Source organism: Ipomoea nil, unplaced genomic scaffold, assembly GCF_001879475.1.
Source record: "Ipomoea nil cultivar Tokyo-kokei standard unplaced genomic scaffold, Asagao_1.1 scaffold0684, whole genome shotgun sequence".
Taxonomy (NCBI): Eukaryota; Viridiplantae; Streptophyta; class Magnoliopsida; order Solanales; family Convolvulaceae; genus Ipomoea; species Ipomoea nil.
Window position 1 is genome coordinate 1,015,127 of NW_017617112.1, and position 72,089 is coordinate 1,087,215.

At 38.8% G+C, this 72,089-nt stretch overlaps 2 protein-coding genes and 1 pseudogene across 2 annotated transcripts; all 3 read right to left on the bottom strand.

Annotated features, from left to right (window-relative positions):
- Positions 1–24,553: 24,553 nt before the first annotated feature.
- On the bottom strand, positions 24,554–25,027 carry LOC109175126 (crocetin glucosyltransferase, chloroplastic-like). The gene has a single exon (XM_019324378.1). The coding sequence runs from the start codon at positions 25,025–25,027 to the stop codon at positions 24,554–24,556; it is 474 nt and encodes a 157-aa protein (XP_019179923.1).
- A 2,386-nt stretch (positions 25,028–27,413) lies between these two features.
- LOC109175127 (crocetin glucosyltransferase, chloroplastic-like) lies at positions 27,414–28,975 on the bottom strand. Its single transcript, XM_019324379.1, has one exon. It carries the CDS (start codon positions 28,874–28,876, stop codon positions 27,488–27,490), a length of 1,389 nt encoding a protein of 462 aa, XP_019179924.1. The 5' UTR covers positions 28,877–28,975; the 3' UTR covers positions 27,414–27,487.
- Positions 28,976–45,147: 16,172 nt separating this feature from the next.
- LOC109175184 lies at positions 45,148–50,330 on the bottom strand (annotated as a pseudogene).
- Positions 50,331–72,089: the final 21,759 nt, after the last annotated feature.

Here is a 72,089-nt window from a genome sequence, read left to right on the forward strand (position 1 = left end):
GCTAAACTAGTCTTACTCGTGCTCTCTCTCTTACGAACTGGACCCACCTGAAAGGGGTTAACAAACAACAAGTGAACAAACCCGTTAGCACGAAGCTAACTATAACGCCACTCAACCCTGTAAAGTAATACATTATATACTTTTGGGAAAAACAGAGTTTCACATTCTTAGATCAAACAACTTAAACACTTAAACCATACTTTGGCATTAACTTCTAGATGCTTGCAACCTAATTAACGAATAGGCATGCTTATACAACCAACAACTCATCACAGTCTCAACACTTATAAACAAAATAAAGCTTTCTCAAGTACCTAACAATTTCATGCTTTCTCATATAACCAAATTAGCAATCTCATGCTATCAAATACTAGTAGGAAATCTCATCCTACTAATCATGCAATCTCGTGCAAGACATAGCTCATAAGCAAACTCATGCTACCAATCATGCAATCTCGTGCAAGGCATATAATCATAAGCAATATCATGCTACTAATCATGCAATCTCGTGCAAGGCATATAATCAATATGCAATCTCGTACAATCATATACTCAATGTGCAATATCGTGCAATCATATACTCAATATGCAATCTCGTGCAATCATATATTCAATATGCAATCTCGTGCAATCATATACTCAATATGCAATCTCGTGCAATCATATACTCAATATGCAATCTCGTGCAATCATATACTCAATATGCAATCTCGTGCAATCATATACTCAATATGCAATCTCGTGCAATCAACTTGATCATGCAATAAAATGAACATGATGCTTTAGTATAAGTATAGATAGATATACATATACACTCTTTTGTAAAAAGTATACTTTTTCTGTGGAGGTTTCTTAGAGCAAAAAATGACTCGCTTTGATCTTCTTTTCTTAGAGTATCAATGACTCGCTTTCTTAGAGTCGTGTTGACTCGCTTTCGTAGAGTCTCAATGACTCGCTTTCTTAGAGTTGTGCTGACTCGCTTTCTATACTCGTGGACGAGGCAGGGACTTCACCATATCGTGAATGAACCCATTGGACTCGGCGTCTAGCCGGCCAATCTCTCATCTTGTCCACAGAACCACTCTCTTGGTTCCAAATCTCAAACTCTGTAGAATCAGGTATCGAACTATTAGTGTACACACCCCCTGACCAGGATTCCATGCCTGGCGGGCAGTTTCCAACCTAGTAACTCGGGAATATCGACCTCATTACTTCATATCGGATCGCAATGTTCGTTTATTTCTCTTTTACTCTGAAATGACATAGTCCCAACAGGTCCTCCAAAAACTACGTTTTACTCACACTAGATACATATAGATATAGCTCATGCAATTCAAATCATGCGGTACTTAACTCATGCAACTTATGCACATAACTTCTCAACAGATTCTCAATACAACATGATAATGGCTCTCCATACTAATCATGAATTTTAGAAAATAATACTTAGGGTCCGTTTGGAAAGCAGGAAAATGACTTCTGGAAAATGTTTTCTGGAAAATGACTCATTTTCCGGAAAACATTTTCCTTTCTAGTGTTTGGCTGCACAACAGAAAATTGTCTTTGTGTGTTTGGTTCATTTTCCAGAAAATGTGTAGGAAAATGAACAAAATTGTATACTTGATCATTTTGATTGTTATAGAGAGATTTGGTTTGTCCTATAATCTTCAAATATTCAAATCTATTTTAAAAATCCCAAACAATAAATTTATTAAAAAAAAAATTGGAGCGGTTTGCCGGAAACCAAACCAGTACTCTGGTTTGGTTTCCAGCAAGGAAATCAACCGCCGGCACTGGTTTGGTTTCCGGCAAGGAAACTAGATTGGTTTCCAATCTGGTTTCTGGCTTGGAAAACCATAGATTCTGGTTTTCCAAGTCGGAAAACCAAACTGGTTTCCGACTTGGAAAACCAGATCTATGGGTTTCCAAGTTGGAAACCATTACGTTTCCGGCTGTGGGTTTTCGTACCCACAGCCGGAAATGGTTTCCGGTGATTGAGAAGATGATGAATGTCGCTTTGGTGGTCTCTGTAGTCTCTGTGCGAAGAAGGGGGCGTTCATGGTCTCACTGGTCTTGTGCGAAGGAGGAGTTCGTGGTCTCATGTGCGAAGAAGATGAAGCGGAAAATGACTTCCCCTCAAAAAAAGGGGAAGTCATTTTCCGTAAAAATGACTCAATTTTCCATTGACCAAGCTTCATTTTTCATTGACTTTAGTATTTTCCTCCTTCCCAAACACTAGAAACCCGAAAAATGATTTCTGGAAATCATTTTCCAAGTTTCCAAACACACCCTTAGGCTCACGTTGGCCACTTATGCACTTTTAAAACATGATATGCTCAAAATGCAATTTACAGTGAAACATGCTTCAATTTCTATTTACTGTAAATTCTCAATAATCCGATAAATCATGCTTGTAAATTATAACTTGACAAATCTTCTCAACAAACACTTAGCAAGTATTTAACATGCACTAGGAACTCAAAATACTCAATTTAAGCTCTATCACTGTAACTCAAAATTAAGATGTGCATGTTCTGTACATTTTCTTACTTAGAAACTTGGCAAAATCCTTAACAAGTCATAAAAGACACTTCAATCATGCTTCTCTAGCTAAACTCAACAAATAAGCTCATGCTTCTTTATTTAACAATCAAATAATAATATGCTCAACATATAGATGACCAAAGTCTAATACTTCTTATTTCTACTCACTGTAACAAGCTTCAAACAACCTCTGCAACAATTTCCTTTACAAAAACTAGCACAAGGAGCTCAAATATTAACCAAAATCAGCGAAATCAAAGTCTAAACGTGCGTCAAGACGACCCCAAGGTTCCGAGCCACAAGAGCCCGCGACTCCTGGTCCGAAATGACACGTAGCTGAGCCACAAGGGCCCGGCCACTGCACAGACATTAAGCAACGGAGGCCTCGGCGGGACTAGCAGAGCCCCGCCCCCTTGGCCCGGTAAACTCACGGCTCAGGGCAACGACCCTCTCCTAGGGTCGTTCCCTAGAGCCGGCCATTCACGGGGCTGGCCAACGGCCTCCTTCGAGGGCCGTTGGCTACACCCGTGAATCCTACTGGTGCACACTGTCTGGTGCACCAGATGGTTCCTTTCACCTGCAAGATTTATCTCAGACATTCTAACACTTCCAAAACATCAACAACACATCATAGATCAACAATAGATCACTTAATAGCTCAAACACTTCAATAAACTAGCATTTCTACTCATTTTTACACCAAAAATAGACTTCACATAGTCTAGAAAATAGCTTGGGAGTCCTTGGGGTTATACCTTTGTAGATTCTTCTTCTTGTGTAAATCCCCTCCTTTCCTTTCCCAGATGACACTTCCTAGAATCTCATACAACCATACAAACCAAGCCTAGAGATAGAACTTCAGAGATTTAAGCAAAGGAAGATGAAACCTTAAGGGAAAGATGAATGAAATGAATGCTTGAGGATGAAGATGAAATACGTACTGTGATTTCTCCCATCTTCCAATCTGGTCTCTAAAGCTTTAGAGTGAAGATGCACAATGGAGAGATCAACAGAAGAAGGCAATAGAATAGTATCTATTTATATAGGTTCAAAACCCTAGGTTGCAACCCAATGATTGGTCGAGGGCAAAAGGGTAAATTGTTGGCTCTTTAAAATGCATCAGAAAAAGGCAAAGGCTTGGGATCCACTAAGCATCATGGACCATGGTCTAAAATCATAGTTTAAAAATATCTTTAGGGTCAAAATGCATTTTCCCGAAAATACTTTCTAGACAACCACTTAGTTTAGGCTTCTCAGATTTCTCCCGGTTTCACTCGGATTGATTTTTCGATCAAAAACTAGGTACGCAATTTACCCGAAAATCTAGGATTTTAGATTTAAAATAAGTTCCGGTGTTGAATTTATTTAAAAGTGGTTCAAAATAATTTATTCAAACACCGATTTGATCGCAAAATTTTTTATAGAGTGAAAAATGGCTATTTTGGAATTTCGTAAAACCGAATTTATAAAATTAAATTTTAGGTTGTCACACAATGACACTTGGAGTGTGTCTATGCAGATTGCTTTAGAAGTTAAAAACAAATGGACTCTGGTTGATAGAAGTACTACACCGCCGAGCAGAGAACATCCACACTATGCGGCATGGAGGAGGTACAACTTGATGATCTGCTCTTGGATCTTCAAGTCGCTACATCCCTCCATAGTGCAGAGTGTGATGCATTTCTACAAACTGGGAGACATCTGGGAGGATCTGCGCAGACGCTTCTCACAGAGAGATGCACAGCTTATCTCTAGCTTATAGTGTAACACCCCGTGTTATGGCCTTCAATCCCGTATTAATTATTTAATTAATTTCGTTAATAATAATTAAAAAGGATTTAATTTGGTTAGGATTCCCTTTAATTAATTAATGTGGTCCACCATGGATTGTGGACCCTTGCCTAAACTAGAGTCTTAAGCCTATTAGGAATAAAGAGAGTAAACCTTTTACTACTCAGATTCTAATTAGGAATCATAGACCTATATATCTATTAGGAATAAAGAATGTAGGCCTTTATTATTCAGATTATGATTCTATAAATAAGGGATTAGAAAGAAATTAGAACCCTTACCACCCATAGTTATATTACACGAAAATATTCCCGGGAGATTTCCCACCACCAAGCCTAGGGAGATCAATCGGATGGAAATCTTAGAGAAGAACCTTAATAGCCAAGGGAGGATTAATTAAGGCTAAGAGGTAACACATGTCTCAACAAAACCTATTTTCCTTGCTATAATCTTCTTCTTTGGCTCCATTGATATGCAATTCTATGCTTGTGTCTTGATAAAGCTTTTATGATGATTATGATATAATCTTGACGTTTATGAGAAGATCTTATGTGTTGATCTTGATAATCTTGATGATTATGAGGGAATCTTGATAATTGTGTGTCGATCTTGATATTCTTGATGTTCTTGATTTTTAAAGATAAAGTTATGATCTTGCGATTTAAATGTTATTAAAGCCCTAGGTTAAATCATGGATTTCGTATTGTGATATTCCTGGTATATTTGGTTGGGATTTTGTATGTTTGGGTATTGACTCTTGTTTATGTCTAGAAGTCGTGTTAGGATGTATTTAACGTGATTCTTGGTTTTAATCCATAGCTTGATTATGTGGTGTTGTAGTTTGTGTTTAAATTTGTTTGGACATGGTTTCCGGTTCCACGAAAGATCCCAGGACTAAAATATTACAAAAGACTCAGTGGAGGGTAGGTGGGGGTAGGGGAACCCGCCACCTACCCGCTACCCCAAATAGGGCCGCCGGCAGCGTGGTCCTCCATCCGCCGGCCACCCGCTGGTTTTCCCAGTGTGGGTTGGTGGTTTTCCCCGTTTGATGTTTCCCCGTGCCCCGTGGTGTCCCATCAGACCCCGTTTGTCGTGCCTGAGTCTAGTTTGATGTTTCGGGTACCGTTCTTAGGATAACAGAGTCTTAGGTATTGCATGCTAGTCGAATTGGTAACCCGTTGGCCTAGGTAAAAGATGTATGAACCTCTTAGGCATATTCCTAGTATGTGGTTGACCACACATAAGTTTTATTTATACGTTTTCTCCCTTCCCAATGTCCTAATGTGGGTTGCATGTGCTTGCCATGTGTTATGTGTGCATGATACCCCAATTGGTTGCGATCAATTGGCTATACGGGCAGTTGGATGGGTTGAGAACCATCGGCTGTTAACCAGGTCGGTTGCGATCGGTCAGGTATATAAATATTATATAGGGTTGCGGTCCACCGTTTGGTTGCGATCAAACGTTATAAATGAGCTGTGGTTCATAATCTGGTTGCGATCAGAAATATACACTATTTGGGCTGCGGTCCACCGTTTGGTTGCGATCAAACGTTATGATGAGATGCGGTTCATCGGTTGGTTGCGATCAACCGCTTCGTGCTGCGGTACGAAGTAGGGTGCTTTGGGGCCGTGTTAGCGCTATATGCGCTGACCCTCATGTATGGGCATGCGATTGGTCCTGCGGCACCACCAAAGTGTGCTTATGTGTTGAGATAATGATTGAATACTGATATGTTAATGTGGAATAAACTCGTGACCTTAGGATGTATGCTAGTATCTTTATATGCATGATTATAACTGATGAATGTGCTTGTCTTTACTTATTGAGTCTATTCTCGATTTTAAAATTTGAGTATCCTAAGTGTATATATCTTCCGGCTTCAAAATGATTTTCATATATATATATATATATATATATATATATATATATATATATATATATATATATATATATATATCTACCTATATTGTATTTTAACGCGTTGGAGTGGGTTACCAGCATTATTCGCTAAACATATGTATTTGGCTTTCAGGCACAGATGAGTAGCTCCGGAGCGCGCTAGAGGACCGGGGCTTAGTTAGCTAGTTTCCCTTTCGGCCTGCGTGCCATGATGATATGTTGACATTGTTTTGAGGATGTTAGATAGTCTTGCCTGTGCATCTGAGTTCTCCACCTCAGATGTGGCATAGCACCCCAAACTCTTATGTTTAGTATGCTCAGTTTTGGGATTTAAATGATAGTATTACCTTTATTTCATAAGTATGCATGTTTTAAATTTTAGGGGTGTTACAGTTGGTATCAGAGTCTAAGTTTGACCCTAGGATAAGACTCTTAAGACAAGACTTTAGGACATTAATCTTGAACTCTAGGTATTTAGGTACATATGACTCAGGAAACTTAGGACGCGCGTGTGACTGTGAGTTTATCTATCATTATCCGCCTAAATCCCCTCCCCCCCACACTATTGTGTGCTTAGTTTAAAAATCACCTATACTTATAGCATCAAGGTAAGGATGCAGCCCACTAACTTACCATTACGATAAATATTGGCCCTGTAGACCATCAGTATGGCACTAACAAGAAGTCAGTCAAAGACCCTTGAACCCTCCGCTCACGAACCTCTAGCTCAGAATCTACAACAACTAAACTCAGGTTGCCCAAGCACTAAGCGACGCTGTCCTCCGTAACAACAATCGACCACCCTCAAACGGGAACTCAGACGTGGCTTTGGCAAGTCTCGAGCCATCGCCCACCTATCCTCACAGGGGAAGAAGATCCTACGACCCTCAAGGAATGAATCCAAACGTTCGACAAGATCTTTGAAGTAGTGGAATGCCCGGAAGAACGCCGTATGGAACTAGCCTCGTCCTACTTCGGACATAAGGCTGATCTTTGGTGGGTTCACGAGGGACCTACCTGTAGGCAAGAACCAGGATTCAACTGGGAAACCCTGAAGGCTCGGCTACGGGGACGTTTCCACTCCGCGCATGTCTCAACTTCGAAACTCGAAAGGCCTTAACCGTAAGTAAATCCAGGACCCTCAACGAGGCTTGCGCTGGCACCGCTGACCTTCACCAAATCCAACTTCTACAACGGAGAATTCAGGAACAGACCTGGAAAAAGAGTAACAGACCACCTGGAAAGAAAACTAGAACGCCAGTAGTGAAGTAGTACATGAACAACGTCTTTTCTTAATCTCTAGTGCGGGGTAAGTACATCATGTCGACATGTGAACCCTTTGCCCCAGCTTAAAGTATCATTCTCCCTTGAATCCCAGCCTCTCGATATTTCTATTATTGAAACCCTTGCCTCGAATCCTTGATTATCCTTGAAAGCAATTAAACACTCATTATGCCCTTACTCACTCTTGTACCTAATTTATCCTTGGAAACCTTAAATCGTTAAGAGCTTGGAATCATTGCCATTGCTCTAAACCTGTATCCCTCTCTTTCGAAAGCTTGCTAAAACCCTACCAGTGGTGTAAACCCCTTGCTTCATCTAAGTGGCATAAGAGTTGATGCTTATTAGGTTAGTGTTAGGATCGTTATTGAAAAAGGACTCGGCGTGTCAAGAAGAGGCGACGGACGCGCGGAAAGCGTCGTGCACTAAGCTTCCCTACAATAAAGGTCTTACTTTGGAATAAGGACCTTGATGGTTTTAAGGCACCGTAAGAAGTACATGTGACGCACAAAATTGCCAAACGCCACGAGACGTCGAGAGCAGTCAACCAAATGCATTCCAAGAAAGAGAAAGACATCACTAAGCATTTGGTCACTAAAGGATTAAACAGGGACCGGGTGACAAGTCGAACTTTAAGAAAAATCAAGAAGGCTTGCTATTAATTAAGGCAAGGAAAAGACAAAGTTGGTTTATAACCGACTACCCTATAAAGATTACGAGGTTGCCAATTAGAAACCAGACACGACCTACTAAGCAACAATGACGGACATGCGAGAATCTTGACTCATCCAGAACTCATGCTTAGGGTGCAACAATGTTGTTCGATGAGTCATTCTATGTATTCAAGCCCCTTTTGTTGTTCATAAGAGCGTGGAAGTGTTTGGACTTGAAGTTGTGCGTTTTCGGGACTTTTCCCCTAAGATATTCCCTCTTCACAATCGCGTTCCAGCGGGCCCCCAACGGGACCTTGACGGGATCCTGACAGGACCTTGGCAGGCGGTCGACCGCCCACCTCGTGCCCACTGGTACGATATGATGATTTCTTGACTTCTCGTTTTATTGATCCATTGCGCACTTGTGTGCCTCGATCGATGAACGCAAGTCTTGGGCAAGGAATCATGGGTTGCCTAAAAGTGGTGACCTTGGTAAAAGACCTTGACCCGCAAGACGCCTTCGAAAAGACACAACCAATTACATTACACATGGAAGTTGTAGTTGGACTCTGCGATGCAACCGACTAGGGATGGTTGACGAGATGAATTGTACAAACCAAGGAGTCGAGTTGGGAGCTCATGCCAAGGACTTACAAATGCCTTAAAGTCAAGCGCTAAGGATGGAACAGACTTCCTTCAACCATGGACATCGTTCGAGTAATCCGAGGGCTCCTTACAAGTTGTGAAAAATCAAGAGTGCCGTTGTTCGTGGTGCTAAGGAAAGAGTAAAGAGCACATTGGTGCCAAGGCCTCAAGGGTTTATAATGGACCAACAAGGAAATAAGATTGACTCGTAAAGTCACCGAGTAATTCCGCAAGAAGGTTAGGTAACCAACTGCACTTCAAGAAGAAGAGAAACATGCAAAGGCGCCTTCACTAATAAAGAGTAACACAAAGGTACAGCAAGCCGAACTCCAGAGAGGACATGAAGTCTTGCTCACCAAAGAAGAGATGAAATTCAATAAGGAGATAAAGTCAACCCGAAGTTTATTGACTCCCAATAGACTATGGGAAGAATTTGGAAGTGCGCCCTAGAAGAATTGGCTCAGCTAACCGACTAGGTCAAGACTTTTGGGCATTTTGGGAGAGTATGCACGTGATTCATCACGAGAATTCCATCAAAATCGGTAATGATAGATGAGACTTTAGCCTGAAAAGAAAAGATCAACGGAAATCGTAGAGTCAAGCAACGCCAACACTAAAGAAAAAGGATCGTCAGCTCGTCCTTATGTCATAATCAAGCCTCAAACAGGAATAATCGCTGGAAGTCGAGAATCCTTAACCCTATTCTAGCCAAACTCCTTTCCTTCCCTTGTCTATCGAATACCATTTCGTTGAAAAACCCGCTCTACCATTTCAAACCTCATTCTTGATTCCTTATTTCAAATGATGCCATACAAGGTGGCAACCTTATTTCCTAAATTGCAACTTTGAAAACCTCGATCCTATTTCCCAAATTAACCTTGTTTGCATATTTGAAACCCGAATCGTCCACTCTCTTTATCCTTTTAAACCAATCGTTCCCAAAAACTCAGTATACATAGATACATAATTATATATTTTCCAATAGAACACTTTCTCTATATGACCACCATACTAGTTTTGACGAGTTATCCCCATAATGATTTCTAAGCTTCGGGGACGAAGCTTCTTGTAAGGGGGGGAGGGTGTAACAACCCGTGTTACAGCCTTCAATCTCGGATTAATTATTTAATTAATTATGTTAATAATAATTAAAAAGGATTTAATTTGGTTAGGATTCCCTTTAATTAATTAATGTGGTCCACCATGGATTGTGAACCCTTGCCTAAACTAGAGTCTTAAGCCTATTAGGAATAAAGAGAGTAAACCTTTTACTAGTCAGATTCTAATTAGGAATCCTAGACCTATATATCTATTAAGAATAAAGAATGTATGCCTTTATTATTCAGATTATGATTAGGATTCCTGATTCTATAAATAATGGATACCACCCATAGCTATATTACAAGAAAATATTCCCGGGAGATTTCCCACCACCAAGCCTAGGGAGATCAATCGGATGGAAATCTTAGAGAAGAACCTTAATAGCCAAGGGAGGATTAATTAAGGCTAAGAGGTAACCCATGTCTCAACAAAACCTATTTTCCTATCTATAATCTTCTTCTTTGGCTCCATTGATATGAAATTCTATGCTTGTGTCTTGATAAAGCTTTTATGATGATTATGATATAATCTTGACGTTTATGAGATGATCTTATGTGTTGATCTTGATAATCTTGATGATTATGAGGGAATCTTGATAATTGTGTGTAGATCTTGATATTTTTGATGTTCTTGATCTTAAAAGATAAAGTTATGATCTTGTGATTTAAATTTGATAAGAGCCCTAGGTTAAATCATGGATTTCGTATTGAAATATTCCTGGTATATTTGGGTGGGATTTTGTATGTTCGGGTGTTAAGTCTTGTTTATGTCTAGAAGTCATGTTAGGATGTATTTAACGTGATTCTTGGTTTTAATCCATTGCTTGATTATGTGGTGTTTTCATTTGTGTTTAAATGTGTTTGGACATGGTTTCGGGTTCCACGAAAGATCCCGGCACTAAAATATTACAAAAGAGTCAATGGAGGGTAGGTGTGGGTAGGGGAACCCACCACCTACCCACTGCCCCAAATAGGGCCGCCGGCAGCGGGCAGGCGACTGGCCGTCGGGCACCCGCTGCCTTATGTGTGCCGCCGGCGGGCAGCCGGCGGGTGGTCCTCCACCCGCCGGCCACCCGCTGGTTTTCCCAGTGTGGGTTGGTGGTTTTCCCCGTTTGATGTTTCCCCGTGCCCCGTGGTGTCCCATCGCACCCCGTTTGTAGTGCCTGAGTCTAGTTTGATGTTTCGGGTACCGTTCGTAGGATAAAAGAGTCTTAGGTTGCATGCTAGTCGAATTGGTAACCCGTTGGCCTAGGTAAAAGATGTATAAACCCCTTAGGCATATTCCTAGTATGTGGTTAACCACGCATAAGTTTTATTTATACGTTTTTCCCCCTTCCGAATGTGCTAATGTGGGTTGCATGTGCTTGCTATGTGTTATGTTTGCATGATACCCCAATTGGTTGCGATTAATTGGCTATACGGGCAGTTGGATGGGTTGAGAACCATCGGCTGTTAACCAGGCCGGTTGCCATCGGTCAGGTATATAAATATTATATAGGGCTGCGGTCTATCGGTTGGTTGCGATCAAACGTTATAAATGAGCTGCGGTTCGTAATCTGGTTGCGATCAGAAATATACACTATTTGGACTGCGGTCCACCGTTTGGTTGCGATCAAACGTTATGATGAGCTGCGATTCATCGGTTGGTTGCGATCAACCCCTTCATGCTGCGGTACGAGGCAAGGTGCTTCGGGGCCGTGTTAGCACTATATGCACGGACCCTCATGTATGGGCATGTAATTGGTCCTGCGGCACCACCAAAGTGTGCTTATGTGTTGAGATAATGATTGAATACTGATATGTTAATGTGGAATAAACTTATGACCTTAGGATGTATGCAAGTATCTTTATATGCATGATTATAACTGATGAATGTGCTTGTCCTTACTTGTTGAGTCTATTCTCGATTTTAAAATTAGAGTCTCCTAAGTGTATATATCTTCCGGCTTCAAAATGATTTTTTATATATATATATATATATATATATATATATATATATATATATATATATATATATATATATATATATATATATATATATATATATTGTATTTTAACGCGTTGGAGTGGGTTACCAGCATTATTCGCTGAACAGATATATTTGGCTTTCAGGCACAGATGAGTAGCTCCGGAGCACGCTAGAGGACCGAGGCTTAGTTAGGTAGTTTCCCTTTCGGCATGCGTGCCATGATGATATGTTGACATTGTTTTGAGGATGTTAGATAGTCTAGCCTGTGCATCTGAGTTCTCCAGCTCAGATGTGGCATAGCACCCCAAACACTTATGTTTAGCATGCTCTGTTTTGGGATTTAAATGATAGTATTACCTTTATTTCATAAGTATGCAAGTTTTAAATTTTAGGGGTGTTACATACAGAGTGAGATCCATAGCTTTAAACAGGGAACTCTCTCCATCAACGAATACTATACTAAGAGTAGAACCTTATGGGAGCAGATGAATAATCTAAGGCCAATTCTTCTTTGCAAATGCACTCCGAAATGCTCATGTGATGTCATTGAAGTCATCAGAAGTGAGAGAGTAGTGGATCAGGTAATTCTCTTTTTGCAAAGTCTAAATGAGGATTATGATAGCTTGAAATCAAACATGCTTGTTTTAGATCCTTTGCTAGAGGTTTACAGAGTTTTTGTTATGGCTGAAAAATTAGAAAGACAAATTGCCTTGAGAAATTTGACTCTAGGAAACCTTGATCTCAATCAATCCAATGCGGTTCAAAGCAATGTGAGTGAGGAAACTGTTACCGCATCCTCATATAATGGTAGAAAGTTTAATGGTGGTGCAAAGGCAAAATGTACTCATTGTGGCATGACCGGACACATAGTGGATAGATGTTATAAGAAACACGGATTTCCTCCCAGTTGGATTCAAGGCTATAAATCCAAGAGTAAGCAGCCGGTCACAACTGCAGTCTTGAATAACTCAGACCTGGGAATAATGTAACACCCCACTTTTCTATCTCTTAATCACAACTCTAATCCAAACATTAACATAAACTAAGCAGCGGAAATAATAACTAAAAAGATAACTAGTGGGAATGTCACCGCCACAACCACCACTCTGTGGTGATTGCACAGGCAATGGGATAATACTAGAAATAAAATAAATATCTGGCATCCATATAAAATAATGAAAACATAAGGGAGAAAAACGTCACCCAAAAGTCTACATCCTCAAAATCCACAAATCAACATAAGTCAAGAATCCATAGCAAAGTCATAAACATAACTAGAGCTTAGACATCTCAAACTACGAGACTAATCTAACTCGATCTCTTCTCACTGCTGGGCCCACCTGAAAGGGGTTTTTGCAAGCAACACATAGACAAATAGGAAAACACCCGTTAGCACGAAGCTAAATATAACAACACTCAAACCTGTAAAGCATTTTAGCATATACTTTGAAAACATTTGATTTCTCTTGTAAACAACAAACTCATCTCAAATCATCTTTAGATCTATCACATACTTTCTAGATGCTTGCAACCTATAATATCAACTGGCATGCTTATATACATCTAAGGCTGAATACTTAGATACTTCAACATATAAACACTTCAATTACATTAACAAGCAACTCATGCTTACAGGTAGGATCATATTAATAAACCATATAACAGGTATTCTTATGCTCTTACATTCTCATCACATAAACTTGATATACAAGGCTCCAAATACAACAAAATAATCATGCTCGATGAACCATCTTAAATCAACATTCTCATTATGTAATCTCATGCGGTATTCTACTCAAATGCAATCTTGTGCAACACTATTCATCATACTCATATGCAATCTCGTGCAATACTCTTATCATACATATATGCAATCTCGTGCAATACTCTAATCATACTCATATGCAATCTCGTGCAATTCTATACATCATACTCATATGCAATGTTTCAAAATTTAGTAATAAAACATAAGGTTTTCATAGTTATTTCATAGAAACTATTTACGAAAGTGGTTGTAAAATTGTTCAAAACATTGTTTAAACCATCTAAATACATAAAAAAAAACTAAAATTAAGAGCTAAAGAAGCATTTTTTGAGAAATTAGTGGACCAAACCGCCTTCGGATCGGACAACCGGACAACCGAGTTAAAAGTTATGCCTTCCGGAACTTTTCCCACATTTTCAACAAAAAAAAAATTGTCCAAATCGGACAACTGAGTCAAAAGTTATGCCTTCCGAAACTCTTCCCACATTTTCAACAAAAAAAAAAAAAAAAAAAAAAAAAAAAAAAAAAAATTCCACGAACCGGCGGGTTAGGCGGTCTAGGCGGCCGACCGCGGAGGAGGCCGCGGAGGCCATTACTCGCGGCGGCCTCCCACCGCCTAGCGCCTAGGCGCGATTTTTGCAACACTGCTCATATGCAATCTCGTCCAATACTATAATCATACTCATATGCAATCTCGTGCAATGCTATACATCATACTCATATGCAATCTCGTGCAATGCTATACATCATACTCATATGCAATCTCGTGCAATACTATAAATATATACTCATGTACACTCGTTGTAAAAATAGAGTACTTTCTTCGGAGGTCTCTTTCTTTCTTACTTACTTTTGAGCCTCTCTTGACTCGCTTTCTTTCTCTTGAGTCTCTCTTGACTCACTTTCTTTCTCTTGAGTCTCTCTTGACTCGCTTTCTTTCTTTTGAGTCTCTATTAACTCGCTTTCTTTTCTTTTCGCTCGTAGACGGCTCAGGGTTTCACCGTAGTGTGAATTGCCCCATCGGGAACGGTGTAAGTCCGACCCAATATCTCCTACCGTCTACGGAACCAATCTCGTGGTTCTCGCACTGTGGAATCAGGTATCGAACTTTAAGTGTGCACACCCCCTAACCAGGATTCCAAGCCTGGCGGGCAGTTTCCAACCTCGTAACGTGGGAATACGCCGCGTTACATATACTGGGACCGCAATGTCCATAAAATCATCCGAGAGGACATAATCCAAACAGGATCCTCCAAAACCTCACCGATATAGATAATACATAGATATATCTCTCATGCATCGATCTCATGTATGCAACAACTCTACTACTTCTCAATGCATCAAAAAATGATATACCACATGCATATGGTTTTTGAAAGTATTACTTGGGCTCACGTTGACCCTTTATGCATTTTTGAAATATGACATATGTGAGATGCCAAAAAGCTCTATAACATGCTTCTAAGCCATGTATAAAATATCATAAAGTATTCAAGAATATATTGTCATGCTCGGTTTGCAACATAGCAAATTCTATACATTTCACTTCAACAATTATGCTTTTGTTCTCATTGATCAAATAACACAATTTAATCATGCATTCATAATAAATCATATTCTCAAATGATCGTGCATTTATACTCAATAAAAACATCATCAGATCACATAGTTAAATAATTCTTTATACACAGTAAACTAGCAAATATATACCCTGTGTAGCAATTCTTCAATAATTCCTTCATAACATACTCATTTTTTTTATCCAAATTCAACGAAATCAAAGCCAAAACGTGCGTCGAGCCACAAGGGCCGGTAACACTCAGCCCGAAATGACACGTAGCTGAGCCACAAGGGCCCGGCCACTCCACAAAACCTTCTCATCAGAACAAACTCAGGGACCTGTGGCGGGACTCCTCATGGTTCGCCCCATGAGCCCCGTTACTCCATCGGGACTAGGCGGCGGCCCTCCTCTAGGGCCGTGCCCTAGTCCCGTGTAATCACGGCTCTAGCCAGCGGCCCTCCTAATGGGCCCCGACTAGGGCCACTGGTCTGATCTGGTGCACTTTGTGTGTGCACCAGATGCCATTTTCACCTGCAATCTCAAAACAAACAAGTCCAAAACATTCTCAACAACTCACAAACAAATATTAAATCATTTCTAAGCATAAACACAACAAAATCTCATAGTTTCTACTCATTTCTACTCAATAGCAAGGCTTCACAAAGCCAAATTCAATAAGGAATCCATGGGGTTATACCTCTTGTAGTCTATTCTTCTAGCTTGGATCTCTTCTTCCTTTCAATCTAGCTAGTGCCTCCTTCACCACCTATACTTCCCAAACAAACCATACAATCTTAGCCTAAAATCTCAAAGAATGGATGAAACTAGAAGAGAAAAAGAAGCTAGGATTGAAAGAAGAAGATGATGAACTCACTGTGTTGTTTTCTCCCCTTTTTCTTGGCAGACAAAAGTTTGGAGAGGCAAAGAAAGATATCAGGAAATCAAAGTGGAATAGTGATGTTTATATAGGGTCCAAAACCCTAGGTAGAAGGCAAATGATTGGATGAGGGCAAAATGGTAAAAGCTTGGATATGAAGTGTTCTCAGTAAAGTTTTCTTGGAATGAAGTGGTTCACCTTGTATCATGGACCAAGGCTAGAAATGCTAACTTTAAATACTTTAGGGTTGAAAATGAATTTTCTCAAAAAGCTATTTAGATGAACACTTGTTTAAAATCTTTTTGAATTCTTCCGGTCTCACTCAGATAAATTTCTCGATTTAAATCTTGGTACGCTAAGTACCCGAAAACTTAGGAATGTTGAATAGAATCAATTTTTTGGTGTCGAATTAATTTAAAATGTGACAAAAATAATTTATTCAAACACCAATTGATCGCAAAAATTTTTAATGGAGTGAAAATGGCTATTTTGAAATTTCTTAATACCGGATTTATAAAATAAAATTTTGGGTTGTTACACTCTATCCCCCTTAAAAGAAGTTTCCTTACATTCTTCCACTTGCATCCTTGACTCGGGAGCCACAAATCACATAGTGTGCTTAAAGGAAGCACTGCATATTCGATCTTTCAAGTTTAATATTATTTCTGTGAGTAAGTTGATTGAAGATACTTCCCATAGACCGATTTTCATGTCCAAACAGTGCATAATCCAAGGGATTCATGGGCAGATAGCCGGTTTAGCTAGAGAAGGAAAAGGCCTATACATAATGGTGGAACCAAAGTCACAGAATAAGCACTATGTTATGCAGTATTAGCCCAAAGCTTTGGCAAAGGCTGGGGAATTTCCCAACCAACAAGCTCCATCTCCTTTGTGATATTGATACCTCAAAAATTAAGAATGTAGCATGTGATGTGTGTCATTTAGCTAAGCACAAACGATCCCTCTTTCCTTTAAGCACTACTAGTTCGAAAGCTTGTTTTGATTTGGTTCAATTCATGTTGATATATGGGGACCTTTCCCGTTTTGTTCAATGAAAGGCAATTATTTCTTTCTTACTATAGTTGATGATTACTCTCGGTTTACATGGGTGCATTTGATGAAAACTAAAGCTGAAACTATACAATTTGTGAAGAGGTTTCATGCATGTGTTTACTCAATTTGGTAAGATGATTAAAATCATTCGAAGTGACAACGGAGTTGAGTTTAGAATGGATGATTTTTTCTTAGAAAATGGTATTGTTCATCAACGTTCTTGTGTTAACACTCCTCAACAAAATGCAGTTGTTGAGCGTAAGCATCAACACATTCTTAATGTTGCTAGATCACTTTGTTTTCAAGCTCATCTTTCTTTGGATTTTTGGGGCCATTGCGTGATGCATGCAGTGTTTTTAATAAATAAGCTTCCTTCTCCAATGATCAATCTCTCTACTCCGTATAAGATATTATATAGAAGCATCCCGGACATAAGATCCCTTAGAGTTTTTGGTTGCTTGTGCTACGCTGCCACAAATTCTAAGGCAAGGCATAAAATGGCTCCCCGGGGAAAAGGTATATTTTTATTGCCATACCAGTTGGAATCAAAGGATATGTGTTATATGATATGGATGAAGGATCTACTATTGTCTCTAGGGATGTTATATTTTATGAGTCTCAATTTCCTATGGCAGAGAAGGGTATGCATAATTAGATTCAATCTCCACAACCATCTCTGCCCAATATTCCCACCTCCATAAACATAGAATTGCATGATCAGCATGTTGATGGTTTTAGACAGCCACAATTCAGCCATGAAATAGCTGATGTTAGTCACTTATAGTCTCTGGAAGTTGAGCAGATTCATTCTGGCAGTAACACTCAGCAGCTCTAAGAAAACTCCCCTACTATTGATACTCAGTCTCCTGAATCAGCCCAAGCTAGCAGAGATTCAGCTCCTGCTGACATGCAACCACGTCGTTCAGACAGAAACAGACATGTTCCAAGCAAGCTCCTAGACTATTACTCCGATGCAGCCACAGCCACGACACAAAGCACCTACACCCCACAGTCTATCAAGAGGTATATCCTACAAGCATCTCTCTTTGCCCCACATGAAATTCTCCACGCTGTAACATCCATCAAAGAGCCAAAGACCTATAATAAAGCCATACGTGATGATCATTGAAAAGAAGCTATGGCTGCTGAAATCAAGGCACTACAAGATAATCACACATGGACCTTGGTTGATTTGCCACCCGGGAAGACACCAAAAAGGTGTAAATGGGTACACAAGGTAAAGCTCAAGGCGGATGGGTCGGTGGAACGCTATAAGGCCAGATTAGTAACCAAGGGCTACACTCAACAGTTGGGAATTGACTATATAGAAACTTCTTCCCCATTTGCAAGAATGACCACCATCCCCACCTTCATAGATATGGCATCCTCTAGAGCATGACTTATTCATCAACGAGACATCAATAACACTTTCCTCCATGGTGACTTAGTTGCGAAGGTCTACATGGTGCTTCCACCTGGCTTTCGAGGGCAGAAACAAGGGCAGGTTTGCAAGCTACTAAGGTCACTGTATGGCCAAAAACAAGTCAGCCGACAATGGAATGCTAAGTTGAGTTCTGCGCTGATTAGAAATGGTTTCGAGCAGTCCAAGTTTGATCCTTCATTGTTCACTAGAGGACATGCTGCATCATTCATAGCCATCCTTGTCTATGTGGAAGACATCCTCGTAACAAGTCATAGCTCACATCTCATTCACGAACTTAAGACATTTCTTGACAATGCTCTTAAAATCAAGGACTTGGGAAGTTTGGGGTACTTTCAGGGTATTGAACCACATATGAAAGAATATAGTTTGAACCTCTGCCAAAGGAAATACGCTTTGGAAATCATTGAAGAGGCCGATTTTTTTCACAACAAACTGGTTGATACTCCCATGGTCCTTGGAACTCGCCTAACAAGAGAAGGAGGTTTTCCCCTCAATGATACTTCTAGTTATAGATGTCTGGTTGGCAGGTTGTTGTATCTAACAGCCACGAGGCCAGATATTGCGTACACAACTCAGCAGTTAAGCCAATATGTAGACTCCCCAACATTGGAACACTTGACTGCTGCTCACCAAGTCCTTCGTTACATCAAGAAAGCCCTAGCCAAGGCTTGCTATATCCAAGAAACAATAAAATGGAGCGGAATGTTTTTGCAGATTCTGATTGGGCCTCATGTCCAGAAACTCGCAAATCCATTACGGGTTTCTATATCTTCATAGGCTCTGCCTTTGTTTCGTGGAGATCAAAGAAACAAACATCTGTCTCCCGTTCATCATCAGAAGCGGAGTATCGTGCCTTGGCTGCCAATGTCAGCGAGGTGTAGTGGATCAACTCTTTACTCCATGATTTGAAGATCAAAGCAAACAAGCCTGCTACCATGTTCTGTGATAGCAAATCAGTCATTGCTATCGCCAAGAAGCACGTATTTCATGAACATACAAAACATATAGATATAGACCGTCACATTGTTCGTGAAAAACTCAGCCAAGGCCTCATCAAGTTATTGTCTATTTCATCCTCTACGCAGATTGTAGATGGTCTGACCAAGGCCTTACCCTCTCCGGCGTTTCATATATTCAAGTCTAAACTGGGCATTGAGGACCTCCATGCTCCAGTTTATGGGGGGGGGGGGGTATTAGATGATAGTTCATAAATTCATGCAGTGTAGAATAGGGACTTTTATGTCTTTTCCATATCCTGGGCAGTTATAACTACCTTCACTGTATATATGTTAATGCTGCTTGTAATCTCAGTGTAACAGAACAGAAAAACACACCATCCTTTCTTTCCTTTTCCCTCTCGATTTCTCATGTAAAGCCTCCGTCAATCATCATCGTACACATTAATGGCCTCGCCTATAACCTCACTCCGTCCCTTTCACATCCACCTCTTCATCATCATCGTATTCAAAAATAAAGTGAGCAATAATTAATGCCCGCAATGGTAGCTCAACAATTCAAAGAGGTAAATTTGTTATAAAAGATCAAGGATAGAGTTTCACCAGTAGCAGTGTGAAAATAATCTCTCAAAATGAGGAGGGCACCTTGTGCGCATTGGCAAAAGTCAAGACTCTGTTGGTCAATTGACTCACCATGATTTACCTCACAAAAAACTATTGGGCCAGGTGTAGAGGACCTTGTAGTGGGTGATTCTTCCTTTTCTCAAAAGAAAAGTGTGTAAACAACCAAGCATTTTGGCCATGGCCCTGCTATCTGCTGAGCCATTATTGGCGAAGAAATTCCAACAGTCCAACCTAAGTGCGACGACCCTTTTCTTATTGATATTCTGGTCCACTCTTTTCTTATTTAAAGATACTACTTGGACTCAGAAAAAAAACTCTCAACTTTTACCCCACTTATCAAATTCTATTTGAGGAAAAAAAATTGATAAAATTCATGACCCTTATTTTATTAAGCAATCAAAGCATGCATGCCATATCATATGGAGTATAAAAAAAATGGAGTATAAAAAGAAATTACATGTAAAATTACTCTGTTTTATATTACATTATTGGCAAAGAACTCCCACCTAAATGTGGACCATTTTCTTATTAATATCCAGGTGCATGTTTTTTCTTATTTTACATTATTGGTGAAGAATTGAACTCCGACCTATGTGCGGACCCTTTTCTTATTAATATTCTGGTCCACCCTTTTCTTATTCAAAAATACTATTTAGACTCCAAAAAAAAAAAAATAAAAAAAAAATAACTCCTAACTTTTACTCTCACTTATATTCAAATTCTATTGGAGGAAAAAAATGAATGGATAAAAAACATCACTCCAATTATATTAAGCAATCAATACATGCCACATCATGGGAAGTATAATATTGGAGTATAAAAAAAAAAAAATTACATGCATAATTACTCATTTTTATTTTACATTATTGGAAAAAAATTCCTACCTAAGTGTGGACCCTTTTCTATTAATTCAATAAAAAAAAATCTCTCTCTATGAGTGAAGACTCTCCCGTCGGCAGCTCTCCGAGCAATTCTCGCCCTTCCTCGGAGGACGAAGACCTTAAGGAGAGAAGTGTAAAAAAGTCCAAAAGAGACGACCATAACATGCCTCTAGACACGAACAACCCTCAACTACACTCTCCCTCTATGGTAGACAACCTCAGCTCCTAGTTGCAATCGAAAATGGCAGTCGACGACCTCATCCAACAACTGATTGGATTGTTGGTTTTCAGCGACTCGGCTAATGTGCTCAACTAGATTAACGATCCTCCTTTTTACTCTAAAGGTGGGGGAACCCTCAACAACATTATTTTTTAGTGCAAAGCTTGGATCAAGAAGGGTTGGAATGCCAAGTGCTGCCATATTTTGCGGGAACAAAATCAAGTGGTGGATTGACTGGCGAAGAATTATGGTCTTAACCCCGATTTAGCCCTGTTTTATTTTTTCCCGAATGCTGGCCTTGCGACATGCGTTGATAGGGATAGACGGCAATTTATATCCTACACCACGGTGCGCGTTGCACTATGCGCCCAGATGCAAATCGACGTCGTTTTAATTATTTTTTTTTTGAAATTTTCCGCCCCAGTGAATGGCAGTAGTTTTTTCTTTAAAAAAAAACTCGCTGTTCAAGAATGTACATAATGTTATACTAGAATACACATAATGTTATACATGAATGTACATAATTATATAACAAAATATACATACTCTTTTTAAAAGATAATACACATAATCTAACATAATACATAATAAACATAAACTTTTAACATAATACACATCAACTCTTAACATAATACACACAAATTTTCTGATTCGGATGTACATAATTGTATAAAAAGAATGTACATAATTGTATACAAAATACACATAACTGTATGAACCAATACACATAACGTTGTGAACAAATACACATAACGTTGTTAACAAATACACATAATCTCAGCAACTTCCTACCGCGCATCCCAACACTATCCCAAAACGACGTCGTTTTGGGAGGCGCGCGGCGCACAGTGCTATGTGCGCCGTGGTGTATGATATAACGATTGGGATAGACAAATAGGTAGTTGGGAGAAGACAAATAGGTAGTTTAATATTGGTCCACCCTTTTTCGTATTTGGTCCACCCTTTAAAAAAAAAAGTGTGGACCCTTTTCTTATTTATATTTTGGTCCACCCTTTTCGTATTTGTTGTTTACCACGTACGGTTGAAATAGACAAATAGGCAGTTTAATTAAAATTATTGTTGTTTACCACGGTTGAAACGGAAGGACTATTATATCTTTTACATTGTTGTTTTTCTCAATCCATGGATGAAAATGTTAGGCCTTGTGCAGTTGTTAATAAATCCTTTTTTTTTCGAATTAGCAGTAAATTATGTTAACTGCCAAATTAATTTTCAAAAAAAAAAAAATGTTAACTGCCAAATTAAACTATATCATGGACTAGAATCATAGGCGGACCCACCACTTTTCATAGCCTTAACTTCCTCAGATTGACTAGGTAACTTATCTGACAGCCTATGACCAAAGACTATTATACTACTAAGACTATTATTATTATTATTAAATTAGGACCAAAGAATTAATTATTAAACTGATAGAATTCAAATAATTAAACAAATTTAATAATTAAAATAACTTAAAGTTGAATAATATTAACAAAGCTACTAATAACAATAATAAATAAAAATAAATATAAAATTAATTAATTATTACAAATTAACTATAAAAGATTATCTAAAATAACAATAAAAATAATGTTATCAATTGTGAAACAGATATGGGAATGACTAGTGGTTTACAACGTCATACTAGCACGCTTTAGTATATCAATCATATAGCGACACTGGAAAAGCAACAACACATCAGACTCTCGTATACTTTTAATGCCAAGAAAAAACACAGGTGCTCCAAGGTATAGAATCTTATAAGCTACACACAACTTAGACAACAAGACATTCACCAAATTCTGGTCGAGTTAATACTCAAAATCGTCCTCGACTATAGTGGTTTTTCTCAATTTCGTCCTAAACGACTTTGGTGACCTAATATCGTCCCAGACTTTTGTGTTTCGCTCAATTTAGTCCCAGACTTGTGTGTTTTTGCTCAATTTAGTCCCTCATTTGTTATTCTGTCCATTTGGTGTTAAATAAATAGACAATTCAGTAATTTTAATATTGGCATCTCTTTACTCATAAACATGTGAACTGCGAAATCCTTTTTTTTTTAACGAATTACTCCCATAATTACTCCTAAAACTGCGAATATAAAATTTGATTTGCAGGTCCGGGAGTAATTCTGGGTGTAATTCGTACAAGAGAGAGGAATTTCGCACTTCACAAGTTGAAAGTAAAGAGAGATCAATATTGACATTACTGAATTGTCCCTTTATTTAACACCAATTTGACGGAATAACAAATGGAGGACTAAATTGAGCGAAACACAAAAGTCTGGGACGATATTAGGTCACCAAAGTCGTTTAGGACAAAATTGAGAAAAACCACTGTAGTCGAGGACGATTTTGGGTATTAACTCAATTCTGGTCACTATCCATAACAAAAAAAATTTATATATATATATATATACACCAACAAGTAAACAAAAGCATAATCCGGTGAGTAGTAAAACAAAGAAACATACATCTTTGAGGCTCGAAAACCAACCAACAATAGAAAAGTATGTAAACGATGAAACCAAGCTCAGCTCTGGGAGCCTGCTTAACGCTATATAAAGAACGCTTCAACAATCAAACATGATTTAGAAATTGCTTATCAGTATATCCTAGTGGTTGACGCAAATAAACAGTTTCAGCCAAGTTAGCATTTAAAAAACCATTATGGACATCCAGCTGATGAATAACCCAACTAGACGATAAAGCTAAGGAAAGGAGTAACTTGACAGTCGTGGGCATCACCATTCCGTTAAAAGCTAAGTATCGAAAAAATCTTGACCAGCAACTTGATTATTAAACCCCTTCGCTACTAATAAATGTGCCTTGTGACGCTCAATTGAACCATCAGCCTTTCTTTTTGTGCGAAAAATTCACTTGCAGTCAATGACATTCATGCCGGGTTGAAAAGGAACCAGACGCCATGTCTGATTCGGAATTGGCTAAAGATTGAGCAGCCATGGAAAAAATCTAGACAACTGATACCAGATGAGAACTGAATATTCTGAATTAATCAACAGAGTAGTCACATAATACAACAAATAAATACAATAGAAGAGTTACAATATGACAAGGACACATAGAGTCCTAATATCGATCACTAGTTACTGATCAAATGATTTGAATTTTTCATTTTGGGACAATAAATTTCATGATGGCTTGACAAATTTGTACCATTACAGAAATTTGCCTAGATGATGGATCATATCAAAGTTCAACAAAAAAAAAAAAAAAAAAAAGAAGCTATAAAATTTTGTTTTGAAACTAAGCTAGGAACTGGAATTAATTAAGAAGCACTTCATGCACATAAGTCTTGAGATTCAAATGGGAAGATCCACATTCTTTCATGCTACTTCTTGCTAAATCTCTCCATTTCTTATTCTTTCTCAGCTCAACTCCTCCCTCTCCCATTACACATTCTATGCATATCTTGAACTCATGAGCTTCAACAATGTCATCCTCATTTGCTTTCACTCTCGCCCCCGTTTTCCAAATATCTTGAACCAGCTTAGCGTTGCAACATTGGTCACTCCACAGCGGGCATGCCACAACAGGCATCCCAAACACCAAACTTTCTATCGTTGAGTTCCATCCGCAATGAATCAAGAAACACCCAATAGACGAGTGTTGCAGAACCTCAACTTGTGTACACCAACGCACAATCTTCCCTTGCTTCTCCAATTCCTCCTTGCGCCTCAACTTTCCTTCTGGCTTTTCGCCGTTGGCTGTCTCTCTAAGAACCCACAAAAATGGCATCCTACTTTCCACAAGTGCTCCGTTATGAACCGAATAATTATTTCTGTTGTACTCCCTTGCGTAAAGGTTACACATAAGCCGAGGCAGTGTGCTTCACTAGTGTTGTTTTGTATGATGCTACTGCCTTCCACTGCTAATCTCTGTTGTTGCTACTTGCTACACCATTATGTCGCCAAAAAATTATTATAATCTGCTCCATGATTCGAGTAGTTGACTGTTTAAAAGTGTCTGCTACAGTTAGGGTCTGCTCATGACACCTCGTGATTTGACAAAAAAATAAATAAATTATAGTGTGTACCAAGATGACTATTCTGATCTATTATGTCGTGATATTTATTAATGTTATTTTAAACTTTACATATGTTTTTAAATTTTATTACTGATGTAAAAAAAAAAAAAAAAAATATATATATATACCTAAAATCTTTCAAATACACATGTGAACTACTTTTAATGAAATTTATCAACAAAATTCACAAATCATCATGTTGGTGGACGCCAGTAAATTATAAAAGGGTCAAGTCAGCAGTTAGTGAATAGGAGATTGTTAGGAGAAAGGTCAAGTTTAACAACATGCTTCTTGAAAATATAGTGACCGTATATAAAGAAATAAAGTAGCGTATTCGTTGTAAATTATACATTTTGGTGTAGAGGTAAGTACAATTAAATTTTTAAAATAATTATGATACTGTGACGAAAAAAAAAAAAAAAGAACTGGAATTAATTAAAAATATGAACTGGAATTCTGAAACCGACATGTACATAGAACAAAAACAGTTCAAAAAATACTTGATGTTGGGACAGTTCAAAAAAATACCAGATCTGTAATAGATCAAAACCTGTTGATATATATATATATATATATATATATATATATATATATATATAGAACTTAGTGAAACAACTTATCTAGATCGAGCGATATCAATGCTTCCAAGTTATCTGTGTGAATCTTTCAAAGCTGTGGAATCGAGATATACATACACATATCCACATTAGCAGTTTTATTATTTATAGTAAACTTAAATTTTTTTTTTGAAATAAAAGAGCTTATTCATTAATCATACGATGAAAAGTTTACAAAAAGATTGATGGAATAATAAAACATTCTTACAATCAGACATTGAAACAAATTTTCAATGCTACACGAAACTTGAATCGCTGACTGTTTTTCAAGATTGAAGCTGAATTCATTTGGAGAACCTGAAGCTTCATTGATATTGTTAATGATCTTGCTACCCAAGTCTGACTCTATTGCGGCTCTTCTGTCCATTGTCCATAGACAATATCTCCATTAATCTGAATTGCATATCAAGGTTCAGATCTTCTTCGGTGCTCGGGATGAAGCAAACGTACTCCATTATCAGATAAATTGTTTCACCTTATGGAAAAAGAACTCGCCAAATAAACGAGCGGAAAACTCGCTAAAGAAACGAGAGGAAATAACTTTAACAAAACAACAGATGAAAATCAAATCTAAAACAACCAAAACAAATCCTAAACACCAAACCACTAACTAATATATATATATATATATATATATATATATATATATATATATATATATATATATATATATATATATATATATATATAGTGAAAGGTTCCCGTGCGGTGAATGCTTCCCGTGCGGATGTGCGGTAGATTAATATGCGTGAGATTTGTACTCAATGTGCGTGAGTGTAGTGCTTAATGTGCCTGAGATTTGTACTTAATGTGCGTGAATGTGTAAAATGCAGCAGAAAATATTGATGTCAGCTTCTTCCCCATCCCCAGTAGCCATTTGACCCTACCTGATGATGATGATACGGAGGCGAGCTATGGTGGTTAAAAATTATGGAAATAATACAACAGAAATCAACACTTAGCTGCTCTGCGAATTTTACTGTGCGTACGTCATTTATATAAACATTAAACTGCACTGAAGGTAGCTGATAATCCAGAATCCATGGCCAAATTGAAGGAAGAAGTAACAAGAAGCTTGGGCGTTAATGTGCGTGAGTTTCTGTTCTGCTTCCTTCTGAGCTCGTAATTCTGAAAACGCACGCACATTAAGCACAAATCTCACGCACATTAAACACAATACTCAGGCACATTAAGTACAAAACTCACGCTTATTAACATGACACACATTAAGTACAAATCTCAGGCACATTGAGTACAAATCTCACGCACATTAAGTATAAAGCTCACGCACGTTAATCCACCGCACATCCGCACGGGAAGCAACAAATGCACCTGATCCCTTCCCTATATATATATATATAGAAGCTTGGATTTGGAGTGGCGAGGGACGGTGGTGAAGGAGGAAGAAACGTTGGTGAAGGGCCGGAGGAGATGGTGCCGATGGAAGAGAGGCGGGAAGAGATGCGGGCATTGGAACAAAGGCCGAAAGAACAAAATGCACATAAATAATAATATTATCTCAAACTTAATAATATGCATCGGGTATCATACTAGTTAATTAAGAAGCACTTCATGCACATAAGCCTTGAGATTGAAATAGGAAGATCCACCTTCCTTCATGGTAGTTCTTGCTAAATCTCTCCATTTCTTAGCATTCTTTCTCAGCTCAACTCCTCCCTCTCCCATTACACATTCTAGGCATCTCTTGAGCTCACGAGATTCAACAATACCGTCCTCATTTGCTTTCACTCTCGCCCCCGTTTTCCAAACATCTTGAACCAGCTTAGCGTTGCAACTTTGGTCACCCCAAAGTGGGCATGCCACAACAGGCATCCCGAACACCAAACTTTCTATCGTCGAGTTCCATCCGCAATGAGTCAAGAAACACCCAATAGACGAGTGTTGCAGAACTTCGATTTGAGTACACCAACGCACTATCTTCCCTTGCTTCTCCAATTCCTCCTTGCACCTCAACTCTCCTTCTGGCTTTTCACCGTTGGATGTCTCTCTAAGAACCCACAAAAATGGCATCTTACTTTCCATAAGTGCTTGAGCAATCTGTTCCACCATTGTGGTTTTGAGATCAGCGTAGCTACCAAATGCTACGTAAATCACAGAACTCTTAGGCTGAGAGTCCAACCATTCAACATAGTCATCGGACTTTTCAAGCAAGTCACCTCCGAACGAGGTATCAGAAGGATCCTTCCCATCCAAATACGCAGATGGCACCAAAGGGCCAATCCCAATCAGTGTCATCTTCTTTATAGCCCTCAAAGCATCAACCTCCAAATCATCAAATGTGTTGACTAGAATTTTGGGGTTGTCTTCACTGTTAATCAGATCGATCTGATCTTTCATGGCCTGGATAGCCCAATCCCATAAAGTGTTATTTGTTGTTGCCTTGGAGAACATAAAAGAAGGGAAATCAGTGGTACCCAGTGCGGGCAACCCAGGAATCTGAACCACTCCATTCTCACCACAACTTTTGAACAAATCCTGGCAATCAGTGAAATAAGAGTAATAGACGTCTAAAACCGCGGCGGGTTGAATCCAAAGCAGCGTGGCCGGAACATGAAGACTCCGGGCAACTTCCCCAACCCATTGCATAAGTGTAGTGTAGATAATTCTGGTAAACGGAGCGCCGTCCGCCGCCTTGGCCTTGACAAGGGTAGCCACGTATTGGGACCCTCTGGTCTTGAAGGAATTATACTTGGCGCCGTAGCCATCTGGAGTGACTTTCTTGTCGCCGTCATCGTGACCATCGGAAATGGGGGCGAAATCTATGCCGGGTATCGCCGTGCAATTAGAGATAACGTGGAGACTGGTTGATAAGGTGACTTTCACTCCCAAGTTGACAAGGCGCTTAGCGAACTGTAAACTTGGATTGATTTGGCCTTGTGATCCCGGAAATAGCACCAGAAGAACATGACAGCGGTCTTCCATTTTGAATTGAATGAACCACAAATGGATAGTATATCTCTAATGTACGTTTGATAAAGATGAGTAATATAATGCAAGATTTTCATATCTTCAAATGCATGCAAATTGAATTTATATTTGACGCCACTCACATCCAACCAAGCAAATCAAAATTAAAGTGAAAAATAATTAATGCCGGCAATGGTAGCTCAACTGTCATAAATTCAAGGTTTGGAACAGTGCTTCTTCCTCAGTTTTGGCCTTTTTTGGAACAGTACTAAATTCAAGGTTTGGTTTTAGGAATTAGGATGATGTGGGGTGAGGTTTTTGTTCAATTTTAACTTCTGCAAATTACAAGATTATTGTGGAGTCCATATTTCGAGAAGAGAAACAAAGGAACGTGTCTGTCTCCGCCTGCTGGGAATGCTGTCGCCCAGCGTGGCGCGTGCTGTGCACACGCCCTATGGCGCGTTGATTCTTTCACTTTGTATTTTTATGTCTGCAAGCAAGTCAGGCTTTTTCTTTTTCTTTGTTTTTTTTATTTCCTTTTTTATACAATTCTTTTTTATAATTACACTTACAAAAACTTCTCAAAAACTAAAAAAAAAAATTAAAAAAAAAAAAAAAAAATATATATATATATATATATATATATATATATATATATATTTACTATTACGGATGCTCTAAAAAAACGAGTTAATTCCGGCAATAGTTCCCTGACTATTGTGAGTTTGTGACTTTCCAATTTTAGTCCTCGTCTTTTAATTTGGACGAAATAAACCATTAACTAACAAAATTGTTTTACCATTGGTCCTTCCGTTAACCAACAGTTAGATAGACGGTAAGTTATGGGGTAAAAGGATCATTTTATGTTGGTTTCTTCATAACTTAACTTTTTTGTTGATGAATCTGTCTGAATTTTTGCATTCAGTGCAAAGAGTTTGAAAAATTGTCTAATTATTGGCTCATAGGAGACTAGTAGTGTAGAGTGACTACACTGTTCCTTCAGTTATTTCAAATTGCTAATTGAATTAATAAATTCAATGCTTGAAGTTTTACAGGTTTGGTTTTTCTAATTCTGTATTATTTATTCATTTTTGTCTCATAAATAATCTCTAAATGCAATTCCCAGGTCTACCTTTGTTGTAGTCTGTTCTTCACTTGTTGAATCATTAGAAGCCTTATTAAATCTTTGTACATGGAACTGGTACTTGAGAAATACCACTGTTGTAAAAATCGGCCTAGGTGGCGCCCGCCTAGGCGCTAGGCGCCCCAAGGCTGTTCCAGCGAAATCGGTCAAAATTGGTTAAAATCGGCCTAGTTGGCCAACTCGGCCGAGTCGGTCGATTTTGTTCGATTTCGTCACCGATGTCGTCTGGTCCAGCTTTCCATAAACTAGTTTGATACTTTGAATTTTTGGATGATTGAAGTATTTGAGTATTTAATATTTGAGTATTTTTATTTTCTAATATTGTTTTGATGTTATGACTTATGAATTATCATTATTTCATTTATTTGGATGTTTTATTTGATTAAATGTTGAAAACAGCCTCATTAAAATTGTCAAACTGCAAGTATGCCACTATTTTTTTGGCGCTCGCCTAGCGCCGACTAGATTCCGCCTAGGCGCTAGGTGCTGCGCGGGCGCCCGACTAGCGCCTAGCGCCTACTGCAACCTTGGGAAATACTAATCTCCAAGTTTGGTTTTCTGAAAACTGAGGTTGGATTTTTCTTGCTCTCAACTACTAGTCAGCGCCATGGAAAGTACTCATTTACCCAGGTGGAACAATTCTGATAGTTATAGAGAAGAAGAGACCTAGCTATGGAAAGTACCATTTTACCCCTTAACTTAACGTCTGTCTAATTGTTGGTTAACGGAAGGACCAATGGTGGAACAATTCTGAAAGTCAAGGGTTTATTTCGTCCAAATTAAAAGACAACGACCAAATTTGAAAAATCACAATAGTCGGAGGACTATTGATGGAATTAACTCTCTAAAAAACAAGGATTGAGTTTCACCCGTTGCAATGTGGAAAAAATCTTTCAAAATGAATAGGCCAGGGCACCTTGTGCGCATTGGTAAAAGTGAAGATTCTGTTGGTCAGTTGAGTCACCATGATTTACCTCACAAATAACTATCAGGCTAGGTGTAGAGGAGCTTGTAGTGGGTGATTCCATCTTTTCTCAAAAGAAAAGTGTGCAAACAACCATGCATTTTGGCCCTGGCCCTATCTGCTAAACCATTATTAGCGAAGAAACTCCAACCTAAGTGCAGACCCTTTCTTATTAATATTGGTCCACTCTTTTCTTATTCAAAAATAATACTTAGACTCTAAAAAAAACTCTCAAACTTTTCATATTAGGAACCAGAACTGAACTGAAACTCAAGAGGTTCTGGTTTCGGTACCATAATATTAGGAACCAAAACGGACAAACTGTATAGAAAAAAAAAGGTTTAACTACTATTTGATTAAAGTTTAAATAACAATTATCTTATTAAAGGTTAAATAATAACAATTTAAAGTTTAGCTATAATATTTTTATTTTATTTTTTTAGTTTAACTTTAAATATTAAATATTTGATACAATCATTAAAAAAAATAGAATGAAAATTTTCAAAAAAAAAATAATTATTATTGAATTTGAAATATTTTTAAAATAGCAAAAAAAAAAAAAAAAATCTGTGGTTCGAATCGAAATTGACCATTCTAAAACTATCCTAAAAGGTTCTAATTCTCATTTGTCATTTTTCGAAATAAAAAATCACGGTTCAGAATCGGAATCTACCTATGGTCACCCCACTAAGGCTTGAATCCATGACTTCCATGGAAGGATCACTTGGTGCCACTAGACCACAAGTTCATTGGTAATACGGAGTAGTATTTTCCTTTATTTCTCACCAATCTCCTACAAATGGGATGCTGACATGCTGTTATAGTCGTCCAAACTCCACTGCACCCCCCTTACCACATGCACCTCATCCATCATCAATTCATCATCATTATTAGATGATAGTTCATAAATTTATGCAGTGTAGAATAGGGACTTTTATGTCCTTTCCTTATCTTTGGCAGTTATAACTACCTTGCTGTATATATGTTAATGCTGCTTGTAATCTCAGTTTAACATAATAGAATAACACACCATCCTTTCTTTCCTTTTCCCTCTCGATTTCTCATGTGAAGCCTTCGTCATGGTATCAGAGCGATGTCGCAATTACGCTACCGCTGTCTCCGGCGATTCCAGTCACGTTGCTACGCCGGTTAATCAGTCTCATGTCACAACTCCTGAGAACATTCTGCAGGGGAACACAACATCTCAGAATCAAAGGAACTTCAACACCGGGGATGAGGCAAGCGGAGAAGGGAATGCGATGGGAGCCAATCAAGGAGTTAGGCCTCAAGGACCCACTTACGAGGACTTATATGCCATGATCAACAACCGTTTTGACAATCTGAATGCCCAAGTGAACTATGGATTTGCCAACTTTGATCATAGGGCAGCTGTGATGGAACAAAGAATGGGAATTGAGAATGTGCAAAGATGGACTCCCTATGGATGGGATCGGAACTACATGCCGCCAGGTGGTTCATCGGGAGGCTTTGATCAAGGTAACTAGTTAAGCTTTTGAGTTCGGTTAATAGATTCGTTTTGTGTAGTTGTTTAGACTTTAGCTAAGTTAGACGAGAACTCAGAGATTCCTAAACCTTCCAAAGTATTCCAACAGAAAATTCTTGTCAACCTCTTGGTTATATCTTTCTTTAGTCTTTGAGAACTTGATCCACTCGTTTCTTCTAAGTTTCGGGACGAAACTTCTTTTAAGGGGGATAGAGTGTAACAACCCAAAATTTTATTTTATAAATCCAATTTTAAGAAATTCCAAAATAGCCATTTTCACTCCATTAAAATTTTTTGAATCAATTGGTGTTTGAATAAATTATTTTGGACTCATTTTAAATTAATACAACACTAAAACTTATTTTATTCCAAAATCCTAAATTTTCGGGTACTTCGCGTACCAAGTTTTAAATCGAGAAATCAATCTGAGTGAAATCGGGAGAATTCAAAGAAGCTTTAAACAAGTGTTCATCTAGAAAACTTTTTGAGAAAATTCATTTTCAAGTCCAAAGTATTGAAAATAGCATTTCTAGTCTATGGTCCATGTTGCAAGGTGGACCAAAAAGGCATTTCTCTTTGTCTGATCTTTGCTAGAACTACCACCAATTTACCACTTTGCCCTCCACCAATCATTGAGTATCCTTCCAGGGTTTTGAACCCATATAAAAACAATAGAAAGCCAACCTTAGCTTTCCTCATGATTCCATTCTTTGTCTTCCCACCCAAGAGCTCAGCAAGAAAGAAAGAAGAAACATAGTAAGTTCTTAGGTTCATTTCCATCCTTTGCTCATTTAGTTTCCCCTATTTAGCTTCAATATCTGAGGTTCTCCTCTTAAGTGTTGTTGTTTGGCTTGGTTGAGACTTTTAGGTGGTGAAGGGGGTAGTGGTTGAGTTGGGAAGAAGAAGGAATCCAAACAAGAAGAAGAGGCAACAAGAGGTATAACCCCATGGACTCCCTCTTTGATTTTGGCTCTGTGAAGCCTATTTTATTGAGTAGAAATGATGTGATTTTGTTGTGTTTAAGCTTGGAAGTGATCTAGTATTTGTCTTTAAGTGTTGAGAATGTTTTGGGTGTTTTGGACATGCTTGGAATAATTTTTGCAGGTGAAAATATCCATTTGGTACACAGTGTTCTGGTGCACACACAGTGTGCACCAGATCAAAGCAACTGCCCTAGCCGCGGCCCATCGGAGGGCCACCGGCTAGAGCCGGGGCCAACCGGGCCTAGGGCACGGCCCTAGGAGAGGGCCGTTGCCTAGGCCCGGCCTTGTAACGGTCTTCATGGGGCGGCTCTTGAGGAGTCCCGCCCCAGGTCCCTGAATTTCATTCTGAGAGCATTTTGTGCAGTGGCCGGGCCCTTATGGCTCAGCTACGTGTCGTTTTGGGCCAGGTGTCACGGGCCCTTGTGGCTCGGTACCTCGGGACCTTCTCGATGCACGTTTTTGTCTTTGATTTCGTTGAATTTGGATAAAAATTGAGCATGTTATGATGGAATTATTGAAGAATTTGCTACACAGTATAAATTGTGAAGTTCACTGTGTTTGAGAAATGTTTTGCTCTGTGATCTGATGTTATTTTTGGTATTAAGTATAGAAGCATGAGCACTTGAGAATATGATTTATTATGAAAGCATGACTAAATGTGATATTTGATCAATGAGATTTGAGACATGTTTTATTGATAGAAATATATAGAATTTGCTAAGTTGCAAAATGAGTATGATATTGTATCCTTGAGAGTTTTATGGATTTTATACATGGTCTTGGAGCATGTTGTAGAGTATTTTGCATCTCACATATATCATATTTCAAAAATGCATAAGGGGCCAACGTGAGCCCAAGTATTACTTTCAGAAATCTATAAGCATGTGGTATATCATTATTTGATGCATTGAGAAGTTGTAGAGTTGTTGCATGCATGAGAGATATATTTATGTATTATCTATATCGGTGAGGTTTTGGAGGACCCCGTTTGGACTATGTCCTCTCGGATGATTTTATGGACATTGCGGTCCCAGTATATGTAACGCGATGTATTCCCACGTTACGAGGTTGGAAATCGCCCGCCAAGCTTGGAATCCTGGTTAGGGGGTGCGCACGCAGTTCGATACCTGATTCCACAGAGTTTGAGCACAGAACCAAGAGAGTGGTTCGGTGGACAAGCAGAGTATTAATTCGGCTAGACGTCGTGCCCAGATAGGTTCATTCACACTAGGATGAAGTTCCTACCTCGTCCATTTAAAGAGAAAGTATGAGTCTTTGAGACTCTAAAAGAGAAAGAATGAGTCATTGTGACTCTAAGAAAGAAAGAAGTGAGTCATTGCGACTCTAAAGAAAGAGAAAGAAAGCAAGTCATTTATGACTCAATGAGACCTCCACAGAAAGTACTCTATTTTTACAACGAGTGTATGAGTATATTTATTGTATTGCACGAGATTGCATATGAGTATAGTATCGCACGAGATTGCATATGAGTATATTTATAGTATTGCACGAGATTGCATATGAGTATATTTATAGTATTGCACGAGATTGCATACGAGTATATTTATAGTACTGCACGAGATTGCATGCGAGTATATTTATAGTATTGCACGAGATTGCGTATGAGTATATTTATAGTATTGCACGAGATTGCATATGAGTATGTTTATGGTATTGCACGAGATTGCATATGAGTATGTTTATAGTATTGCACGAGATTGCATATGAGTATAGTATTGCACGAGATTGCATGTGAGTAGAGTATTGCCTGACATAATGAGAATCTTGATTTAAGATTGTATATCGAACATGATTGTTTAGTTACATTTGAAGCCTTGTATATCCAGTTTACGTGATGAGGACTTGAGAGCATGATAATACCTGTTGTATGGTTTATTAGCATGATACTATTTGTAAGCATGAGTTGCTTGTTAAGTTTGTTGTGACGTTTACATGTTGAAGTATCTAAGTTGTTAAGTCTTATGTATCGAAGCATGCCTGTTGATATTATAGGTTGCAAGCATATAGAAAGTATGTGATATGACTATAGTTGCCATGAGATGAGATTGTTGTATACGAATGTTATCAAATGTTTTCCAAAGTATATTTTATAGTACTTTACAGGGTTGAGTGTGGTTATACTTAACTTCGTGCTAATGGGTGTTTTCCTATTTGTCTATGTGTTGCTTGTAAAACCCCGTTCAGGTGGGCCCAGCAGTGAGAAGTGATCGAGTTACACTAGTCTTGTAGTTTGAGATGTCTAAACTCTTTATGTCTTGTTTATGACTTATTGTATCGGATGTTAGACTTATGATGTTTTGTGGTTTTTCGATGATATAGACTTTGGGGTGTGTTTATTCCCCCTTATGCTTTATTTAAGTTGATGGATGGTTAGTTATTTTATTGATTTTCTAGTTCTACCCCTAGCCTGTGCAATCACTATGGAGTGGTGGTTGTGGCGGTGACATACCCACTAGTTATCTTATTTAAGTTATTTATCCGCTGCTTAGTTGTGTTAATTATGGATTAGAATTGTAATTAAGTTTTAGAAAAAGTAGGGTGTTACAGAAGTACTACATCGCCGAGTAGAGAACATCCACATTTTGCGGCATGGAGGAGGTACAACTTGATGATCTGCTCTTGGATCTTCAAGTCGCTACATCCCTCCATAGTGCGGAGTGTGATGCACTTCGATAAACCGGGAGACATTTGGGAGGATCTGCGCATACACTTCTCACAGAGAGATGCACAGCGTATCTCTAGCTTACAGAGTGAGATCCATAGCCCTAAACAGGGAACTCTCTCCATCAACGAATACTATACTAAGAGTAGAAACTTATGGGAGCAGATGAATAATCTAAGGCCAATTCCTCTTTGTAAATGCACTCTGAAATGCTCATGTGATCTCGTTGAAGTCATCAGAAGTGAGAGAGAAGTGGATCAGGTAATCTTATTTTTGCAAGGTCTAAATGAAGATTATGATAGCTTGAAATCAAACGTGCTTGTTTTAGATCCTTTGCCAGAGGTTTACAGAGTTTTTGTTATGGCTGAAAAATTAGAAAGACAAATTGCCTTGAGAAATTTGACTCTAGGAAACCTTGATCTCAATCAATCCAATGCGGTTCAAAGCAATGTGAGTGAGGAAACTGTTGGTGCATCCTCATATAATGGTAGAAAGTTTAATGGTGGTGCAAAGGCAAAATGTACTCATTGTGGCATGACCGGACACACAATGGATTGATGCTATAAGAAACACGGATTTCCTCCCAGTTGGATTCAAGTCTATAAATCCAAGAGTAAGCAGTCGGTCACAGCAACAGTCTTGAATAACTCAGACCTGGGAATAACCTCTGAACAGTTACAAAAGCTCATCTCAGACCTGCATGCAGAATCAACCAGCCTAGCCATCCAGATCATCTAGCTAGAATTTGGCTGCTACAATTGCCTTAACTCCTAAATTTGATGAGCTGCACACAGATAATGAAGGCAAGTTTTCTGTTAACTCCCTTTCCTTAAGTTCTTCCAGTTGGATCCTTGACTCGGGAGCCACAAATCACATAGTGTGCTCCCTTGATTGTCTTACCAATTATCACATGGTGAATGGGGTTAAAGTGAACCTTCACACTGGCCAATGCATAACAATTGAGCATGTAAGGGATGTCAAGCTTAATAACAGTTTGTGCCTAAAGGAAGCACTGCATATTCCATCTTTCAAGTTTAATATTATTTCTGTGAGTAAGTTGATTGAAGATACTGCCCATACACTGATTTTCATGTCCAACAGTGCATAATCCAGGGGATTCATGGGCAGATAGTTGGTTTAGCTAGAGAAGAAAAAAAGGCCTATAATGGTGGAACGAAAGTCACAAAATAAGCACTATGTTATGCAGTGTATTAGCCCGAAGCTTTGGCAAAGACTGGGGAATTTCCCAACCAACAAGTTCCATCTCCTTTGTGATATTGATACCTCAAAAATTAAAAATGTAGCATGTGATGTGTGCCATTTAGCAAAGCACAAACGATCCCTCTTTCCATTGAGCACTACTAGTTCGAAAGCTTGTTTTGATTTGGTTCATGTTGATATATGAGGACCTTTCCCGTTTTGTTCAATGAAAGGTGAATATTTCTTTCTTACTGTAGTTGATGATTACTCTCAGTTTACATGGGTGCATTTGATGAAAACTAAAGCTGAAACTATACAATTTGTGAAGAGGTTTCATGCATGTGTTTACTCAATTTGGTAAGATGATTAAAATTATTCGAAGTGACAATGGAGTTGAGTTTATAATGGGTGATTTTTTCTTAGAAAATGGTATTGTTAATCAACGTTCTTGTGTCAACACTCCTCAACAAAATGCAGTTGTTGAGCGTAAGCATCAACACATTCTTAATGTTGCTAGATCACTTCGTTTTCAAGCTCATCTTCCTTTAGATTTTTGGGGCCATTGCGTGATGCATGCAGTGTTCTTAATAAATAGGCTTCCTTCTCCAATGATCAATCTCTCCACTCCGTATCAGATATCATATGGAAGCATCCCAGACATAAGATCCCTTAGAGTTTTTGGCTGCTTGCGCTACGCTGCCACAAATTCTAAGGCAAGGCATAAAATGGCTCCCCGGGAGAAAAAGTACATTTTTATTGGCATACCAGCTGGAATCAAAGGATATGTGTTATATGATATGGATGAAGGATCTACTATTGTCTCTAGGGATGTTATATTTTATGAGTCTCAATTCCCTATGGCAGAGAAGGGTATGCATAATCAGATTCAATCTCCACAACCATCTCTGCCCAATATTCCCACCTCCGTGGACATAGAATTGCATGATCAGCATGCTAATGTTAGTCACTTACAGTCTCTGGAAGTTGAGCAGATTCGTTCCGGTTAGGGATGGCAATTGAACCCGCCCCCGATGGAGAAAACCGATCCCCGCCCTGACGGGGACGGGTTCGGGGAATTTTTTCGGGGAACGGAGACGGGGATGGGGGAATTTCCCCATCCCTGCCGGGGACGGGGAAGGCATTCCCTGCCCCGACCCAGACCCCGATCCCCGTTCCCCGATCCCCGTCCCCGATTCCCCGTATAATATTTTATATATATATTACATACAGCTAGCAACCATGTATCTGACCAAGTTCAAAGATGAAATTAAATGAAAATACATTACATTGTATTTTGACAGTGGCAGACAGTGTTAAGTATTTTAGAGGATGAATAGATTTTAGATTTTGTTGTTATCATCTCCTTTAATCTCATATATATATATTATTAATCAAAAATAATAATAAAAAAAAAACCATTTCCGAAGACAAGAATCACGTACAGTATGGATTAGTTGTATTAGTTGTATTTAGTAATTAGTGAGTCTTTATACAACATATATATAGGCAACATACAGTAATCACAGTATTAGTATTTTGCATTTTATATATGCTGTGTTTATGTGTTTTGTTTAAAGATTGCATGCTTAAAAATTTAAATTTTTTATAATGTCATAATATTTTTTTTTCTTCTATTAGCATAATTTAAAAACGGGGCGGGGATTCCCCATCCCCGAAAAATCCCCGCGGGGATGGGGATGGGGAATAATTCCCTATCCCCGCTGGGGAACGGGGCGGGGACGGGGAATGGGGATTCATTTCGGGGTCGGGGACGGGACCCCATTACCCGCCCCCGCCCTGCCCCGTTATCATCCCTAATTCCGGTAGTAACATTCAGCAACTCCAAAAAAACTCCCCTACTATTGATACTTGTTAGTCTCCTGAATCTGCCCAAGCTAGCAGAGATTTAGCTCCTATTGACATACAACCACATCGTTCAGACAGAAACAGACGTGTTCCAAGCAAGCTCCTAGACTATTATTGCGATGCAACCACAGCCACGACACGGGGCACCCCACCCCACAGTCTATCAAGAGTTATATCCTACAAGCATATCTCTTTGCCCCACATGAAATTATCCACGGCTGTAACATCCATCAAAGAGCCAAAGACATATAATCAAGCCATACATGATGATCATTAGAAAGAAGCTATGGCTACTGAAATCAAGGCACTACAAGATAATCACACATGGACCTTGGTTGATTTGCCACCCAGGAAGACACCAATAAGGTGTAAATGGGTATACAAGGTAAAGCTCAAGGAAGATGGGTCGATGGAACGCTATAAGGCCAGATTAGTAGCCAATGGCTACACTCAACAGTTGGGAATTGACTATATAGAAATTTTTTCCCCGGTTGCAAGAATGACCACCATCCACACCTTCTTAGCTGTGGCATCCTCTCGAGCATGGCTTATTCATCAACTAGACATCAATAACGTTTTCCTCCATGGTGACTTAGTTGCGGAGGTTTACATGGTGCTTCCACATGGCGTTCAAGGGCAGAAACAATGGCAAGTTTGCAAGCTACTAAGGTCACTCTATGGCCTAAAACAAGCCAGCCGACGATGGAATGCTAAGTTGAATGCTGCGCTGATTAGCAATGGTTTCGAGCAGTCCAATTTTGATCCTTCCTTGTTCACTAGAGGACATGCCGCATCATTCATAGCCATCTTTGTCTATGTGGATGACATCCTCGTAACAAGTCCTTGCTCACATCTCATTCACGAATTTAAGACATTTCTTGACAATGCTTTTAAAATCAAGGACTTGGGAAGTTTGGGGTACTTTCAGGGTATTGAAGCACATATGAAAGAAGATAGTTTGAACCTCTGCCAAAGGAAATACGCTTTGGAAATCATTGAAGAGGCTGGTTTTCTTCACAACAAACCGGTTGATACTCCCATGGTCCCGGGAACTCGCCTAACCAGAGAAGGATGTTCTCCTCTCAATGATCCTTCTAGTTATAGACGTCTGGTTGGCAAGTTGTTGTATCTAACAGCCACGAGGCCAGGCATTGCATACACAACTCAGCAGTTAAGCCAATATGTAGACTCCCCAACATCGGAACACTTGACTGGCGCTCACCAAGTCCTTCGTTACATCAAGAAAGCCCCTGGCCAAGGCTTGCTATATCCAAGAAACAATAAAATGGAGCTGAATGTTTTTGCAGATTCTGATTGGGCCTCATGTCTAGAAACTCGCAAATCCATTACGGGTTTCTATATCTTCATAGGCTCTGCTTTGTTTGGTCGAGATCAAAGAAACAAGCAACTGTCTCCCGTTCGTCATCAGAATCGGAGTATCGTGCCTTGGCTGCCACTGTCTGCGAGGTGCAGTGGATCAACTCTTTACTCCATGATTTGAAGATCAAACCAAACAAGCATGCTACCATGTTCTGTGAAGCAAATCAGGTTCATTGCTATCGCCGAGAATCACGTATTTCATGAACGAACAAAACAATAGATATAGACTGTCACATTGTTCGTGAAAAACTCAGCCAAGGCCTTATCAAGTTATTGTCTGTTTCATCCTCTACGCAGATTGCAGATGGTCTGACCAAGGCCTTACCCTCTCTATCGTTTCATATATTCAAGTCTAAAATGGGCATTGAGGACCTCCATGCTCCAGTTTATGGGGGGGGGGGGGGGTATTAGATGATAGCTCATAAATTCATGCAGTGTAGAATAGGGACTTTTATGTCCTTTCCTTATCTTGGGCAGTTATAACAACCTTCACTGTATATATGTTAATGTTGCTTGTAATCTCAGTGTAACACAACAAAATAACACAAAATCCTTTCTTTCCTTTTCCCTCTTGATTTCTCATGTAAAGCCTCAGTCAATCATCATCGTACACATTAATGGCCTCGCCTATAACCTCACTCCATCCCTTTCACATCCACCTCTTCATCATCATTGTATTCAAAATTTAAGTGAGCAATAATTAATGCCCGCAATGGTAGTTCATCAATTCAAAGAGGTAAATTTGTTATAAAAGATCAAAGATCGAGTTTCACCAGCAGCAGTGTGAAAATAATCTCTCAAAATGAGGAGGGCACCTTGTGCGCATTGGCAAAAGTCAAGACTATGTTGGTCAATTGAGTCACCATGATTTACCTCACAAAAAACTATTGGGCCAGGTGTAGAGGACCTTGTAGTGGGTAATTCTACCTTTTCTCAAAAGAAAAGTGTGTAAACAACCAAGCATTTTGGCCCTGGCCCTATATGCTGAGCAATTGTTGGCGAAGAAACTCCAACTTAAGTGCAGACGACCCTTTTCTTATTGATATTCTGGTCCACTCTTTTCATATTTAAAAATACAACTTGGACTCAGAAAAAAAAAAACTCTGAACTTTTACCCCACTTATCAAATTCTATTGGAGGAAAAAAAAAAAAGAATTGATAAAAATCATGACCCCTATTATATTAAGCAATCAAAGCATGCATGCCATATCATAGGGAGTATAAAAAATGGAGTATAAAAAGAAATTACATGTAAAATTACTCTGTTTTATATTACATTATTGTCAAAGAACTCCCACCTAAATGTGGACCCTTTTCTTATTAATATTCAGGTGCACGTTTTTTTCTTATTTTACATTATTGGCAAAGAATTAAACTCCCACCTAAGTGCGGACCCTTTTCTTATTAATATTCTGGTCCACCCTTTTCTTATTCAAAAATACTATTTAGACTCCAAAAAAATACTCCCAACTATTACTCTCACTTATACTCAAATTCTATTGGAGGAAAAAAATGAATGGATAAAAATCATAACTCCTATTATATTAAGCAATCAAAACATGCCACATCATGGGAAGTATAAAATTGGAGAATAAAAAAAATTACATGTAGAATTTACCCGTTTTTATTTTACATTATTGGCGAAGAACTCCTACCTAAGTGTGGACCCTTTTCTATTAATTTAGTAAAAAAAAAAAAAATTCTCTCTCTGTGGGTGAAGACTCTCCCGTGGGGATCTCTCCGAGCAATCCTCGCCCTTCCTCGGAGGACGAAGACCTTAAGGAGAGAAGTGTAAAGAAGTCCAAAAGGGACGACCATAACATGCCTCTAGACACGAACAACTCTCAGCTCCTAGTTGCAATCGAAAATGGCGGTCGACGACCTCATCCAACAACTGATTGGATTGTTGGTTTTCAGTGCAACCTTGGCTACTGCTCCGTGGACATTGTTGAAGCCTGGACGGTTCCTTTAGGTCTTAAGGTGGCTTGGGATATGAATATTCGTAACGTTGTTATTCAGAGCGACTCGGCTAATGTGCTTAACTAGATTAACGATCCTCTTTTTTACTCTAAAGGTGGGGGAACCCTCAACAACATTATTTTTTAGTGCATAACTTGGATCAAGAAGGGTTGGAATGCCAAGTGCTGTCATATTTTGCGGGAACAAAATCAAGTGACGGATTGACTGGCGAAGAATTATGGTCTTAATCCCGATAGTTTTATTTTTTACCGAATGCCGACCTTGCGACATGAGTTTATAGGGATAGACAAATAGGTAGTTGGGAGAAGACGAATAGGTAGTTTAATATTGGTCCACCCTTTAAAAAAAAAAAAAAAAAAAAAAAAGTGTGGACCCTTTTCTTATAAATATTTTGGTCCACCCTTTTCGTATTTGTTGTTTACCACGTACGGTTGAAATAGACAAATAGGTAGTTTAATTAAAATTACTGTTGTTTACCACGGTTGAAACGGAAGGACTATTATATCTTTTACATTGTTGTTTTTCTCAATCCATGGATGAAAATGTTAGGCCTTATGCAGTTGTTAATAAATCCTTTTTTTTTTTTTCGAATTAGCAGTAAATTATGTTAACTGCCAAATTAAAGTATATCATGGACTAGAATTCACCTAGCTCAAATGGTTAAACCTGATCCAAAATGATGTTATTTAATTTTAGATTAAATGTCAACTTGTGAATCATATATTTGATAACATCATCATGTAATATTTTCATAATATTTGTTCTATATGTTCATAAACATAAAGATTAATATAGATAAACACTAAACTAATACACAAGGGCATACCCTGGTCCAACTATGCTTAGGGTACTATGTAGTTACGATGCTTTTCTCTAAAACTGTTATAACATTTCTACCACATGTCATAGTTATGCATTCTTGAAATATTTATTTTTATAAATAATTTGATAATCTTGCATTGATACACGCCAGGATATTGAATGATACTTTGATAAATTTTGAAACACTAATTTAAAGAGTTAATTCCACCAGAGTTAATTCCACCAGATGATTCTTCTTCAAAAAAAAACCTTCCATTTATACTGTTTCCTTAACTGAACTCCACCGTAATTTTTGTCGGAATCTCTGGCCATAGTCGATAAAGGACCTCTTATGATCTCTCGCATTGTTGTTGACGGCTTTGGTTGAATTCCCGCACAAAGAGCTTTGACCGAGACTAAAAAGTAATTATTCTTTAACTTAAATAAATTTGAAATCAATTATAATTAGTCTATGTTTATTAAAACTCCTATTATACTACTAAGACTATTATTATTATTATTAAATTAGGACCAATGAATTATTAGACTGACTGAAGTCAAATAATAAAATAAATTTAATAATTAAAACAACTTAAAATTGAATAATGTTAACAACGCTACTAACAACAATAATAAATAAATATAAATATAAAATTAATTAATTATTGCAAATTAACTATAAAAGATTATTTAAAATAACAATAAAAATAATGTTATCAATTGTGAAACATGTATGGGAATGGCCCGTGGCCCGTGGTTTACAATCTGCCATACCAGCACGCTTCAGTATATCAATCATATAGCGACACTGGAAAAACAACAACACTTCAGACTCTCGTATATTTTTAATGCCAAGAAAAAATCCAGGTGCTCCAAGGTATAGAATCTTATAAGTTGCACACAACTTAGACAACAATACATTCACCAAATTCTGGTCACTATCAATAACACAAATATATATATATATACACCAACAAGTAAACAAAAGCATAATCCTGTGAGTAGTAAAACAGAAAAAAGCATACATCTTCGAGGCTTGAAAACCAACCAACAATAGAAAAGTATGTAAACGATGAAACCAAGCTCTGGGAGCCTGCTTAACACCATATAAAGAACGCTTCAACATGCAAACATGATTTAGAAATTGCTTATCAGTATATCCTAGTGGTTGACGCATATAAACAGTTTCAACCAAGTTAGCATTTAAAAAGAGCTGGATGACCCAACTAGACGATAAAGCTAAGGAAAGAAGTAACTTGACAATCGTGGGCTTCACCATTGGGCTAAAAGCTAAGTATCGAAAAAATCTTAACCAGCAACTTGATTAAACCCATTCGCTACTAAATGAGCCTTGTGACGCTCAATTGAACCATCAGTCTTCTTTTTTGTGCGAAAAACTCACTTGCAGTCAATGACATTCATGCCGGGTTGAAAAGGAACCAGACGTCACGTCTGATTCGGAATTGGTTGAAGATTGAGCCGCCATGGAAGAAACCTAGACTCCCGATACCAGATGAGAACTGAATATTCTGAATTAATCAATAGAGTAGTCACATAATACAACAAATAAATACAATAGAAGAGTTACAATATGACAAGGACACATAGAGTCCTAATATCAACCACTAGTTATTGATCAAATGATTTGAATTTTTCATTTTGGGACAGTAAATTTAATGATGGCTTGACAAATTTGCACCATTACAGAAATTTGCCTAGATGATGGATCATATCAAAGTTCAACCAAAAAAAAAAAAAATAAAAAAAAATAAAAAAAGAAAAAACTAGAAATTGGTACTACCGAGTAATTTTGTTTTGAAACTAAGCTAGGAACTAGAATTAATTAAGAAGCACTTCATGCACATAAGTCTTGAGATTCAAATAGGAAGATCCACATTCTTTCATGCTACTTCTAGCTAAATCTCTCCATTTCTTAGCATTCTTTATCAGCTCAACTCCTCCCTCTCCCATTACACATATTCTATGCATCGCTTGAACTCACGAGCTTCAACAATGCCGTCCTCATTTGCTTTCACTCTTGTCCCCGTTTTCCAAACATCTTGAACCAGCTTAGCGTTGCAACATTGGTCACTCCACAACGGGCATGCCACAACAGGCATCCCGAACACCAAACTTTCTATCGTCGAGTTCCATCCGCAATGAGTCAAGAAACACCCAATAGACGGGTGTTGCAGAACTTCGACTTGAGTACACCAACGCACTATCTTCCCTTGCTTCTCCAATTCCTCCTTGCACCTCAACTTTCCTTCTGGCTTTTCGCAGTTGGCTGTCTCTCTAAGCACCCACAAAAATGGCATCTTACTTTCCACAAGTGCTTGAGCAATCTGTTCCACCATTGTGGTTTTGAGATCAGCGTAGCTACCAAATGCTACGTAAATCACAGAACCCTTAGGCTGAGAATCCAACCATTGAATATAGTCATCGGACTTTTCACGCAAGTCACCTCCGAACGAGGTATCAGAATGATCTTTCCCATCCAAATACGCAGAAGGAACCAAAGGGCCAATCCCAATCATTGTCATCTTCTTTATAGCCCTCAAAGCATCAACCTCCAAGTCATCAAATGTGTTGACTAGAATTTTGGGGTTCTCTTTGTTGGAAAATTTCAAAGGGAAATGAAGGGGTGGATAGCGCATCATGCGCTATTAATGTGAAACAGCGCATATTGCGCTTATTTGTGGATGATATGCGTCCTTCCTTTTGTGGAAGGGATGGGGGGGCTGCTTACTATAAATAGCAGCTCCCAACATCGTTTCAAAACACACCTTGAATTCGAGTCCTTTATTCGATTCTCCTTCTCCCTCCCGTCGTCTGAGCAATAGTGAGGTTCGCCTATGTGATTGCTAGTGCAAGCTATCCGTAGTAGGTCTGTGTAGCCGGTCGAAAGCGTGCCAGGGTTCTAACTGCACCGTTACCCGGCAAATAACGCTTTTAAGGTAGTGTTATTATAACACGGCACAGATTTTCTTTCTACCATACATCCGTAGTGTCCGTGCGTCTTAAAAGGCTTCCAGATTGCGCGTTGGCGTTGCAAGTTTCCCCAACAGTTAAAAGCGTTATTGTGCAACAGTCAACGAAAATCAAAGTGTCAGAACCGTCTACAACGAAAGGAGTAGAAAAATCAAGAAGTTTAAAGGGAGGTGTTTTGCGTGCAGAAAGCAAGGACACCGAGCACACCAGTGCTACCATCACAAGGGCAAAACTAGCAAAAGTCAATCTGACAGAGCAAGATGAGTATTGAGTCTCTTTAAATAAATAGTTATTTTGAGTAACTATATTTGCTCTAGTTCTAAAGGGTTCGCATGAAGTATGGTTATCTTAGTACTGAATTCTAGTTGAGCTGTCTAGATTTTGATTACGTAGTAGTACTTATTTCTTTAGTATTTTGAATACTAATGACATTAACTGAAATAATTCGTGCATAGATATATGCTCTTAATTTTATATCATAGGCTTCAATTGTAATTTAGTGAGAACATGGAAAAGTCATCATTCTTGAACACTCTGTCTAGGAAGATGGTTTTTAAGTAAACTTCGGTTTCACCACTCGACCTGGGAGTTTTTAAGAAGTAGGGTGTTGATCATGCAGGCTAGTTAGAGCGCCACTTGATCTTTACCTGAAATGAGGATGACTTTCATATGTTGCTAATACAATCAAAGCCTTGCAATAAAAGTTGTTGAAGTACTGCAATAGTAATATTGATCTGCATCCTATGAATGCTTTATATGAGTTTTAAAATTCCTTAAGGGAAGGAAAAATTGTGCTAGTGGCAACTCTGAAGTCTCATTGTTGAGAGATATTCCGAATAAATATGAACTTAAACATATTCTTTTTGTATGAGATTAATTTCTTATAAGAATATGATGTGAATTTTGTGATTATGTTGTTCAACTTGATGTAGCATGTGGACAACATTATTTCTATAGCTTACTAACAATGAGCACTTGTATATATATTATTTAAACTCTTGGTTGAGTCATATTGAAATACCTATAATTCCTAGTTAAAGGGTAATTGTGATCAATTGAGATAACCAAGTTTGTTGAAATATATTCAACTGTTGAGCATGTATCAGGCAGAGTGCAAAACTGCTATAATGGTTCACAAAGTAAGTCGGCAAAACTCAGTCTACAAAGGAGCTAAAGTTGGGCACCAAATATCAGTCTGGGTAAGAGATCAAATACGTTTGACAAAATTATTTGTAAGTGTTGCTTGTGGGGGTAATAAACTCCTTATATTTTCATCAAAAGTTTCTCTGTGGTATTGAGAATAATGATGAAAGAGAATGTTTCATGTTAAACATGAAAATCTCAAGGGATTATTTACGAGTAAACGAAGTACTCGTCAAAATGCATGTAAGTTTGGTCAAAAGAATCAACTTACTTGAGGGCTAATTATGAGGATTAGTCGTTGACTCATTGGAAGGACTTGAAGTCCAAGTGGTAATGAATTCGTGGTGAATCCCACTTCTGTGGTCAAACGAAGCCATGAAAAGAGTTACAAAATAGTACACTAGTTGGTCATTCCGACAACGTGTGTACTTGTGAGGTTGAGCTACAACTCTTAATGAATTCATAACTCTTTGAGAAAGGGTGGTTTTATTGAGACAAACCTAATGAATTCACCGCATGTGAGGTTGAGCTACAACTCTTAATGAATTCATAACTCTTTGAGAAAGGGTGGTTTTATTGAGACAAACCTAATGAATTCACCGCATAATGACATGAGTACAAAGTGCTCTTGGTGCCTTATACTCAATTGGGATGGTCTATGTTGAGATAGACCTAAAGAGATCCCTAACTTGAGTGGAAAAGGGCTACCATGGTCCATGTTGAGATAGACCTAAAGAGATCCCTAACTTGTGTAGAAAATGGCTAACCGCCTCTTATGAAAGATAATAGGGGTTATCCCAAGAAGCTGAGTGGCTAAGAAACATGGTGATAACCGTGTAATTGTGGGGTGTCCAACACCTTCACCACATTGTGATTCACGAACTGTCATTTGTGTTGCGCAAAACAGTGTCTACAATGGGAAACGTAGACACATAAGAGTCAGACATGAGTCTGTACGGCAGTTAACAATAAATGGGGTAATCACAATGGTTTTTGTGAGATCTGAAAGGAATATTGCAGATCCTTTCACAAAGGGCCTAAACAGGAAGGCCGTCCTTGATACATCAAGGGAAATGGGTTTGGGACCCATAGATACTCTGTAGCCGGTCATGGTGGTCTGCGATGAGGTAGACTTGACAGAGTTGAAGGTCTATCCTAGAATAGACCTAACAGGGGATATCTCAGGGTCGTGAGTATGACCTCATGAGATTCAAGGCGACCAAAGCAAATTAAGTGCGTTGAGTTCAAACTTTGTCTATTCGATGAGTTCAAGATCAAATTCACTCCCGTCTAGAGAAGTACTTAATGTCACTATATGACAGTTCAAGTTTTATACACTGGCATTAAAATTTGTTTTGATCGTTATCAGGCAATGACAGCGTCAGCCTAAATCCCTTTAATGGTGGGGGGATTGTTGGGAGCATTTAAAAGTCCTATTCTGTGATAGACTTTGACAGGGTAGAAGTCCATATTTGAGACAGACGTAACATTCTTTAATACTAAGGGTGTTCATAAGAAGTCAAAGAGTTTGACTTTTGTAGAACCTGCCTTTTGAGTTGGTGTGTGCATTCGAGTTCAAAATTTATCTACCCGGTGAGCTCAAGATTAACATCACTCCCGGGAAGAAGATTACTCAGTGTCACTAGGATCAACTCATTTGTATTGCTCAGATCTTACTCTTTTTTTCCCCTTTAAATTTGTGGGGGATTGTTGGAAAATTTCAAAGGGAAATGAAGGGGTGGATAGCGCATCATGCGCTATTAATGTGAAACAGCGCATATTGCGCTTATTTGTGGATGATATGCGTCCTTCCTTTTGTGGAAGGGATGGGGGCTGCTTACTATAAATAGCAGCTTCCAACATCGTTTCAAAACACACCTTGAATTCGAGTCCTTTATTCGATTCTCCTTCTCCCTCCCGTCGTTTGAGCAATAGTGAGGTTCGCCTACGCGATTGCTAGTGCTAGCTATCCGTAGTAGGTCTGTGTAGCCGGTCGAAAGCGTGCCAGGGTTCTAACTGCACCGTTACCCGGCAAATAACGCTTTTAAGGTAGTGTTATTATAACACGGCATAGATTTTCTTTCTACCATACATCCGTAGTGTCCGTGCGTTTTAAAAGGCTTCCAGATCGCGCGTTGGCGTTGCAAGTTTCCCCAACACTCTTCACTGTTAATCAGATCGATCTGATCTTTCATGGCCTGAATAGCCCAATCCAAAACATTATTTGTTGTTGTAGTCTTGGAGAACATATAAGAAGGGAAATCACTGGTACCCAGGAATCTGAACCACTCCATTCTCACCACAACTTTTGAACAAATCCTGGAAATCAGTGAAATAAGAGTAATAGATGTCTAAAACCGCGGCGGGTTGAATCCAAAGCAGCGTGGCCGGAACTTGAAGACTCCGGGCAACTTCCCCAACCCATTGCATAAGTGTAGTGTAGAAAATTCTGGTAAACGGAGCGCCATCCGCCGCCTTGGCCTTGACAAGGGTCGCCACGTATTGGGACCCTCTGGTCTTGATAGAATTATATATGGCGCCGTAGCCATCTGGAGTGACTTTGTTGTAGCCGTCGTCGTAACCATCGGAAAAGGCGGCGAAATCTATGCCGCCGGGCATCGGGTGATTAGAGATGCGATTGATAACGTAGAGACTGGTTGATAAGGTGACTTTCACTCCCAAGTTGACAAGGCGCTTAGCAAACTGTAAACTTGGATTGATTTGGCCTTGCCCCGGTAATATCACCAGAAGAACATGGCAGCGGTCTCTCATTTTGGCTCGATCAGCTCGCTCTCTAAATTGAATGGGCAAGAATGAACCACATATGTATAGTATAATATATTTCTAGTGTAGATTTGGATAAAGATGAGTAATATCTAATATAAATATACAATGCATGATTTTCTTGATATCTTGAAATGCGTGCAAATAGAATTAATATTAGGTGTCCCCACCTGATGCAACTTATTACATCCAACCAATCTCTTAAAATGGAATGGAAAAGTTTACCCTTTGTTAATCAATTGAATCACCGTATCATTATTTATCCCACCAAAAACTGTCGCACCGAGTGTAAAATGTTTGGGATCCGTGCAAATTGAATTGATGATATGTGTATGTCGTCAACACCGGACACGGCTCACATCCATCATATGAACTGAGCAATTATGGCGCTCGATCAAGATTAAGGGGGTAAACAAATCAAATACTAAAATTATATTCGTGATTCAAATTCAAATAATTCAAATACGAATCCAAATTTAAATTCGTATACGTATTTCAATTCGAATTATTTTTGAATCTGAATACGAATAAAAGTGTATTCTATTCAAATATATATATATATATATATATATATATATATATATATATATATCAATCCCTATGGATCCTTCCCTCACTCTCTTTTCCCGAGTTTCAATCCCTTCTCCAGCAGCAACATCAGCTTGAGCAGTGGAGCTGCGGCAGTGGGACGGACTGGACTGATGACTGTAATTGTAATTTTGTATAAATATTGTAATTTATTTTTGCCCATGTACTATTGTCAAGTGCTCAATTTCCACCATGAATTAAATTAAAGGTTAATTAACCACACTTACCTACTAAATTTGTTCAATTAGCTTTTTTTGCAGGTAATTGACTTTTTTTGCAGGTTACCAATTCAATTATTAAAAAAATAATTTTAAAATAATTTAAAAATTATTGTTAAAAAAAAAAAAAGAATACAGCCGGTGGCTGTATTCTTTTTTATTTTATTTTATTTTATTTTATTTATTTATTTATTTATTTTAATAATTAAATAGGTAACCTGTTATTAACCTGTAAAAAAAGCTAATTGAACAAATTTAACTCGTAGATGGACCTATTTGACACTTAATTTAGTTCGTGGTGAAAATTGAGCACTTCGCAGTAATTGATGGGCCTATTTGACACTTGTGCCTTTATTTATTTATTTGTTAAGATTTTTTTTTTTTTTTATATCTACTGGAAGGGTGATACCCAGGGAAAACAGACTAACATATATACAATTGATGTTTTACTAGACTGAACGCCACAGAGGGAGCTCGGAAGAATCGTCTTCCAGTAGGCCTCCGAGTGTCGCCGGTGGATCCATAAGCACATGTAGACCGGCCGACTGATGACTGGCGAGGCGGGCGATGTGGTCTGCTACTCGGTTCTGCTCACGAAGGATGCTGTTGATCTGCCACACTTGTAGTCTACGGAGCTCTTTCTTGCATGCCTCAAGAATATTATGTGCCGTGATGCATGGGGTTTTTGATGTGGTTAAGTAAGCTACAATCTCTTCAGAGTCAGATTCAAAGATTACCTTGTTGTAGCCCATTGCTATTGTGAGCTGGATGCCTTTCAATAGGGCCCAGGATTCGGCTTCTAGAGGTGAGCAGCTTCCGATGGTATAGGTAAAACCATGCTGCCATGAACCTGACTGATCCCTTATTACACCCCCACAAGATGCTTTGTTGCTTGTAGTCACTGAGCCATCAATATTCACCTTCACAAATCCTTCTGGTGGCTTAGCCCAACAGAGCTGTTTCCATGTCGCATCTCTATTAGAGCATACAGACCCTATTGATCTTCCGAAAGCCTTATTGGTCTGTTCAGATTGCATACGAATCCAATCTAATTTTAAGGGAAGCGATTTCGAAGAGCCATTGAACACCCATTCATTTCTCCATTTCCATACCCACCATAAGGTTGTAGCAAAGAGGGTAGAAGGCAATTCGGGGGAATGGCCCTTGCCACTGTTCGATATACCATTCTGGAACCAGATTTTGAAAGGAAGATTTTTTAGTTTCCCATAAGAATCTGCCAGTATAGCTTTCCAAATGTCATCCGCTGCCGGGCATAGACGCAAAACGTGTTCTGTATCTTCGACCTTATCTGCGCATAGTGGACATTTATCATCTGAAGAAATTCCACGACTGCATCTCTGTTTATTCGTCATGATCCTGTCATGGCTAACAATCCATAGGAAGGTGCAGATCCGATTTGGTATTTTGAGCTTCCATATACTATTCCATTTGGCAGCTTCCAAAGACTCCGACATGCCGCTGGCTAGGTTGTAGGCCGATGCTACTGTGAATTTCCCAGAATTTTCACTTTTCCATCCAGTGATGTCCGCCATTTCAGGTTCATCGTTTAGAATGACTGATGCTAGTCGATTCAAGGATTCAGGAGGAAGTTTCAAACTGAGTTGACTCCATTTCCAGCCTGAGTTCCTATCCCAATAGCTTTCAACAGATCTGTTTTGGTCAGCTTGCGAGACCTCATCAGTTATCATCTCGATGAGAGGCCTATCTTCCAGCCAATTTTCAAGCCAAAATAGTGTGTCAGCCCCATTCCTTACTTGCTTCTTAATGCCTTTGCGAAGGATCGGGACCGATTTTAATACACCTTTCCATGCGTTAGACATATTTGCCTTGGCCTTCCAGTTAGAACAATCTGCGATAGTGATTCCATATTTTGCTATGAATATTTGGGACCACAGGCTCTTTTCTCCTTGTAGTAATCTCCAGCCTAATTTGGCTAGAAATGCTTGATTCATCGGCTCTAGCCTTTTGATACCTAGGCCGCCTTGGGCTTTGTCACTGGTGACTGTTTCCCATTTCACGAGGTGGCATTTTCTTTCCCCTTCTTTGCTGCCCCATAGGAAGTCTCGGATGAGTCTCTCGATCTTGTCTAACACTCCCGCTGGAATCAAAGTTGTTTGCATCGTGTAGTAGGGGATGGAGGCCAGCACGGACTGGGCTAACGTATATCTACCAGCAAATGAAAGGGTATGTGATTTCCAGCCTGATAACCGGGCTTGGATTTTTTCAATGATACCCGCGAACGAGTCAGCTTTCACTCTTCCATGGATTGATGGGATGCCCAGGTACACACCAAGATCGGGAACACAAGGTATACCAGTAACTTCTATTATCTCCTGCTGTAATTCCATACCCGTATTCTTGGAGAAAAACAATGAGGATTTATTGGGACTAATCTTCTGGCCAGAACTGGTGCAAAAATGATCCAGACAGCGTCTCATCTCCCTAGCTTGCTCCACAGTCGCCTCGCCAAAAAGGACCAAATCATCTGCGAAAAAAAGATGTGAAATGTAAGGAGCATGTCTAGAGATTTTGATACCCTTCCAAAGCCCATTCGTTACCGATTCCTGTATGATGTGGCTAAGTCTCTCTATACAAAGGACAAAGAGAAGAGGAGAGATAGAATCCCCTTGTCGAATTCCTCTTCCGGGTCTAAACCAGTCCGTCCTCTGGCCATTCCAAAGTATCGCCAGCCGCGAAGTAGAGACACAACTCATGATGTTTCTAATCCATACTTGATTCAATCCTATTGCATGAAGTGTGTCTTCGATGAAATCCCATGAGAGCCTGTCATAAGCCTTTTCTAAGTCTATTTTCATCACCATCCACCCCGACATACCCTGCTTATGTCTCATAGAATTGAGGACTTCTTGATACGTAAGTATGTTGTCCGTTATCTGTCTGCCTGGGACAAAGCTTGTCTGGTGCATACCAATAAGTTCCTTGGAAATGTTCTTAAGTCTTGAAGACATAACCTTTGTAATTAATTTGTAAGAAACGTTGCATAATCCTATGGGCCTTAACTGTTTCACACTTTCGGGGCAAGGGACTTTTGGTATAAGGGATAAGAGTGTGTCATTACACCCTGGAGGCAGAGTGCCAGTATCCATAAATGCCGCAACGAATTTTGTTAAGGAGTCACCCACAACATCCCAGGTTTTATGAAAAAATCCTGCTGTGTATCCGTCAGGCCCGGGGGCTTTGCTTGGTGCCATCTTGAATAGAACATTTTTGATTTCTTCAGAGCTAACCGGCTGATTCACCTGCAACCAATCAACATTACTAAGACGAGGAAATTTATTGAGTAGAAGTGGTGCGGATACCGCAGATAGGTCGGCCGAGAATAATTCTGTAAAGTATCTTCGGACGTGGTCTTTTGCTTGATCATCATTCGCGAAGGGCTGCCCCTGTTCATCTTTGAGGGAATTGATTTTGGAGCGCCTTCCTTTGACTGACGTTGCAGTGTGATAAAAGCGGGTATTGAGGTCGCCGGAAGTGATCCAATCTTCTCTCGATCGTTGGAACCATATCAGTTCTTCTTGATGCAATGTTTCTTCTAGCTCCAGTTTTAGTTTTCTGTTCAGTCTTATCAAATCAGATCTGCATTTTAGCGCTAGACTTCTTTGGACACCCTCAATTCTTGCTAGGAAACGCTTCTTCCTATGAAATATGTTGCCAAATGTGGTTGAATTCCAGTCTGTAAGAACCTTAGATAAAGCAGATTTGTTAGTTTCTAAGTCCCTATCTTTGTTCCATACCGAGTCCACCAGAGGTTTGAAACTGGCATGGGTGGCCCATGCCAGGTTAAATCTGAAACCATGTGGGTTTGCTTGAGTATTGCACTGGTGTATATTTATGAGAAGGGGGGAGTGGTCCGACCCAAAGATTGGGAGATGTTTAATCATTGTGGAAGGGAAATGGATTGACCATGGTATGTTTCCTAACGCACGGTCAAGCCTTGCTCCCCGAAAAGACTCTTCATTATTACCTCTTACCCAAGTATATGTGGTGCCTTCAAATCCAAGGTCAATGAGACCTTCTTTGAATATCCAGTGATTGAAAGCAGTACATCTAGCCGACACAAAGTTTTCCTTGTTGCTAACTTCGTCCTGGCTTGTTACAGAGTTGAAGTCCCCGGCTATTAACCAAGGTCGATGGTGTTCGAGGTCGGTTCCAGACAACTCAGAGAACAGTTGATGACGTAACTGCTGGTTAGGGCTTCCATAGACTACAGACAGGGTCCATGGAACAGTTGTCCTATCATCAATCTGCAAGGATATAAGCTGGGGGTGAGTGCGAGTAATATCGACTTTAAGATTTTTCTTCCACATTATCCAAATGCCTCCGGAGAAGCCAACGGCTTCAACTCTAACCCATTCGTCAAAGCCGAAATTCGAACAAATCCTGTTAGCATGGCTACCCGATACTTTGGGCTCCAATAAGCAAACAATTACAGGTTTATGTAAACGCAAATATTGATTCAGGATGCGCCTAAAGGAGTTAGAGGCCGCACCCTGACAATTCCATACTAAAATAAACATAAAATATGGGGAGAAAACGCTCAAAGGCGTGGCTGACTAGCAACCTCAGGACCAATATGGTCAACAACAGTTTCGCTAACAGACATTAAAGCATCAAAGGATTCTGTTTGGTTGGCGGGTTGTCGAAAATCGTCGGGGGGATTCTCTTTAAAAGTATTTTCAAAGTCTGCCAACATCGGGGACACTGGTTGCACATCTTTATGGTAGACCACCGTTGTTGTGATGTTCCTTCCTCTATTCGAGCCCCGAACCACCGTGTGGCCGGCCTCGGCTGCTGCTTGATTAGGGGCCCCTCTTCCTCTAGAGCTGCGGTCTCTTGAACTACCTCGGCCATTGCGATTGGACTGCCATGAGGTGTCTGTTTGGCCTCTAGGCTGTAGAGAACCAAACGATTGTCTCTGCAGATTCTGTGGTTGGGTATTCTGGATATTAATCCTAATTCTGGGAAGTATTGTATGGTTCTGATGGTCATCTGTGTCCACAGGTCTTGATGTTTCCACCTGAGGTCTAGTTTTCTGTGTTGCAGACGTCCTATTTTGTTCAGAGGGAATCTCGTGATGTATGGGTGTACCCCTGGGCACCGTGTTATTCAGCTGATGAGAATCTGAGGGTGGTATTTGGGCTTCCAGATTATGAGTCACATCCTCTCCTTCTAAACCGTCCAGAGATGCAAATCTTGAGCCAGAACCCAGCTCCTCAATAACTTGGCTGGTAGGTTGTGGGCCTTGTTGCCTCTCCCTTGGGTGGTTGGCTAGAGTTCGATTTGCGAACCTGCCGTTGTTACGTCTTGTCCTGCGAGTTACTAGCATCCAAGCTCCGTATTTCTCAACCGGTTTCGGGATAGGAGCTGGAATTTCTGTGGCGGAAGAGGATTCTGCAATAACACCCAAAGGATCTTTCTCCTTTGTATCCTTACCACAAGAATCCTGACGGTGGCCGTATAACCCACATTTGAAGCAAACAAGATGGAATCCCTCATACTCAATGGGCCAGTCTATATCGTGTATAACGAATCTTGACACCAGAGGTTTTGAAGTATCCACCTCAATGCAAATTCTGGCAAATTTTCCTTTTGAAGCAAGACTTGTTGTAACGTCAATTTTCACCGGGCGACCTATGATCTTACCTATCTTCTTGAGGAAATCATCGTCGAAATATTCGATAGGAATATCGGGAAATCTTACCCACACAAGAACTTTTCCGGTCTTCTGATTTCTTGTGTCGAAATTGGGTTCCCACTCTTGGACAGTTACATAGTGTTCAAGAATCATCCATGGACCTTCATACTTCGCATACTCATAGTCTCTAAGGGATTCGAACTTAGCAATGTAGAAATCATTATTCAGAGCAATTAGGTCGAAAACCGATTCCGGCTTCCACATTTTGATCAATCTCTGCTGAAGATAAGTGTAGCTTACTGACCTTCCAAGAACATGGAGAATTAATGATCGGCGCCACGGCCGGCGTAATCTTTCTTTTTCCTCCCGCGTAACTCTTATTACTGGAAAAATACTAGAGGACCCATCTTCCTCCATACCTTCATCATCAGACACTTCCTCCGGTTGATTCGCCGGCCCCCTCGAACTACTCTGCCCTTTCCGGTTCCATGCATGACTAGGAGTTGCATCTGGTGTCTTCCACTGTGCCGAATCCGGAGTGCCAGCCCTTTCCCTCATCGGGGATGTTTGTGCTTCATAGTCCATCGATGGTGGTGTCCCTTCCGCGATCTCTACCCGCCCTCTCTTGGCCTTTCTAGTGCTTCTTTCCAGCAAGTCCTGATCCTCCGGCGAGCGATGGGTCGCCATAGTAGGAGTTTCCTCGGAGATGCTACCGGTCATCGTATCCATTTCACGTTTCTTGACTTTCTTGGAGAACCCATCTCTTAACTCATGTTTCTTTTTTGTTATTTAGTTAACTTATTTGTTAAGATTTATTTGTGAAGTTTTCATATGGAGACATAAGAATGAGGAATCACTTGTGTATGTTTCTTATTCATAATATTGATTCAAACAAAAAGGCTGAGATTCTCTGCAAGTGAATGTGACTAACTTACTGCACTATGTCTTCATCTCTCATTTGGAAGGTTAGTTAAGCCATCTTATCTATTCAAATATCACTGTAGCTTGTGGGGTCGGGACTGTGTTATTAGAAAAACCTTTATCTACAAACTTATGTTTAGAAATGAGTTAATGTTATTTCGGGTCTTTCGAATATGGTGATTTTGTTATGTTTAGTCCTAAATTTTTAAATTGATTTTTTGTGATCTTTTGACTTTCAAATTGTTATCATCCTTAGATCAAGTTAACCTGGTCTTTTAATTTTCAAAATTTAATCAACCATGGTCCTCTTGAAAAGACCATGGATGGTTAAAATTTAATAGTTAAAGAACCGTGGTTAACTTGGACCACGAATAGTAACAATTTGAAAGTTGAAGAGTTACTAACTAGTAATTAATTTAAAATTTTAGGATTAAATGTGACAAAACTATTTTACTGAGAAGACTCAAAAGGGTATTAATATAATTCTTTAGAAATTCTTGATGATTTCTTGTAAGACAATACCATGTCAAAAATTTCCAAAAAAAAAAAACAAAACAAAACCATGTCATAATGTTGTCTTATCATGCTAGCTGGCTACCATCCCTTTTTTTATCAAACTGCTATATAGTGTGTATCTACGTCTGGGGGACGATCACTGATGCGTCCAATCCACTATCTTCGAATTCCAATTGTACAAAGGTAGAGAAAAATGATCTCACCCAAACTGCCCCACACTCGGTCAGTACTCAGTCTACAATGGAATAGAGGATTGTTGAAGTCGGAGAGCCATGCAACCAGGTGTCCAAGGAATCCCTTCAATGGAGAGCTAATCTGTTGCAGTCCGCTTCAATGACGCCTCCCACACTGTTCCCACAGCTGAGTGATCTTCATGTCCACTGTTTAAGCACAGGAGTTTCTTCTCAAGTTCATCTTCACAAATCACCAGAACTTTTGTCTTGAGAAGAGATACAATCAGAGATGAAACTTAGTGATATGGGAGAGCTTGTTAGTGATTCAAGATATGGTGTATTAACTTGTGTATCTTTTCTTGAATCATTTCCCGTAATATATATCTCTAATTCAGATTGGGAAGACACGTAATCATCAATTTGAATTGCACATCACCAAGATTACAGTCATACCCTTGAGGTGTTTGACTGATTGAGGGGCTTTCTTGTAAACACACCTCTTGAAGTAACTGCCTCTGCCAGCTCGATCATAGGCGGTCTCATGAAATGATCTCCAATGGATATAATTCTGAGACGCTCTGTCACAGTACCTGATCAATCAGGCCTTCAATCTTCAAACGCTGACAGACTCTAAACTACAACATATCTAATTTGTCATAATAATATTGTCAATTACATGTTGGGGTTTAAGACTCAAAACACTAACAATGGTCTAACAGTTTATATATAAATGAAGCTTCTCCCAAGTGAAAAATGGGGTGAGATCTGAGCCGTTGATCTAATCTAGATCAACGGCACAAACTGAAGGAATTTTTTTTTTCTTAAAAAAACGCGCTTCTTGACAACATGGATGCACAGGTAAGTTGTTTCTCTATTTTATATGTTTAAATAAATAAGCAATATGCTTCATATTGATTAACTAATTTAGCAATTAATTATAGGATGTCATCTCTTAGTTATGGTACATATTTCATCTTTATTCCAATTTGGGGATAATTTTCGATGTAAATGTGGTGATTTATTACCCATCAAATTGTCATGGAGTTATGCTAATCCGGTGAAAAGCTTAAGGTGCATAAGTTTGAAGTTTAAAGTGCATAAGTTCGAAACTTAAGGTGCGTCAGTTCGAGATACTTGATCGTGGAAGAATTTGAGATTTCAGAGCTTGGAAAAGAAGACTTTTGATTGTAGGTATAAGAAGTAAAGAATGACTGCTGCGCAAGTGGTTTCAACATAAGAATGTGATTATAATTTGAAATTCCTGTTTTACTCCTCTATTATTAAATTATTTTTATGTTTTCCGTTAATTAGCTGCAAACAGAATATTAATGTCGGGGACTAAACTCGCCACTTCGCTCATAACCGAGGGACTAAACTCAGAGAGTCAAAACTTGGTTATAACTTAGGGACTAAAGATGCAATTTTACCAAAAATAAATGATAGTTTGTTTCTTCTTCTCCCAAATATTACCTATTGAATCATTGAGCTAAGCTCGTACGAACAATGATAGTTTGTCTTTTAAGATAATAAGTCATCGGTAACTGAAAACTAAGTTGAAAAAATAAAACAAATGTACAAAAATTAAAAAATCGTGAGACTAAATGTTAAAAATTTATAGTTGAGAACAAAATATGAAAATTGTCTCATAATCCTAAAAACAGAAAAATGAAAAGAAAAAAGAAATTCCAATGCAGACGCCTACTACTACTAAAAAAAAAAAAAAAAAAAAAAAAAAAAAAAATTCTTCATTTCTAAGTTCTATTACATGGATTTCCTTTTTTGAGAAGATTACATGGATTATATTTCTAATATCTACTTCATCACTTTTATTTTTTGATGTGACAAAATATGATAAGTTATTTTCATCTCATAGGTCCAAAATAAAATGTCAACATCAAAATTTTGAATGAAAAAGTAAAAATAAGAAGTATAACTTAAGGCTTGAGTCCTATGATCACGGTTCGATTCAAATTGAACAGTGTATCGTAGAAACCAAACCAAAACCTAAAAGTTCCCGGTTCCAAATCCATAATATTAAGAATCGAAACCGGGGTTCCGACTCCCAACGGTAATGGTAATGATAATGATAATGAATGACCAGGGATCGAGTCTCACCAGCGGCAGTGTGGGAGCAACCTCTCAAAGTGAGGGGGGTTCCTTGTGCGCAGTGAGCACGGTCTAGCCTCTGTGGTTCATGTTCAGTTGAGTTACCATGATTTACATCCTTCCAAATGCTCTGTCGGGTCGGGGTGTGGGGGGCCCTTAGGGTTGGAAGAAGAATGATAATGATAATAAATAAAGTTTAACTATTATTTTTTGAAAAATATATCTGCGATATAATATTAAATGAACTGAATGATAGTGTCAGGAGGGATAGAATCCCAGTACATGGGTTTTTCCTGATCAAAAGCTAGTGATGCTAAAGTATGAGCATGTAAATTTAAAGTTCGAGAAACATAACTTAACGAACAATAATTAAATAAAGATATAGCTGTCCTACACTAATCCACAACTATCCCAACATAGGATAGCATGGGCGTAAATCTTGAGTATATAGCACTCCGCAACTCTGAACAATCCGTGAGCAGGTCTACTGTGTGAACGTCCCGCTCCTTTAGCCATGATAGGGCTTCCTTGCATGCCAATGCCTCCGCCATCATAGGTGAAAAGGCTCCGGGTAACCTTCCACTTGTCGCGGCCGTAAATGTACCGTGTTGAGAGAATAATACCGCCGCATACGTAGCCTCTCCGGTACCGTGTCTGTATCCCGCATCTATGTAACACTTCGGCTGTCCATCTCCGTTCGCCGCAGGTGGTGAGGCAGACTCCAGCGTTCCAGCCCGATGATGAGCCTGGCGGTATTGTCGGTCGGCAGCAACCGCACGCCGGGCAACCTGCGCAGGCTGTGGCAGAGAATGATCCCATACAGCAGTATTCCGAGCATTCCATATGTTGTAGAGAATGGAAATTGCTAGACCACACTATTCGTCTGTTAAAGCATCAAAAATTCCCATAAGCCGGACCACCAAAGAATCTGTCACAATATTAATCACAGGCAATCCCGACATACCCCACACCATTCTCGAAAAATCACACATAAACAAGGCATGCATAGCATTTTCATCATATAATCCACACATTGGACACGTAGGCTCCACTTCAACTCTTTTCATAATTAAATTATTCGTGGTGGGGAGAATATCACATAGTGCTCGCCACAAAAAAGTTTTTCATTTGGGAGGTATTTTCAACTTCCATAATTTAACGCATTTATCAAAAGCTCCTGGGTTATGCTCATAATCACCCACAATCTGCCTATAAGCATTCTTTACAGTATAGATTCATGTTGGTTCCTTAAACCAGAACCATGTGTCCACATAGTCCGGACTTACTGGGATCATAGAAATACGTGCCACATCCTCCGGGTCAAATAAATCTGTTGAAATATGAGGATCCCAGGTTTTGGTGTGCTGATCAATCAGGCCAGATACATGTGCATTTCTTAATTCCTCATGCATAACAGTTTGGACCAGTGGACTGGGATTATCTGGTAGCCAGGGATGTCCCCATATTAAAGTTGTTCTGCCATTACCAATTCTTCTACGCACACCTGCACAAACCATTCCATGCGCTGCCATTATACTCCTCCAACAATAACTTGGGCAGCTACTCATTTTCGCATCAACAAAAGAAGTAGTAGGGTAATAACGAGCCTTATAAATCCTTGCAGCCAGAGTAGTGGGATTTGTTAGTAATCGCCATGCCTGCTTCCCTAGCATGTCCAAATTAAAAGCCTTTAGGTCCTTAAAACCCAAACCTCCATATTTCTTGGGGATACATAATTTATCCCATGTTTTCCAGTGTATACCCCTTTCTGTGCAATTTCCCCACCAATATCTATTCATTATCCTCCCAATTGTCATACAAACAGATTCAGGGAGCAAAAAAATACTCATGGTGAATGTAGGCATAGATTGTGCTACACTTTTCAAAAGTATTTCCTTACCAGCCCGAGATAGTAATTTTTTGTTCCATGAGCTAATCCTCTGCCTGATCTTGTCTTCCACATATGAAAAGACAGCCCTTTTGTTCCTCCCTACAAACGATGGTAGGCCAAGATACTTGCCAAAATTCGGTGCCTGCTCCACCTCGAGACACGCCGCTACTTCCCCCCTTATCACCCCCTGAGTATTCCTGCTAAAACAAATACTTGATTTATTAAAATTTACCATCTAGCCCGACAATTTCTCATAACGAATCAAACACTGTTTGATTACACTGGCCTCCTGAATATTTGCCTTGAAGAACAAAAGACTATCATCCGCAAAAAACAGATGTGATACTGGGGGTGCTCCTCTAGCTACCCTACAACCATGTATAGCCCCTTCTCTTTGTGCCTTCTGTAATAACATAGAGAACCTCTCTGCACATATAATAAACAAATAAGGCGATAAAGGATCTCCCTGCCTGAGACCCCGTGTGGGTATCATGTGACCTCCAGCACTACCATTTACCATGATCGTGTATTTCACAGTCGTCACACACAACATGATTAGCTTTATCCATTGTTGATCAAATCCCATAGCACTCAGCATCTTTTCCAGGAATGGTCACTCCATTCTATCATACGCTTTTGACATATCCAATTTCAGGGCCCCCCATCCAGCCTGTCTGCATTGCTTTCTATTCAAAAAGTACCCCACCTCCGCTGCCACCATAATATTATCCGTGATTAGCCTTCCTGGAATGAAAGCACTCTGGGATTCCGAGATCAAGTCCCCCATCAGTGGTTTCATTCTATTTGCAATCATTTTGGCCATGACTCTATAAATGACATTGCTCAGTGCTATTAGTCTCATATCAGCCACTGTTTGAGGCACACTTTTCTTTGGGATCAGCACAATATTTGTATCATTTAATCCCTCCGGGAATTCACACACATTCAAGGAATTAGTTATAAAACCAGAAACATCTCCCCGGATTCTGATAAAACCCCGGATTCATTCCATCCGGGCCCGGGGCCTTGTCAGGATACATTGATGCTAACGCCTCTTTCACCTCTTCAAAGTTAAAAGGACGCAACAACGCTACATTCTGATCATTCGTTACTCGGGGTTCAAACTCATCAAAAATCGGATCGTCTCCATACGAGAATTCAGAGGCAAATAACAGTGCACATAACATCTCCACTACTACAGAAAACGGATTTAACGTCTACATTATAACGTCGGTTTTTAGAAAATCCGACGTTAAATATTTAAAGTTATTTTTTATTTTTTAAAAAATACATATGACGTCGGTTATTTGGTATGGCCGATGCCGTATACCGAATAAAAAAAATAAATAAATAATAAATAGGAGATACGACGTCGGCATATTATAACGCCGACGCCGTATCTCAAATAAATAAATAAATAAATAAATATATATATATATATATATACATATATATATATATATATATATATATATATATATATATATATATATATATATATGGTATACGGTGTCGGCGACGTATAACGCCGACGCCGTATACTCAAATTTAAAAAAAAAATAAAAAATAAATAGGAGATACGACGTCGGCGAATTAACCTCCGACGCCGTATCTCCTCCAATAAAAAAAAAAAATTTTTTGGTATACGGCGTCGGCGACGTATAACGCCAACGCCGTATACTCGAATTTAAAAAAAAATATAAAAAAAAATAGGAGATACGACGTCGGCGTATTATATAGCCGACGCCGTATCACCATTAAAAAAAATAATAATAAATATAATTATACGGCGTCGAATACGTACATAACCGACGCTGTATACAGTTCACTATGCCCTAGTATAGGCGAAACATTTAGACGAAACATTTCACACGAATCACTCATCAACATTTCCTCTGCACGCCCTACGCCGCCATCGACCTTCGAATCTCTCCACCGCCACCTACGCCATCGTCCTCGGCCTCGCTGTCGACGTCGCTCGCCGCCTCTCCGTGCGCTGGCTCGCCGCCGTACGCCGGTCACCGTCGTAGTGTTGAAGGTACATGTATATATATATATATATATATATATATATATATATATATATATATATTAAAAATGGTTTATAATGATGAACATCATTTTACTTGTATTGATTCCTAGAATTCATGTCATTCCTTTGATTTCCATCTGTCGCTGTTCTATCCTCTCTTTGTCCATTTGAAATCTGCACTTCTTGATGCTGACTGGATTTTGGATCAAGAACCGAAATAGACAACTCTGCCTAATTGGAATTGAGTCCAGATAATTTTAGGAATAATTGTGCTTGAAATTTTAGAACAAATATTATGAATAAAATACATGATGATGTTATTAAATATATTGCACTAGTTGATACTCAATATAAAATGACGTTGTTTTGGATCAAGGGCCACCATGCTAGGTGAATCTCGGTCCATAATTTGCCTTTTTCAAGTATATAACTTATCAAATAATTTAAGTGAACAAGCTAAGTGTGTATAATACATGATGATGTTATTCAATATATTGCACTAGTTGATATTCAATATAAAATGACGTTGTTTTGGACCAAGGCCCACCATGCTAGGTGAAACTTGGTCCATAATTTGTCTTTTTCAAGTATATAACTTACCAAATAATTTAAGTGAACAAGCTAAGTGTGTATAATACATGATGATGTTATTGAATATATTGCACTAGTTGATACTCAATATAAAATGACGTTGTTTTGGATCAAGGCCCACCATGCTAGGTGAATCTTGGTCCATAATTTGCCTTTTTCAAGTATATAACTTACCAAATAATTTAAGTGAACAAGCCAAGTGTGTATGATACATGATGATGTTATTGAATATATTGCACTAGTTGAAACTCAATATAAAATGACGTTGTTTTGGACCAAGGCCCACAATGCTAGGTGAATCTTGGTCCATAATTTGCCTTTTTTCAAGTATATAACGTACCAAATAATTTAAGTGAACAAGCTAAGTGTGTATAATACATGATGATGTTATTGAATATATTGCACTAGTTGATACTCAATATAAAATGACGTTGTTTTGGACCAAGGCCCACAATGCTAGGTGAATCTTGGTCCATAATTTGCCTTTTCCAAGTATATAAGTTACCAAATAATTTAAGTGAACAAGCTAAGTGTGTTTGGCCATGCAAAACGTCGCGAAAAGCCTCCTGAAGATGTTCAACAAATGGTTGATGATGCTGTTGCAGTAGCGTTAGAAAAACAAAAGCAGCAAAATATTTCTGAATGGGAGGAATTTGGTCAACGATTAACTGAGCAATTTGAGGCAAAAATACCTAGTATGGTGTTGAAATTTAGTGCTATGCAGACTCCTTTACAAGCAAAGCAGGTGGATGACGTATGTGTGGATGTTGTGCCACTACCTCCAAGTGACAAAGCTAGTTCCCCAGACCCTTTTAGTAATTTACCGGCTGTAAGTATTCGTTTAAAGTTATCTTATTATTATTTATCAATAAAATTTTGTACGATTTTAATTAAAAATTATTGTAGTTAGGGGCACGATGTCAACTGTTATTAGAAGATCCAATTAGACGTCCAGTGGCATATGGGACAGCTTACAGTGGTGGACAGGTTCATGGGGTTGTACTGGATATAAATCATGTGAAGGTGAGCGTAAATGAAGTTAGTGATCCAAGTGCACATGTACCAATCCCCACCAGTGAGGTTCAGCTTGTAGGTGATGCAATTCAACACTTTATTGCTTGGCCAAAGAAGCTGGTAGAGTTACGTACTAAAGCTGATGTGGTATGTACGTATACTGAAAATATTTCGATTTTAAAATAGTAAGTAATTTACTTTTTAAAATAATAATTCTTACTTGTATTATAATTCACAGTCAAAAGAAAAGACCAAATTGACTTTTCATTCGGGTGTGCAATCCGTTAATCAACAATTCACTATAACTGATGATGATTCTTTGACTGATGGATGCAAAAAGGCCTTTTCAATAGCTCGCCGTTTTGAACACCCTCTTGTGGTCCATGTGGCTCGTGGTATTATGGGCAACATTGACTATGACTTGCACCTTGCAAGGGATGAGATAATGCGTTTCTTAAAAATGGAGACCATCGATGTTTCTCTAGTTCAGTTCTTTATGAGGTAATAAGTTCTTTAGTATTATTTATTCATAATAGTTTTATATTTATATAGTTGGTAATCTATATATAATTGGTTGTGTTTGTGAATAGGGGTATTTACATTAGTTTTGAGTTGGCATCAAAAGACACGTATGGCTTCCTAGATCCATATTGGATTCAACCACAAATGAATAATATGGAAGACATGAAATCGTATATAAATGCCACCATGCAGTCTGGGAAGAAATTGGTATACTTAGCCCCATATGTTCTCAAGTAAGTATTAATTACGTTTTAAATAAAAGTACTTATATATAATATATTTTTATTATATATTATATTCACTTAAAACTAATAAATTATTTATTTGTAGTGAGCATTGGATGTTGATGGCAATTTGTCCTCGACTAAATGAAATTTTTTGGTTTGATTCACTTGTTCATGGGCCGCGTGAAGACATTAAACACATAATGGAAACGTATGTAAATTTATATAATTAATTAGTAGTTATCATTAAACTAGTGATGCCAAGTATTTATATATATTCTATGTCTTATATTAATAGGTGTATGACTACAACAAACATGATAAGTGGAAAGAAACAAAATCGTTCACCAAAATGGACTATATGTTCGGTAAGTACTTCATTCACTTTGTAAAACATGCAAACTTATTGTTTTTTTTATTAATTTATTTTAATTTTATTGTAATTCAATGTAGTGTGCTATACAAAAGGGAACCACCGGATGTGGTTATTATGTGATGAAGTTCATGTTGGAAATTGTTTCCAACAACCTAAGCAAAGGAATGGATAAGGTAAGTAATTTCTTAATATATCTTTTTGCTTCAAATGTTTAAAAATACTTGCTTATTTATTAATTTTAGGCACAAGTGTCAAATAGGCTCATCTACTATTGGGAAGTGCTCAATTCCCACCACGAACTAAATTAAGTGTCAAATAGGTCCATCTACCAGCTAAATTTGTTCAATTAGCTTTTTTTACAGGTTACCAACAGGTTACCTATTTATTAATTATTAAAAAATAAATAAATAAAATAAAATAATTAATTTAAAAAAAAAAAAAAAAGATAATAGTCACCGGCTGTCCGTGGGTTGTGGATTGTGACATGGGTAATTTTTTAAATTATTTTATTTATTTATTTATTTATTTATTAATAATTAATAAATAGGTAACATGTTGGTAACCTGTAAAAAAAGCTAATTGAACAAATTTAGTTGGTAGATGGACCTATATGACACTTAATTTAGTTCGTGGTGGGAATTGAGCACTTCCCAATAGTAGATGGGCCTATTTGACACTTGTGCCTTAATTTTATTTCTTTTGAACTTTGTAGGCTTTGGAAAGACAAGGCAGATTGCCCTACAACAAAAAAGAGATTTATGAAGTTAGAGACAAATGGTCTAAGTTTCTTATTGATGAATGGGTTAATAAAACGCTTCTTAGTTCGTTGATACTTTACATTTAAAATTAGTTTATGTTCATTGGCTTAATGTTTAGTAGTTTTGTTGAATTGTGGTACTTATATTAGTTTTATGTTAGTAGCTTGAATTAGCTTAATGAATTGTGTTCTTTATATTAGTTTCATGTTTAATAGTTTGATACTTTACGTTTAAAATTAGTTTATGTTTATTGGCTTAATGTTTAGTAGTTTTGTTGAATTGTGGTACTTATACTAGTTTTATGTTTAGTAGCTTGAATTAGCTTAATGAATTGTGTTCTTTATATTAGTTTCATATTTAATAGTTTGAATTAGTTTAATAAATTAGTTGATGTTGACTGTTGAATGTTAAATTGCTAGCTGCGCAGGATTTGAAAATTGATACAGGTTGGGTAGAAACCATAAAACGAATATAATAAAAAATAATAATAATAACATACGACGTCGGCTTTTAGGTAAAGCCGACGTCGTATAGTTTTTACAAATATATATATATATATATATATATATATATATATATATATATATATATATATATATATATATATATATATATATATATATATATATATACAGCGTCGGCTTTTACTTAAAACCCGACGCCGTATGTTACATATGACGTCGGTTGTTTAACCGACGTCGTATCATTTACTTACGACGTCTCTAAAGTCGACGTCGAAAGATAACCGACGTTAAATGGGGTATTTTAACCGACGTTAAAATCGTTTTTTGTAGTAGTGCTCCTTCTACCCACATCCCAGCATTATTCATAATCTTACTAACAGAATTTTTCTTTTTACGTGCAGAGGCATACCTATGGTAAAATTTTGTGTTTGCATCCGCGCCACGAAGCCAATGCTATTTCGCCCGCTGCCTCCAAAACACATCCTCTTGGGCTTCTAACTGAGCAAGTTGGTCATCAATCGTCTGAATCTCGGCCAAGGCAGCCGGATCCCTCCTATTTCTGATAGCCCCCTGTCTCTTCTTTAATTCACTGATGCGGCGACCAAACTGATGGAAATGATCTCCCCCCTCCCCCCCCCCCCCCCCACCTCATCAACCTCTCCCCACAATACTGCTGACAATTCAACAGTCCCTCATCTTTCCCACTCTACCAGGCTGATACCACCACCTCCCTACACCCCTTATCCTGAAGCCATGCCATTTCAAATTTAAATCCCCTTGGTCCCCTTTTCTCATGGACGCGTATTGCATCAATACTGAGGAAAAGAGCCGAGTGATCAGATTTACGTGTCAGAATATTCTCCACCCCTGCCTGCCCATTCAGTCCACACCACTCAGCCGTTGCCAGCACCTTATCTAGTCTTTCCTCAAGCCAGTTACTCTTTCCTCTACTCTTCTCCCACGTAAATTGGTGACCCCTCATGGGTGATTGCTTTAAGCCACAATTATCCAAGGTTTCCCCAAACCCACGCAGGAGCCTAGGTGGGTGCGGATTCCCCCCCCCCCCCCCCCCCCCCCCCCTCTTCTCACACTGATATAGGAGATCATTAAAATCCCCCACAACCACCCACGGTAATTGGGATCTACCCCTCAGGTTTGTCAGCATATCCCAAGATTCCTGTCTTCTATGCCTCTGCGACGGACCATAGAAACACGTCATACGCCACTGCTTATCCCCTGTTCTAACTTCCACATCCACATGGTTCTTAGAGTAACTCAACAACGTAGCCATGTTATTTTTCCTCCAAAACAACGCAAGACCACCACTTAAACCATCATTATCCACGTAAAACAACCACTCATAATCAATCATGACACGAAGTCGCTCCGCATGAACTCATTCCACCATAGTCTCCATTAAAAAAATAAACTCAGGCTTCTTCCGGGACACAATGTCCACAAATTCTCGAACTGTGCGTGGATTGCCCAAGCCACGACAGTTCTAGCTTAGCGTACTCATGAGGACAGGCGGGACTGTGATCCAAGTCCCGCCGCACACAAGTTTTTTGACACATCCACCATTGCAACATCCTCACCCCGGCCCCTTTGGCCCTCCACCCCAGCCCCTTCCCGACGGCGTTTTGCCGACGCCGTCACACTCTCACTTGCCGGTTCCCCACGATCCACTACCTCTTCAATCACCTCCCTCCCCGGCCCCTTACCCTCACGGCCACCACCCACCACAACTTTCGGCAACGATAGCGGTTTCCCCCCTACAGGCACCAGCCAACTTCCACCAATCTCCCTCGTAGCCCCCCGGTTTCCTCCCGCTCTCATCTCAACCCCATACAAATATTTTTCCACCGGTAACGTACTCTCCCTTGCCCTTATGCAAAAGTTATGCACATGTCCCATAAGGCCACAATAAAAGCAAAACTTGTGTAAACGTTCATATTTAAAGTGCACCCAACATGTAGTCTTGTCCCTTTTAACCAGCTTCATACGCCTCCGCAGTGGCTTATCTACCGCAATCAATACTTGAATACGATAAAAGGTCAACCAAGGTGCTCCCACAAACCTATCATCATGTTTAACAAACTTTCCAATAAAATTCCCCGCCTGCTCAAGAACTGTATGTGATGTATAGCCCATCGGTAGCTCATGCAATTGAACCCACATGTCAACACTGTTCAGTGGCACCTCACACGGTACCGCCCCCCTATCACCTCACGGCACACTAGAGTGTTGTTCTCGAAAGCCCATGGTCCCCCATCCAACACATAATCCACATCCGTTTTGTGAAAGAAAACAAAAAGGAATAAACCTGGTTGGATCTCCGTAACCTGTACACCCCTCACCGGTTGCCACACGGAAGCCATGACCTGCCTCATGTACTCCAACTTCACCGCCTTTGCCGTGAGAAACCTCCCCACGACCGCCCACGTCTCCTCCCCCGTCGCCGAGTTCGCCGACTTCCTCCCCTACCGGCGTGAACTCCTCCCCTTCCTCCTCCAACACCATGTCATTCTAGCGTTTCGTCAACTCCGCCACCCCCTCGACGTCGACATGCTCTATCATGCCGTTGTTACTGTCGAGATCGCAATTGCCAAACCAAACGTCCAGTGATTCGCCGGATAGAGCCAAAAGATTGTCGCAAACCCTAATGAAACCCTAGGAGAGAAAAGCAAAACCCTAGGAATCCTAGAGAGAGAAATTTTAATTTCTACTTTAATTTTATCTAACCCTAGGAGTTTAACTATTATTTGATTAAAGGTTAAATAATAATTATTTGATTAAAACTTAATTATTATTTGATTAAAGTTTAAATTTTAAAGAAATAAGGTTCAAATTGACCATTGAACGTAACCTAAAAATGCAATTAGGTCATTGGACAAAAAAAAAAAAAAAGTACAATTAGGTCACTAAACACTCCAAATGTATACAACTTCACCTGATAGCAAGTTACTATCCATTTTATCAAATTGTCTGCTTTACGTGGAAGGTGAGTTGGCAAACTTGACATTTTAAGTAATTTTTAATAAGGAAAATGGTACTTTTTCTCCCTCAATTATAGGCTTATAGTACTTTTCTTCCTGAGTTATTCATGTATCCACATTTGCCCACTCAATTATTTTAAAAAGTGGTAATTTTCCCCCCTTTGATGTTAAATGGACATTTTTACCCTTAAAAGAATTAGTTCGTTTATTTTTCTTCTCCAACAAATTATTACTTATATGTAGGGATGATTATTGTTTGATTTGAACCGAACCGGACACTATAGCAACCGAATTGAAATAGTAGGGATGGTTCTTGTTATGATTCAAAACCGGAAAAAAATAAAATTAAATAAAATAATTGTTGAATTTAGACTATTTTAAAAATAGAAAATAGAATTTACGAAAATAAATAAATAAATAAATAAATTTTGAACTGGCAGTTCAAACCGAAACTGGAATTATAATAAATGCAAACCAGAACCAAAAAGATTTGTTAACACCGTTTATACATAATAAATCTGTTTGATTCCGGTTTGCATTTATTCTGATTCCAGTTGCAGTTTGAACCACCAATTCAAAATTTATTTATTTATTTATTTATTTTTGTAAATTCTATTTTCTATTTTAAAATAGTTTAAATTCAACAATTATTTGTTTTCAGTTCTGAATCGTAACAAGAACCGTCCCAACAATTTCAATTTGGTTGTTATAGTGTCCCATTCAGTTTAAATCGAACTC

Coding starts and splice junctions, on each gene's coding strand:
- LOC109175127 (XM_019324379.1), bottom strand. CDS start 28,876: ATGGAAGACCGCTGTCATGTTCTTCTGGTGCTATTTCCGGGATCACAA.
- LOC109175126 (XM_019324378.1), bottom strand. CDS start 25,027: ATGCCATTTTTGTGGGTTCTTAGAGAGACAGCCAACGGCGAAAAGCCA.